Source organism: Mya arenaria, chromosome 3 (genome assembly GCF_026914265.1).
Source record: "Mya arenaria isolate MELC-2E11 chromosome 3, ASM2691426v1".
Lineage (NCBI taxonomy): Eukaryota > Metazoa > Mollusca > Bivalvia > Myida > Myidae > Mya > Mya arenaria.
Window position 1 is genome coordinate 26,086,189 of NC_069124.1, and position 60,948 is coordinate 26,147,136.

At 33.6% G+C, this 60,948-nt stretch overlaps 1 protein-coding gene across 2 annotated transcripts; it reads left to right on the top strand.

The window, feature by feature from the left end:
* The first annotated feature begins 12,245 nt into the window (after positions 1–12,245).
* LOC128225561 (glutamate receptor-like) lies at positions 12,246–60,565 on the top strand. 2 transcript variants are annotated; one of them, XM_052935427.1, is made up of 19 exons: positions 12,246–12,582; positions 22,286–22,432; positions 30,772–30,866; positions 33,487–33,637; positions 35,686–35,882; positions 36,119–36,172; positions 36,449–36,604; positions 42,586–42,789; positions 43,105–43,212; positions 46,095–46,199; positions 46,568–46,798; positions 48,358–48,587; positions 50,784–50,900; positions 51,318–51,516; positions 52,462–52,703; positions 53,435–53,546; positions 55,137–55,274; positions 56,354–56,461; positions 58,315–60,565. In XM_052935427.1, exons 1-19 carry the CDS (start codon positions 12,489–12,491, stop codon positions 58,384–58,386), a joined length of 2,760 nt encoding a protein of 919 aa, XP_052791387.1. In that variant the 5' UTR covers positions 12,246–12,488; the 3' UTR covers positions 58,387–60,565. The 2 variants fall into 2 exon arrangements, with proteins under 2 accessions (XP_052791387.1, XP_052791388.1); XM_052935428.1 differs by lacking the exon at positions 46,568–46,798 and adding an exon at positions 47,248–47,463.
* Positions 60,566–60,948: the final 383 nt, after the last annotated feature.

The following is a 60,948-nucleotide window of genomic DNA, read 5'->3' on the forward strand; positions in this document are numbered from 1 at the left end:
AGACCACGGATCCGCCACTAAGTTACCAAAATGATAACAATCCTTCTATATCGGGGTTTTCGACATGCTCTACATTTACATAATGATATTATCTGAGGCAAAACATAACGCTGCAGTTTTCGTATAATCCGTGTGGAAATGGACTTAAGTAGTTTTTCATTTTTTTTTATTTATATTGTGCCGCAATTTTGTAATGACATTGAAATTAACTGAAATACAGTAAAACAATTAGGCAATAAAACGCTAAACAAAATAAATCCCATTCTGTGATACGATATATACTTTGACTGGAGGTATATCTACAATATATATTACCCATATCATGTAAGTACAATGTAATCTGTTTTAAAATAGCCGAGAGTGAAACGTTTGAGAAACAACAGGAACACAACCAGAGGATAAAAGTCTAGTAAAATATTGCTATTTAGGAATCAATTAAAATTCCATTGGCCCACTAAAGCCAACATAGGAGGTAACATACAGTATGGATAACACTGGCCCGTCTGTTGATCGTACATTCTCTAAATTTTGCAACAGAGGTAAAAGTAACCAAATATGACATTTGTTATTAATACTACGATATTCTCCTTCGTCAAAATCCTACCTTTCTATTGTATGAATAACCTGGCATTTGAATTGTCTAGTATTGAAGCTTCTAGTAAACACTTTCGCAGAGACAGTGAACATTCAAATTAATTAACAAGGCAAGTTTTTCTTTGTGCCCTTTTGACCAAACTGTACTTTGGCGATACGTTGCTAATGAGAACAGTAGGACATGACATAGGAAAATGTTTATTTGTAACATGTAGGAAATCGCTGTTCAACGGCTGGGGTATTTTTTCTTCTCTTTGAATTTGGCATGTTTTTTGCATGTGTATTATTTTATACTATAATGTGTTTGTGAGCTTTTCGTGTTGTGTTTGGATATATGTTTTTACAAAACATCCTTCGTGGAATCTAAGATGTTAAACACTTAAATATATATGTATAGATTTGAATCTCCTTCCTGTATACAACAAATCATTACAATTTGAAGCTTCCTTTCACACAAAATGTTTCTGAAAGATCATATTCCTGTTAAGAGGGATTACTATGTCGAGTTTAGTTGACGTGTAAATGTTCCTGCTCTCTTGGGTGTCAGATTTACATTAGGCTTTCGTGAGTGCAATTCGTCGGTGCAACAACAACACATTAAAGCGTTGCTTCAACGTCTCAAGTTCGTCTGAAAAATGGCAAAAATGATTAAAAGGGGTAATTTGTTGTTAGGTTTTTGTTTTGAAATATTTTAGATTGTCAATTCAATCATCAATGTAATGGGTTCTGTCTAGCAGACAATGAAATTGTTTTTGCACGAGATGATTAATATGTTTTATGTTTGCTTTTTAACAAAAGAACAACAAAAGAACGAGCTCCATATGAATGAAACAAATACAATATCATGAATTTCAGATTAAAGATGCAATAATGCGTGGAGTTTTTCGTTTATCAAATTATATGCTAATAACGAGTGTTTGTTTTGATAGGTCATACATCCTACTTGGTTCGTCTGAGGAATGACAAAATCCTAGAAAAGGGGGTAATTTTAAAGTAACTGTGGTTATGATTTTGTTTTCTAAAATTCTTAAATTGTCAATTCTATCATCAGCGTAATGGTTTCTGTCAAGCAGACAATGAAGTTGCTTTTGTAAAAAATGGTCAATGTTCTTTTGTTTGCCTTACAGAAGCAAAAGAAAAGCAATAAAATAAAATAGCCCCATCCGAAATGATACAAATACTGGTGTTACAAAATAAAGCTCATTTAAAGAGAACATTTATGAAAGTCAATTTAGCTCGATTTCTTCTGTTTATTATACAAGTTTTTTATGATATTTATTTTAAATAGAGCGTACATCCCACTCAGAATTTTTAACATGGACCATCAACTGTGTCGATAGATCTACTTTCGTTGACGTGTAAATGTTTCCTCGTCACTCGCTTGTCAGATCTACATTAGGCCGTCACGTCATCGGTGCAACAACAATAACATATTTAGGTTTTCTTTCAATATTTCGAGGAGTTCGTCTGAAGAATGAGAGAGTCTTACACAAAAGGAGGCAAATGGGTGCTTCTAAATTATCCTTGGTGATATTTTCATTTTGTAATTTACTGGTGTGTTGTTTATTTTTCTATTAGTGATGTGTTGTCTGGTAAACAGTTTACTGAAAACGTAATGGTCGTATTGGTACATAAGTAATGACTTCTTGTCATTTTTGCTGATTTTGCATAGAGACAATACCCAGGAGATGAATTCAATATACGAGTTACTGACAATGAAATTTAGAAGAATTTATACTTTAGACTTTGCTGGTTTTGACATGCATCCGTTATAGTGAAGAGCACGGACTTAGGAATCATATCTGTTCATGTATTGTTTAGTTATCCATCCAGTGTGTATTTTGCTTTTTGATGAATAATGATCATTTTCACTAAATTATAGCGTGATTCAGCACTTTCTTAATCGATGTTGCTCATTTAGCTGTAGAAGTAGACAACGTTATAGGCTATAAGATGTATTCCTGGTTCAATGTTTACGAACAGTCTCAAATCTGAGTTCAACCTAATGGCTAAAATCTGAAAATCTTGATTTTTGTAGCTTACAATGCTAACAGAACATTGATAGTGAATTTTCATAAACTTAATTACTTTTTGAAAGTTTTTTCTATTATTTTTTTAAAAAGGGGTTGATAAATAGTATTTGATAAATATGCTGTTCTGAGTCTGAATCTAGACTCAGACTTGAGATTTTTCGAAATCATGTGCCCTGATTACAGCTTGTATGCTAATTACCATGTCTTTATTATTAGTCATAATATTAGCAGTAGTTTATAACAATAAATCTCATTTGTAAAAGCAGATTTTTGTTTTGAAATTAAATCATGTGCAAGTCGGGTTCAGTCATTAGTGGATACTAATTTTACAAGGAAATAATTGTCTTGTAATTAAAAGTTATTAATAAACATATACCGCCTGAAATGTTATATACTCTGTTATCTTAAACACGTGTCAGAAATTAATAATATAATTAACTGATTCAAAACAGAAAACACTGTCGTTGAAAATACAAAGCTTGTGTACAATGCTTTGTATCTCTTTAAAATTGCATGTTTTGTAACTACCAGACAAGAAATGCATTTATTAAATTTGTGGAATATCTTATATACCAATTTAAGTGAAAACATGCATGGAAACATGTAGTTTCAAAGAGCGTTGGACTGTTTTAAGTTAAAAGACTACTGCTCGCATGTTTTGAGCTCGCATTAGCGGTTGCTTCCTTCGTCGGAGATGGGGTCGGGGAAAGCTCCACACAGGATCTGTTGTAAAACAAGAGAATCTCATGCGGTGAAGGAAATTAATAAAACTGAGAAATAAAAAAAAATATGATAAGCTGAATTCTGCATAAGGTATCTTATTCTATTTCATTAGTTGACATATTATGATATCAATACATCACTCAAATACCATCTTACACTGAAATCAACATATGTTCATTTACCAATTAGACTATATGCCCTTTAGATTTGGCAAGATAGGCAAGATATACCATTTTAAGTCCGTAAATAAAAATTGAATAACCTTATCTACAATGTACATCTGGTCAATTAGTTTTGAATAATAGTTATCAGCTTACTACTCCCTTTCAAATAATACCAAAATAGTGTAGATTCAGCAGGCCTCAATATTTAACCGTATGAATCATGTAGCTATGGCAGAACTGGCTTATCTGTGGGTCGGATTTCTTAAGTAAGCTTTCAGCCAGTGTAGAGGATCGTTGGTAGCCAATATAGGAACAGCCGTCATTGTTGTCTCCCGTTGTCTTTCAAAATCATTATAAACATAGACGACGATTCATAGCATCTACAGAACAACATAACTTTTCCCAAGACGAAGCAGTTGTTATAAACTTGTTTTTCCGAAAACACCAACAACAGAATTAACAGTTATATATTGGGTTTGGTCCGTACACTGCCTCTGTCTGGTCTCGAAATTGAAATATAATATGAATTAATAATATGATAAAAAACCTCCCCTATTGATTAACAATTTCTACGGTAATAACCTACTGTTTTAAACATATTTAAAACATATTGTTTTACGTTGAATTAGCAGCGTATTTGTTATAAAAGTGTGTACATGTGTTTTGATATTCATTTGAATAACTGTGGGCAAGGATATTTGATTTGTTTTGTCAACATGCAATTCCTAATTATGTAAAAAGACAAAAATAATTATATTGTAATTTTATCTCTACTCTAAAGATTCTTGTGCATGACACCGGAAGTGTATGTTCATATATACCAGTGTATGTACCATACATAAGTGTTGGGTACATTGGTTGGGTACCCGGACAAATTTCACAAGCGTTGATCAAATCTTAATCCACAATAGGTATGCGAAAAAATAATAGAATATTGATTTTAATACTTACTAACAGCTTTTTTTGTCGTAGCATTCTTATTTCAAAATTGACCCAACTTAATGACAAATAAATGAATAAAATTCATATTTATTATGCAGGTCCAAAACACCAAGGGATGCGTGGCCACAGGGTGGATCCTGTGAACGTTACTGCCGCCCTTGACATCGACATGTTTTCGATTATATTCGTTCATTGCGCCTATACTACATGGCGCTTTAAATGCCTGAACATAGCGAGACAACTTTAGACAGGAGCTACCAGAAATTGCCAGCCGTCCATGAAATAAGACAATTCACATCAGTGTCGTCCAAGTCTTTTTCTTCCGGTAGTTTGATAGCAAACGGAAACATTCACAATTGCATCATTTGGCATGATGTTGTCTTTGGAAAATACTGGAAGAAGTTCTGGGAAGATTCTAAATAAAACAAACTAAAACAGAAACGATTGTATAAAGTATTTGGTCGATTATCCAGAATGTTGTTAACGGTGTCGTTTTTAGCGTGAACTTGTTCTGATGTGCTGATGTATTTCAATAAACAATGCACAGCTGAATCAGTTGTTTTATATACTGTAAGATGTACTACTGTAGATCACAAGTGTGTCTAATGAACTTTAACAGTAGTAATCATTTGAGATTTACAAAGTTGACGTTAACAACATTTTTAACAAAAACATGGTTCTGAACAACCTCAATTAATGAAAAAAGTATATATACCAATTTACCAGTTTGGTAATATGAATCTTTCATGTGTCTACACTTGCATCCACCAAAACAGGCACTGTAAAATCAAAGTAGAACAAACACGCACCTTTTAGGATATATTGAATCATTAAGTGATGCTTTATCTTTTTTCAAAGGCAATTCATTCCTATTTTATCAAAGAAGAATACAATGTCAATAAGCAGCATGGCTCGTAAGGAAAACAAAATACACATAGTCATTTACAAATGACATTGCAAATCGAGCATGTGAGGAATTTTTAGATACGAGCTATAAGATTATTATTTTTTTGCGAAATGTTTTGCAGGTAAGGAAGGACATGATTTAAGACAACGTAAACTTTGAAAGGTGAAAGTTCACATTAGATAGAGATGGTGTTAATATATCTACACATACATACAGTGTCCGCATAGTGCAACATAGAATTCTGATTTGAGTGAACTTTTTACACATTTTACATTACACATTTCCAAGACAAAAATATTATCCTTTTACAAATACAAATCAAATGTAACGCAACATAATATACCAACAAAGTGACAAATAAAAGTGTTTTTATCATTGTAAACTAGATCTTTATTTAAAAGTTTTTTGTGAGTACCTACTAAATATTATGAGTTAGAAATATTTGTATTTTCGAAGAGTCATTTCAGTTTACACATACTAGGATTTGACCAGTTATATTTAGAAATGTTATTTTTACGTTTTTTAATGTATAAATTACATCACAAAGTGTTTTTCGTCAACTTTGCTTTCATATACATTTTTAATATTCTTTATATACAAATAAACCCCGTTCAAATGATACCGATATCATGTGGGGTCATAAGGCATCCAAAATCCACATAAATGTACAAAATACATCCTAACCACACTGTCACAGAGACAGCAAATGAATATAATCACACGTAGGCCCTTTTGGTAATTGCAATTGCATTTATGTCCGTTCTGGGCTTTGGAATAACCTCGTCACTTACCGAAGTTATATTTCCTTGCCACTCTGTGGTTGTGGCTTCCTTTCTCCATAACTCCAAAGTATATGACTTCAAAATTAATATACATATTTTTGTATGTGTTGAAGGGAAGCGATGTGCAAAGAAATACGTTATTTCGTGTATCGTATTCTTCGAGTCTTTTGCACTTTGACTTTTGTTTTGTATTCTCACAATCATTCCATATGTTTTTTGGTATTGACTTCAAACTGCATACACATATTGGCTGTGTTAAGGAAAATTACGGTGCAAAAAGAATTATTTTGTTTATGGTATTTTAATGGCTATTGCCATTTGATTTTTCTCATACTAAATATTTGATTGGACAAGTCTACATTCTCAATTATTCCATTTGTTTCTTAGGTATTGGTTTCAAACTTTACACACATAGTGACTGTGTTGAGGAAAAATCTGTGCAAAAGAAACATTATTTTGTGTATGATATGTTCAGAGTTATTGCTCTTTGATAATTATTGTTATATTCATGTTGTTGGTTTTTACTTTTTTTGAGATGTGGTCTGCCACGTTACGAAATAAACCGTATGACCATTAACTTAAATAATGCCTTTTCATCAACTTAGGACATACATCGTGTGGGTGGGAGGTAATCACATCCAGTGATAACTGTAGTTATATAAGTTATTTGGGTAGTTCAGTGAAACATTGAGTGTTTTATTCAGGCAAGTTGGTTTCCCCGCATCGACACAATATAAAACACCCGAAGACCAAGGTATCCTTTAAAATTAAACTAGTATATTGCTTCCCTGAATGTGTTTATACCCGTTATGATCAGCAGAAACATTCAAACAATATGGCCGCATCTTAAAAATAAAAAAAAATATGTTTTTGCTAGAGGTAAATTTTGGCTATCATCAAAATTATGACGGGCGTTTCTCAGCTGCAGCCCGCTTTATTTTCTGTAGTGCTTATATTGGACGTATTTTGTGTTTTAGATGCAAACGAAAGGTCGATATAAATCATAAATTTACAAATGTTTGAAACATCTCGTCGGTCTGTGGCCAACACAAAACTGCACACACCAAGTATATGCTTACCATAACTACTGGCACAAGTTTAACAAGAAAGTCTTGTATGACGAAGCGACTGACTAAAATAAACTCTATTAAACTATTTTTAGTGTTTTCGTCAGAAATGAGCGACGTAAAATTAATGAACAGAATCTTCGATTGTGATTTGCCCACACAAAAAGCAAACACAGAGTATATGCTACGTTTTACAACAGCCAATAGTTTACCATGTAAGCCTTGGTGGACAGTAAATCTAAAATATACTCTATGAACTTTTTTTTATGTAATTGTCAGAATTGCTCTTTTGTTAAATTAATGAACAAATCAAAATAAAAGAGTCTCTATTGTTATTGGCTCAAACAAATCTTAAAACGCCAAACAGTGTAATAGATTATAACATTTGAATTAAGTAAATAAGTGAAAAAGACTGTGTGAACGCAAGACACAAGGTAAACACTTGCTTTTTTACTTGAATGCAGGAGGATACTCCCGTTTGCAAATCATGTAAACATGCATGTGGCATTGAAACGGCTCGTCATAACTACCTATATATCTTTATCAATGAAAAAGTCATATGACATTTTAAATGTAGAGATAGTGAATAAAGTCCGCGACCCCAACTTCCTATGGTTCTTAAAGCTGCACTCTCACAGATTGAACGTTTTGACAACATTTTTTTTATGTCTTGGAACGAGCAATTTTTGCATAAATATCTACAAACCAATGATATAAGATAAATGACAACAAAAATAAATCGTAGATTTTCATATTTCCATTCGAAAATTATTGTTGTATGGCTTAAACCGTTATTAACGGTTTAAGAAAAATGCATAACACATCAATTTTGAACTTAAATATAAAAATATGCGATCTGATATTTAGTCACTGGACTTTTTATAACTGGTTTCCATGGATATTCGCAAAAAATGGCTCGTTTCAAGACAAAAAATAAAAAAAGTTGTCAAAACGTTCAATCTGTGAGAGTGCAGCTTTTAATAAACGCCATGACTCATGATCCATAACGTATATGTGCTATGTTGTGATGTTTTATGAGGCGCTTTGATGCATTTTACAGAGTTTGTCAATTAAGATTTATGACTAGATTAACTGCATCCCTAACAGAATCAACTCCATTTCACAACTTTATAGCGGGCGAACTGATTTGGTTAATGGCTCCATGGTCTGAATATTCTGAAAGCTTTGGGTACGCTTCAAACATTGTTTCTGAAAACAGAAACGGTAAATTATATAATGGTGCAGATATAATTAATCAGAAAATTGTGCACGATGATATGTTGACTGAGATACGTTGAATCCCCATCCAAATGATGTTGCGAATGACAAAAAGAGATTGACTAAAATTCAATTGCGTCAGATTCCCATGATACTCCTTCCATTTTAACGCGTAATTGTGATGAATTATTTTACCATGCGAGGTTTTTATCTTGGTATCAGGCCAAAAAAAAAATGTTTGTTTAGGGTAACATTCCAAAAATTTCTAGGTAGAGTAGGTAGGGATTTTTTTATTATTTTTTTTCAAAATCTGTCGTAAGTTCAGAGTGTTTTCTTGCACATGGCAGTCTTTCCTACATTACTGTCATTGCCTGACTTTGTTGTATCATATAAACAATAATTCTGATTAAAAATTGCATTTATTCGCCCTTCGTAACTCTCTATTCGCTAAAGACTATTTTTTTTGCTCAGAAACGGAAAAATATAGTTAGGGTCGGTGCATTTTTATAGGTAGGGTCGGGTTACCCGAAACAGACATATTTATTTTTTAGGCCTAATTATAAAAAATGTTCCGCAGGTAATGAAATTACACAGTTAGCAGTGTGTACATTACTGAATTTTCTGTTATAAACTTCGACATTTGTCAGCAATATAAAAAGGGGGCAATTTGTCTTTTAACATCATTTTACCCCTCAAAAAGTATTTCTGGAGTAATTATGGCTGATTTTAACTCTAACGACAAGGAGAACATTAGAAATAATTCCCCCGAGATTCGATTGGATCTTGGTGGAATCGCACAAAGCCTTCGGCACTTACAGATTATCACAAATCGTTGAGAGCTACGCTAGATTTCCGTGACACGACGACAGCTAATCGCTGACAAATGCTGGTGAATATTAAAATCTCGTGCTGCTACACACTGAAGATTGTTCTGCCTGGTGACAAACGTATAGGAAATTCCTTTACGCTTAACACAGTGACATGTTGTTTGTTCTACAAAGGAGACAGTACAAGTTAAAAGATTAACAATGTTTAACATCAAGAAATGAAGATGAAAAATGTGTATTTCGAGAAGAGAACAGGATCAAACCAGAGGAAACGTTTTATGGCTAAAAACAATTCGCTTTCAATTCAGTGTATAGATAACTAGAATTCATTATTTACACTTTAATTTCACAACCTTACAGACATTTTGTTTTAGTGGGGGAGAGAACCCACGCCAATGCAGTAAAAAAACATGCTAGACAATCGATATTTTATCCACTGTCCCACAGGGAAGGAAATTTATACCTTTCTTGAAAACAATGCAAACATCACATCACTTTATACGTCAATCAACCAAACACGCAACAGCCTTTAGATGAATGGCATGCATAACGCTCTGTTTATTAAGGTCTAAGAAAGTAAATTGATTCTGGTTATGTCGTAATTTGAATTATTTTTGTTCCATAATATATATAACATATTAGTAAACTAACTTTCTTAATAAGAACAATAAATAAGCAAAAAAGCTCATATTAGTACTGCTTATCAGGAATGGTAAATGGGATCATTTAATAAGTACTTACTGAATAACTGTTGAGAAATATGGGCCTGAAACTATATAACTTTATTCCAATGGGTAACTTGGACCTGAATCCATATACGGAGTTGCTATATTCTCGTGGGAAACATCGGTTTACGTGTTGTTCCCTTTTTAATAAAACATGTAGGTTTTAGGTCCCTCCGTTCATGTCAAAAAGATGAGTAGAAATTGCTCTGAAAACAACCCTCTAAGACAATCGATAGCAGAATTTGGAGATGAATTAATGGTTTTCTGCCTTACTTCTGCCATTTCTTAAAGTATTCTTCTCCTAGAGGATAAGACTGTCATAAATAGATAACGAGTCTTTGAACTACTCATAATAAGGAGTTAGTATTTGCTTGTCCTCTTATTGTGTTAATAAGCCTGAAGTTTATATAATTGATTTCAGTGTTTGTCCTGTTTATATATAATGTTGGTTATTAATTTTGTTTGTTTAGGAAATATAACTTAAGCCGTGAATATCTCGTTTATGATGAATGTAAACAACGCCTTACGTTTTTGAATTTTCATAAACAATGAACAATGTTAAGAATATTCAAATATTTAGTAATATTTTTTTGTATACTAGTATATATTTTTATATTAAAAAACAATTTCATCTGTGTTAATATTTTTATTCAATTACAGATTAGAAATACACCTGTAATCATTTCAATTTCCGTTAATATTTTAACATTATCCCATACTATTAGGTAAACTCTAAAAGTACCAAAAACATATATAAAAAAGATCATCCCCAGCAGAGACCTTTCTTAACAATTTTAATGCCCCAAGCCCAGGGTTGAGCTATTATATTCTATATTCAAATACATGTATATCAATATAGGTTATATAAAAACACCCTGAAGAACCATGAAAGAAATATGTGCTCAAGCTGCACTCTCACAGACTAAATGTTTTGACAACTTTTTGTATTTGTTGTCTTGGAACGAGCCATTTTTGCGAAAATCCATGGAAACCAGTTTTTTAAGACTTTTGACAAAAAAAATAGATGCAGATTTTTATATTTAAATTCAAAAATTGATGTTTCATGCATTTTTCTTAAACTGTTAGTAACGGTTTAAGCCCTAAAACATTAATATTCATTTTCGAACGGAAATATGAAAATCTACGATCTGATTTTTTGTCAGCAATCTTATATCATTGGTTTGCAGATATATACGCAAACATTTGCCGTTTCCAAGACAAAAAAAATCAAAAAAAATCTGTGAGAGTGCAGCTTTAAACTGTAGATGTAGGGCGATAATTCAATATGGGTAATATTCAAAGACCCAGGAAAACATTGGAAGAGATGATTGTTAAACATGGGATGTAGTACGATAATGCAATATAGGTAATATCCAATGACCCTGAATGACATTGGAAGAGACCATTGTTAAACTATGGATGTAGTACGAAGATAACGTCTTCAGCCTCTACGCTGCACCAAATTACAGAAAGAAGAAAGGAAGAATAATCCAAATTGGGTAATTTAATTCTAAACTGCACCTTAATATAATTGCAAATAAGAAGCCAAGAAATAAGAAATAATGACAAAGAAAATCATTACAAATCAGGCATTTGTTCACTGGACATATTAAATTTGCAACACTTGACCAGCTAATGTACTGGCGTGACAGTGAATTATAGGTCTGCCGGGGAGAAGATATTTGCATAAATCGATGAATATCAAACAATAAGGAAAATGTAAATATCGGTATACTGTGACAACAAAGATCAGATCCAAAGGCAAGGCACTTGTCAGAGAACTGTACAGAAAGTTATAACAAAATGCAGAATATATGGTTGCGTGTATAGAATTTGTTTAAATACATATTGCTGGTTTATTCAATAACTTATTGTTCCACAAAAGTAAAGATTCCTTTCTTTATCTTGAGAGTTGTTAGCATTATTACATTGAACAACAGAAAAAATAAGGCTAAACACCAAACAACAGAAGTTTACAAGAAGAAAAAATCCTAAACATCTTGAATAACTATCAAGGGATAGGAAGCGCTTAACCAAAACACGTCTATGTCACACGAGATGGCTAGAGAAGTTTAAGCTCTCTCATACGCTTTTTGTGGATCAATCCTTTTTTAACAGCCTTTTACGGCCAACAAGGAGAAGCAGTAGAACTCCCATAGAACATTCGATCGACTTCTAATTTGGCATTATACCATTTCCGCTGGATTCCTATGGAGCGATGTTAACGGATAAACGTCGGGGCGAGCGCATTGAGAGCAAGAAACCTGTGTAATTATGGCTAGAATTTGAAATACCGCTTTTATGGTGCTCATAGGGTGAGCTTTATTTGAACTAAAACGTCGGAATATTTTTAAATTATAGGTCCCCAAAACGGCGCATGCGCTGTATCGCAAAACACAGTCCTCATTTTCGGGAATGGCGGAATGCTTTGGTGGGCATCGTGCTTGGTGTGTGAAGTTTAACCAAACTTGAATGATTTGTGATTAGATTGTAAAAAAAGTCAAACATGGATTTATTAGGAAGATTTAACTTTGTGGAGCTGGTTTACTTGTTTTCCTTTCTCTGTTCTTTGGTCAACGCCATCACGGATTATCCAATCGGTAAGTATGCGCTTCAAAACATTGATAATAATGTGTGTTGTGTACGTCATTATAGACCGATAGACTCCAACGGAACTATTCAAATATTCATAATTAAATTATTTTAAATGCTCTTCTAGTCTGTTCACATCCTTATTCCTAATAGTTGAAAAGTATGTCTCAGCCACTCATCTGATGTAAATGTACATTGAAACATGTTACACAACGGTTATAATTAACATCATAATTTCAATTCTTTTTTATTTCCGGTGTTGCAGATCAACAAAACATATTTAAATATACGTTATAAGCACATCCAAGTTCATTGTAGATGATATCACATCAAACAGAATTAATTGTTTTTCTGTAGTAAACATAATGTTGACCATAACAAACTTAATGAATTTTTCTTTATCCTTCTCAGATAAAAAAATGTAATCATAAAGGCTGTTTTGTATTTCAATTTATACTTTTTGATCCTTTTGAGTTCAATGTTATCACAATTTACATGTTAACATTGCATTTTGCAATGTTCAACATTAACATGTAAACTCAATATTGAAATTGATAATTACTAAAAATGTAAAAGATACTACCAAATACATTTTTTAATATAAATTTAATTATTACAACAAATTGAAGACAAGTCAATGATGTTTTATTTCTAATCAGTAACTTAAAGAAATATTACATTTTGGCAAGAAATGGCAAAAACTAAATAAGATTTGGCTATATTTTTACAAAGAATCGGAAACGTAATTGTATTGATATAATTTAGATATAAATATACATTTTAGTCACTGATATTTGATGATAAATTTCTTTTATAGAAATAATTATTAATCTAAACTTCTTGTAAAGAAATAATTATTCAGATTAATTAAAACCTTTGAGAAACACATTTACTTAAGGTTTCTCTTTAAAATCCGTGGTTATGGGGTGTTTATATCGTAAAAGAGTATCTAAGTTGAAAGAAATATGTTGAACCCAATCTCATTTCCTAAGGTTCTTGCAGAATAAATCGGTAATGCAAATGTTATCGAATCCTCGACTTTGTACAATGGTGGGTAAAACATGTAATCCAAGCTTCACAATCATCCTTCCTAAAACGTAGGAGACAAGCGCACGCGAAATGCAATTCTCCGACCCTCGACCCTGTATAGTGACCTTAACCGTGAGCAGACATAGTTTCATGATGGGTTCTGCTTATTGCCTTGCTAGTAGAACATGTTCATCCAAGTTTCGTGATCGGACACGACAATCTATGATCACACCCTTATCCGTGTGCATTGACCTTTACCTTGAACCGGCACAGTTTCAACATTGCCTCTATAGTTAGAACATGTTTCCCATTTTCCTTAAAGAATACACATCATTTAAAATTTTAAAATCTTATATATGTAATTATTAGTTTTAATTTTCATTTATTTTCCTGACTTTGTTTTGGATATACAAAAAATAAAAATTCTTCTAAAGAACACACTGTTTTGAAACATTTAGTTTATTGTGAATATGAAATTAGAACATAACATGATACTCAACTATATTTGAGTTGAAAACGCCTTTTTAAATTAAAATGTGTGCTAAAAATCTGTATTTCAAACTGTTTGTGAAGGAAGAAAAAATGAGGAAATAAATTGAGACTAAGTTCTAAAGCATGGAAGTGATACACTGGTATAGAGTCCAGGTGCTGGTTTAAGTGGCAATGTAAATAACACCCACAGTCTAAGGTTGTGTCTTGTTCGTTTGGTGGGTTTTGATAATTGTGCCATTAAATATGTTCGAAGCTTGTCCTGTAAGATTCTATTGCATATTATACATGTGTATCAAATAAACATATGGCGGGATCGACTGTTATGTTAATAGCCTCAACATACAGTTTTAGTTTTGATTTTCTTTCTCTTTTGACATCTCATTAAATACAATATAGAGATCGTTCAGGGTCGCCACAGTGCAAACGTTGGTTTGATTTGTTCAAATACAAAACTTTCGAAAAGTCAATGTGCATACATGTATAAATATATATGTAGTTTATTTTAGTGTTTATATGCCTAATACGTGTATCCTTTGGTTCATGTTTTATTATGGAATGCTTTAACGAAATATACTTTAACAAAGTCAAAGGAATAGTGTGCTACAAGTTTTGGAATAGTTCTAAGTGCACATAAGCTCCACTTGATCAAAACGATAATGGCTTTTGCCCGTTTGAAGACTGCTTCTATTTTAAGAAAGAAATACGCATGCGTGCTTACAGGATGTTAGTTAGTGCCACTTTATTTCCGAAAGTATTCTTCATTGAAAAATAACCACTCAAAAGACATAGGACACCCTTAATTGGGTGTACTAAAGATTTGAGGTTCAAAGTGACGGACTACTTTGAATCTTGATGTAAACGGCTTGCGAAAAAATATAACAAAATATTTTTTTCGAATATTTGGCAAATTTTGTAGCTCTATAACATATATCAACGGATATATATATTATCATATAATGTACTTTTTAAAAACATATTTTCTTTGACTTTTATCGACGACCTATGAACTGTGGGTATTTGCGTGAAATGTCTTATTTATGGAATGTCTGGCAAATCAATCTCCGGCTGTGCACCACCTGTTTATTGCCCTGGTGGCACTGTATGATACCACGTTTACCGTGTATTGTTATTAGCTTTAAAGGCGGACAATAAAGGTCGATGCAATACTATGCTTTTTATATTTTAACGCATTTTCATGTTGAACTCATTGGGCGTATAGCATCAAAACCAATCAAATGCATACTAGGATTTTGGTACAAATAAGTAAAAATATAAGCCTTTATAAATGTTTTTTTTAATTAATAGCTATCTGGCGTCGCTGTATGCTCCCACATTTTCTGTGTTTTGTATATTGTATCTAGGTGCACAATATAGGTTGATTCAAAAATATATATTTGTTTTAATTTTAAGATATTATCATGTAAAACTCATTAACTTATTAATAGCTACCTCACAAATTCCTCAAAAACGCCAACAAACTTCTAATATTTTATCTTTACCTTAATCTTAGGTATTTTTTCTTCGTTTTGACCATTATAGTCGAACGAGTTAAAACATGATAATGCAAACCTATATGATGCGCCTTGTAAATGCAAGTATGTTCTCATTAATTCCATTGTAAATATAAAAATATCTGCATCCAATTGTATTAAAATTGTTAATTCTTTGGTTTGGTTAAAGTTATTCAAAATGACTATTTATTGGACAAAATATATCCAAAACTATCTTTTGACAAATTAAATTGCTTCCATGTACGAACGATTTTAATGATAACCTGCGAAATACTTATCCAGTTTATATTCAATCGGCCCCAGGCCAATTTATCACAAAAATACTCAAATCAAATCTTTTATTCGTGTTTCTGATAAAATTCGAAGATATTTTTTTTAAATTATAATTATAAATGAAACAATGAATTGTTATCAAGTATCAAGTATTTGGCTACATATAATATTTTCCCGTTGGTATCTAGACAAAGGGATTTAATCAACATATTCAATGATACAATCAGGTTTTCAAAGGTGTAAAAGCATATGATATTTTCAATAACTTTTAATGGTATGTGGAAAAGTTGAGACTGAGATGAGATTTGACTAAAGTACTTTCGGGATATTTGTGCCAGGTGTATTTGACAAGGACTAAAATCAATCTTAGATACTTATTATGTACATAGTTACATGAATAAATGTTTTCATCATCTCCAACTGATACTGCCACCAATAAAACCGCATGGCAAAACAATAACATAACTATGCGACACAGACAAGATCTTATATAAACAACACACTTCTGTGAAATATAAAACGTTTTAAAAGTCTTATTTATAATTGATTGTATCTACTTTTATTACTGTTTTGGTACAGTGAAACACAAACCGGTTTACGAACCTTACATAAATTAGACAATGCAAACAAATAATAGCTTGCATTATCTCATCCAATTTCATGATTGAATGAGTTTTATTTTTATTCATCTGTGAAAAAAAAACAGTCCCTTATCAGTAGACCTTGTTTTTTTATCAACATGACCTTTTAATTTTGTTTATTCAAAACGAATAAATATATTTCATTTTCAAACTAAGAAACCCAATTTGTTCGAACATTTTAGTTACGAGGTGGTCACAATAAGCCCAAAATAATGTTTAGTTTCTCAGGCACAAAGATTCTTAACATAATGAAAGATTCGGTTGATGAATCAGTATTATCCTGAATATGGTACTTTTAACAATTGGTCTCCCTAACGGATTAAAGCTGAAGCATGGGCACGGCCGTAAGTCACAGGCCATACCGATGTCTGCGACAGCCAGACATGACCATTGGTCTTTTGAACGAATTAGTCTTGTCTTTATTTGATTATAATGTCTATCCTTTGTATCGGTCATTCTAGACTCATAAAACGAGATAAATTAGATCTTTGGCTAATCTGACCGTTTTTAGGCTGTTAAAGATAGTCCGAGAAGAATTGCGCAAGGGAGCAAAAAAATCACATGACAAAATGTTTGAACGCCTACGGTTTAACTGACACAACAAAACGCATGCTTCTCATATGTTATTTCTTGACGGAAATCGAGTAAAATACCTAGCCCCCGTACGCCACTTGATTTCTGCTTTCATGTGGAATATTCTCTGTCATGTTTGATGTTGTACATTTTGAAAACATTCAAGAACAGTTTTGGAATCGGCGTTGCAGACAATAGGTTTTTACGTCAAGGACCAGTTTAAAACAGTCGTTTGATTGTTGTTGTCGAACTTTATACAATATGTGAACTCATCTGCATCGCCGATTACAAATGTTATTTCGGATACTCTCAAAAAGTATAACGCCAAAAATATTTAAGCCGGGATCCATTCTAATACACAAACGAGGCATTGAACACACAGTTTGACTTCAAGATGATGTCGAATCCGATTAGGATTTAGAATATTATAAGATTGAATTATTAAGAAATATTTGGGCAAGAGTGAGGTTGAATATAATATCCATAAGCTAGATAAAAGGGGCTTATTATAAGTTGATGCAAAATATATACAAACAAAAATAATTCAATGCATATTTTTTTAACTCATTTAAATTTAATGATTAAATAGAGCATGTCATTTGGTAACGTATAAAAATAGCCATAAAATGCATAATTCAAATAAAAGCTACTCCAATTAAACAGTGCAAAAATATCGCCAATATTTGTATGCGATTTTTTGCATCAACCTATATTTACCCCTTTAACCCCTTAGTGAACTCCTGTTTGGGCCCTTTCCAAAGCGGTGTTAAAGTGACTCGCTCATGTTTTTGGATCAAACATTATTTTTTCCGGTTATGCATTTGAGAACACTTATTTTATCATTATTTTACTCTATGATATTAAAATTGCAAAACAAAATACAGTTATCGCATAAAAAAAGGAATTTTGGTTTTAGTGGTGTTCGAACCCACGCCGGTAAAGTCAAGAAAAACAAAACAAAATAAAACAGCCGGCTTCTCCACACGGCTACATTTGCTAAAAGGTTTCAGCTTTTGGTAGTTTTGTCTTAACACTCCTTTAGACACTAGTTCGTGGCTATGCTTGCGACAAATACATGTGTGTCTGACACCATTAGGTATTGCTGAAATGGAATTTCTTGGAAATGAGGTGTTCTCATTTTGCCACACAGTTAATTGAACTGGCGACTGCGCTCAAAATTTATATATAAAGCAATTTTAGTTGCCATTCTACACAATTGATGCATATTGACTCACCAAATGTATGTATCAACATGAATATCATTATCAATTTTTACAGTAAATAGGAGGAATCGAAAAACCTCTGCCAAATTTAGATCTGCGACATTAGTTTCCTTTGGAATAATATTGGCATCGAGTTAGTTCCTAGTGTATCCCACAATATTGAAGAATTGGCCATTACGTTCGGTAATCAAATTCCAAACTACTCACCACCATTAGGGCAAATGTCTGCCAAATCGTCTATCCTTATAGAAGGTGTTTCTCGTTCTGAGGATATGCTAGACTTCTTTCGTTTAGGGACAATATCTTGACAATGTTAAATTCTTAATATTTTATTAACTATGCACAAATGTCAACACTGCATATGTTGGAAACAAGTAACTCTGGCATTAAAAGGACTCGCTCATGTTTTTGGACAAAAATATTTCCCGGTAATGCATCTGAAAACACTTTAAATATGTCATCATTTTTTACTCTATTATATCGAAATTGCAGAAAACAATACCATTATAGTTTAAATTTTGTTTTTGGTTTTAGTCTGTCAAGTCAAAAAATGAATTGAAAAAAGACTTGTTTACCACTGGGTCAGCTGGACTAAAACAAATATGATGTATAGTTTGACCTTTTAACAATACATTGATAACATCACTTGATATAGTCAATCAACCAATCACGCAACAATTAAGCCGTTATCAAGCGATCATTAGCGTTATTAACGATAATTGAGCAAATATCAACATTTGTTGAAGGGTTCCAGCTTCTGGTATCTCAGTTTTAACACTCCTAATATTTTGCCACACTTTATTTCGTCAGTCAAAAATGTGCATTTTTAATACAAATTCATGAGCGAGTACCTTAACTAGTACCTTAACTAAGTATTGTAATGTAAACTTAAGCCCAGCATGTTAATAACTATGTGCATATATCTATATCACGTAGGGAAATCGATTAAACTGACCTGTAATGTCGATGTAATGAATGCAATGTAAATGCATTGTGAGGTTTTATTGGGAGATTTTCGAGTTGTTTTTTACAAGTATACACTCTTGAAAGATCGATAACATCACACAAACAAGACATTTTGACTAAATGTTTTGTCTTAGACGATACCGCCGTATGTGTGATTTTCTTCGACGACGACAAGTGTGTCCGGCACACTCCAGTCTTGAATCTCTTGCTGAAATGGAATCACTTACAACATGGTGTTTTCAGTGAATATGATATTACATATTTCACACTTCTTTAATGGAATTCCCAGACTGCTTTGATATTCTAATACTTCGTAAAGAGTGTAGGGAGGGATATTAGTTTCCTCTTTACCAAACGTTACATATTGATTGATAATAGATTAGTGGTACAATGCATTAGTAATAACAAACATATATTTGATAAAAACACACGTTTTCTCAGTACAGATCTACTGATCTTGAATTTGTATTGGCATGTGTGTTTCTCCATTTGTCAACCCAATATTGAAGAATTGACCATTACGCTGGGTAATCAAATTCCAGAATTCTCTCCACCATTAGAGGGCAAATGTCTCTGCCTCATTGGCTATACTAATACAGAGCGTTTGTTCGATCATTTTGCCATAATCTTTAGTGTAATCTGGTCAGTGTTCAATACTCCTGTATGAGTTGCTGTTTTTTGAGGTCAAGTTATTTTCTTTCTGAATCTCTGTAAATCCTTCCAACAAGTAAATTCGACAGCTATTAGTTATAGTCATCGGCAGATGGAATATGGTCGAGGAATCAAGGATTTAAAGACCAGTTAAGATACTAATTTTGTTTTTCAATGATTTAAGGGCAAACACTTTGTTACTTATCCGAAGATAAATATTTCACGTGCACCACTATATAATAGTTATGTACACATCACATAAGTTTCATATTTCAAGTTTCATAAGTTTGTAAGTGACCATAAGAGTTTTTTTCATTAATTAAAGGGCAACAGCTCTTGTGTTAATGACCCGATCCAGATGAATCACGCGCAAGAAACAAGAAAATAATTCACGTCGGAGATACATACATTTCAACACTTGCTCTTAGAGTTATTTCCCGACAGAATGCAAATCAAATTACACATCAATAATGCAACACAGAACCTGGGAGATAATAAATGCATTAAAACAAGATTAAAGTTAAATTGTATTAGGAAAATATTTAAGACATAAAATAGTATCACATTAAATGCTTATAAGTAAATCAATTCAAAATAGATATAACATAATAAACATTCGAGAATATTAAGAATTATCACTTTTGCCTTGAAAATTTGTTTGTAGAAAACATGCTTACAAGATTATTCAGACAATTGGCTTATGTCTGAATTTAATATTGAAAAAATAGTTTGAATTAAAATCCAAAGATGCAAAAAGTATTGATACAAAAGCAGATTGCGAAATAAAATACAAAAAACAGCGCAAAGCACATGCTATTGCAGACGTATCTGAGGAAAATGTGACAAATGAAAGAAGTATGCGCTTTTATGGATATAATTAAATGTAGTATAAATATATGTTTGATCATGCTAAAAATTACATAAATGGAAATATGTGGCAAAGGGATAAATAACTGTACCAAACCATAGTTATACCTACGGTCGGGCAGAAAGAATGCAAAAAGGATGTAAAGAAGGCTGGATTTGTATCCCTCCACCGAAACTTTTCGGCGGGGTAAAATAAAAATTATTTAGATACGTTTCCTCTTTCGGAAATAATTTAATTCTCGGCTCTTGGAAATTCTTTGAAAATTTACAGTGATCTGTTTATAAAGTCGCGACTAAAGTTTTGTACTTTAAAGTTCCAACTGTGAATTACTAACCTAATAATTAGAGGCACACAATCTTAACCGAAAATGGCTCGTAGTAAAACGCGAATAGGGACTCTTGGAATAAAGTTGACGTTTACACGAGTCACATTTACATGTCTTGAAGAGAACAAAATTCTGCATTTATTTAATAAAGCTTCTCGTTTGGTGTCAGTTGTTATTTGTAAGGAGGAGACGGCAAGCCATGGACCATTTATCACTGATATTTCCACAGGGAATTCGCCTTATCGATCCAACATCAGAAGAAACGGTCTCCGTGTTCTTCAAGACACGACTCTCTCCTCCTATTCTCTGTCGCTTGCGCAGAAAATTTCGAGAAAATTTGTCCATTAATTTGCTTGAGTGGGGTTTTAGTTGTAATGTGTTTGTTCACGAAGAAGGGAAGACTATATTAACTGAAAAACACACTCTCGATGCCTTTAATGACCGATGTTCAAAGATTTGAGGAGGACACAAATGTTTGAAAAGCAATTATATGATTGTTTGGGGAAAATAATCCGTGCACTAACATTTAAGTGCTTGGGAAACGACATTGTAATCAGTTTACTTAGTATTATGTTTCATAAAAGCAAAAATGGGTGAAAATGAAGATGAAATAACAAACAATAGCATTGTTTAAGGTAAAAGTTAGGAACAATTTTTTTGGGGAAAATTGTTGCTTTTGTATTTATTGATCGCGATGGACACATTACTTTTTAAGCAAATTTTAGTCATGATACTAAATGATGATAATTCGCAAAACTGTATAAACGGTTGATTATACGCTTTTTAATTTTCATGTTATTTTCAAGTATACTATCAAGCTATATAATTTATTTTTTATTTAAGCGGTATGTGAATAAACAGAATACAAATTTTTAGTAAATAACGTATCAAAAAGATGACACCCAGTCCGTAAGGCTTACAAGTCACTTAGAAAGATTAACAATTGCAATCCAGTTTATATTCAATATATTCATATTTCAATGGAATATAACCAACCTAAGTTTTTCGTTGAAATGCAGAAATCTAAATTCATTTTGTATGACGTTTCGATCGATTCACAGACCGTAGCCTAAGAATCGAAATAATGTGCATACAATACTAGACATTGTGTTGTTTATAGCAATGCACTGTAATTATTTATTTTTATTTATCTCTTCAGGGGCGATTTTCGACAGAAACTCGGAAGACATCAAATATGCATTCAACAAAGAGATAGAGTTTCTGAACACTCGGAACGACGCCATTCATATTGTTCCAGAAATACAAGAGTTAGATGCTACCGACAGCTTTGCCGTAAGCAATGCAAGTAAGTATATTTTTATGTTTATTATTGATAACATTCACTGCATGAAGTCGTTGGGACCTCGTGAAATAGTTCGAGATAATGAACATTCGATATAACCGAAATACAACAAAAAATGTTAAACTTAATCAAACACATTTGTAAAAAAGTTCGACATAACCAAAAATCGAGATAACAGTGTTCGACACATCGAGTTTCGATTGTACATGTATAACCCGTAAAGAAGTTACGAAGTGAATCGATTCTGGATTCGTGATGAAACGGCCCAAAACGTTGTCAGCCTATTAAGCATATTGGCACAGTGTTTTGAAATGTATACGTCATATATTTCATTTTTAAGTACACTCGAAACCCGTTTGCTCGATATCGCTTGGCTCGATTTCCTTGTTGGCTCAAACTTGGTTAAAAAGAACGATTTTAAAGCTGCACTCACACAGATTTACCATTTTTACAACTTTTGGAAAGAGTATTTTTTGGCGTTGATATCTGCACACCAATGATATAAGATTGCTGACAAAAAAAACAGATCGTAGATTTTCATATTTCCGTTGGAAAAGTAATGTTTTATGGTTACTAACGGTTACTAACGGTTTACTAACGGTTTAAGAAAAATGCATAAAACATCAATTTTTGAACTTAAATAGAAAAATCTGTCATTCTGAATATACACCCATGCAAAATTCATCCGCAGTAGAAGCATTGCTGAGTACATTTCGTCTGTCAAAAATGTTACATTACCATAACACATCGATGGCTGCTGTAATGTTCTCACTGGCTAGTAAAAACATTAGTCCACTTTGGTTTGGTTTGGATAAGACGTCTGCGGTATTTTCTTAAAGTGTGTTACAGTGACAGGCAATATTTTAATGTATATTGGGTTATCTAGTAAATGTTGGCATGGAGGCTTAATAAAAATATCCCGCACAATGATAATTCGCAGAATTTCTAGCGATACTGTTTCTCATTGTTTCAATGACGAATGTGAAATCATAGGATATTATCAAATTGAACATGGGATGCCATACTTTATGTAATTTAAAACAACATATAACTACAGTTTCAAAAAGCACTCCATGCTTCAAGATTTATACAGAAAGATCACCTTTACATTTTCTGCCGATATGCAACAGAAGTTGCAAACTATTTTTCGTTTATGGACTTCTTTCGCAAATTTCATGTAAATGGTCAAACGTGCTACAGTAAAGTATTATTATAGCAATAATCTGTTTATTTATAGATTTGTTATTTATAATAATTAAATTGAATTTGATATATCCCTAAATTATGTCAATTTACACAAATCAATGAGTTCGAACAGAACAAAACAATAACATCAAGATATTATAATGTATGTTTTTCATGAACAACTGCAACTTGTCTTTCAATCTGATATGAGAGTAGATGTATAGACGAAAACAGAGTAAACACCCCCCAATAAAATACAATCAGTATTTCCTTTTTCAGTCTCCTATTGGATTATCAAACCATAAATACATGTATGAGTAAATTAGACTTGTACTTTTATCAAAGAGGGCAAGACGAAATAATTTCACATCATCATCAAATGGCGTTTCAAATACAAGATATTATCACCTATTCTTACTGTAGGAGATCACACTACACCTCACAGTCTTAAAGTCACAGTCGCAGATTCTTTCTCCAAGTATGAGAACAAAACCAATCATTAAAAGAGGATTTTCAAACAATTATTTACAAATACTTTAAATTATGCATCAGAACTAGTCCCTTGTATCTTAAACTGAACACACTTGATGAGAAAAATATCATTTCCCGTGACGTAAAATGCAATTGAAGTTTTCGATGTTCACGGAACACCATCGATTTATTCTTTGAGACGATTACATATGCGCATAATATTAATAAAGAAGGCTTAGCGGTTGAGGAATTCATAAACATAGAAAACTGGGACCTTGCAGTTGCATATAAACCTGAAAACAGTTTTAATCTTCCGTCGGTAGCGTTGAAAAGTATTCAGAAGGCGGTTAAAAACTTGGTAGGACTAACTAAAATTGAGCAGTTCTTATGGCTCACTGGATTTAAAAGCCAATATGATTAATTGCAACACATCTCAAACCAACAAAGAAAACCACCAATACTCTTTAAAAATACTTCAAGTAACTTGTAAGCATCAGCAAAATTTGCGAAATTTGCGACTTACACAAAGGCCGAACATTTTTTTGAAGCTTTAATTCTACATATTTTTTTCTTCGACTTGTCTGTAAATAAAAGACCAACCTGTCTGGTCGGAACGATCTTACTTGTGTTCCTATCGCCAGGGACCCGCTTCGATAAAGGATTTTAGTCATGAAGGATTTTAATTGTACTTTGAAAACCTTAAATTTTTAATTGTATCACAAGTGACATCCAATTGTTGTGTTTTGTTTCTCTTCAGTGTGTTTTTATCTTTAAAGGCGCACAATATAGGTTGACGCAGAAACAATAAGTCAATTTTAATGCACTATTTTGTTGTACTCGTGTGATTTTAATGGTCGAAACCTAACGAAAACGTATGATTTGTGTAAGAGAAAAATGTTAGCAATATTTTGGCGTTGTTTTAACAAGGGAATTTGTGAGCTATTAACTGGAAAACCCAATTTATATAAAAGAAATCGTATCTTTTTACAAGTAATATGGGCTTTTAATCAATCAAAGTTAAATGAGTAAAAAAATATGAATGCATTATACTTGAATTGTTTTGCATCAGCCAATAGTGTGCGTCTTAATTACTAGATAACATCCATTTCTTGCTAAATTTTGCCAAAAATTAAAACAAGTTACTAAGATATGTTCACTTTTTCAAAAAATATCTAAGTCGATTTTAGTCGCATTTTAAATTATCATAGTGCCGTAGAAGTATTAATTTTGAACATATTTGTGTGAATTGAACGTAAGCCATCATTGTTACTAAGTTAAGGAAACAAAACAAATCGATGAATTACAAAATCAATGTATTGCCATTTAGTTATACAGATTAACGATAATTGAGGTTATGACTTAAAGACCTAGTTTAAGCCTTCTATAAGTGACCCCCCCCCCCTCCGTATCGGTGTATAGTACACAACCTCTGTGTATTGATCTTAATCTAATTGCCTGGTGCCTTCTTATCAGACCACCAATCTGAGTATCCTGCTGTGAAATTTTGGAGGTTTCATTAAAATATTGGACCCTAAATGACCCTAAGCCAATAAACCAATATACAGAAAATTGGCCCCTACTTTGACACCAGTGGAAAAATAGTGAAACTGCCCCGTGGACTATAAAACGCCTTATGTATCGTTCCTAAAATTACGCTCAAGAAAATGAGTCCTGCAAAGTCGAGGGTTGTTGTCCAAGAGGAGAAACCTTTTATCACACCACAAACAAATACAGGAACACCTGCATCCAAGATTTAACCATTGTTATATTTGGAATACCATTATAGATAATGTATTTTCAAATTTACCGGTCTACAGAATGAGCATCTGACATCATGAACCACATTATGGCGCGTTGATGATATGCCGAAATTCACCGCATACTGAATAGTACATGTTTTCATTCTTTTTATTATTTTTTTTCTTTTGGGGAGGGGGGTTCATTCTAAGCAACTCTTGTGCATTCCATGCTTTCAATGGGAAGAGGTCATACTAGTGTTCTACTTCTACCACGGGAAGAGACGTATGCAGGTCATCCATGATAGACTACGTACTACATACAGTGCATTTAACTACCACCTTTCCTGAATAAAATACTATGACTTCTACCTTCTGCGCTTGTGTGGAAGTGGAAAGTAACACTCATGTGTTCCATACAATGATCTTTACCTTCGTGTATCAGAGAAATGTGACTTGTCAGAGATTGCAGAAGTAAACATTGAATGCATTCTCAATGCCCACCGCGCAATGGCACGAGGAAAACTGCAATATATGTACTTAAGTTCAGAATTTCATCCCGGATTTGAAATGCTTTTGATTTCCAAAAACAGTCCTCTTCTCCCATAATAATATACCATTGTTAATTCTTTCCCTCCATCGTCTCTTGTTTATCTCCCTATTTTCTTACCTTGCACAACCAATTTTCCAGTCTAAATATGATGGCTTGCTTTAATACATATTTATAATTAAATATTGTTAAAGATGCACTCTTTCTCCCAAATAAGATTAACCACAATTAATACAAATGTTTTAATTTACCAAAAGGGCGAATAAATGCCGAAAACAATGGTTTTTATGAAGGCTACCGAGTTAATTTGAAATAAAGTTGCAGAAAACACGGTATTTCTACCTTACGGGACGGCAGTAAATAACATTAATTTTTTAGCACTCACCAATCATTTTTATATTTTTGCGTGTTCAGCTATAAAATACACAGTTCCAATCGTATTATCAGTAATGAATATTTTCAACATATGCATTATTAAGTAAGTAGTTCAAGGTTTATCACTAAAAATTGAAGTTTGTTATACATGTGTATGTATTTATTTTTGAGAGAAGCATTATAAGCTCTGCTTTCACAATTCGGAGAGAAACATTCTAAGCTCTGCTCTCACAACTAGGAGTGAAACATTCTAAGCTCTGCTTTCACAATTCAGAGAAGCATTATACGCCCTGCTTTCACATTCGGAGAGAAGCAATATAAGCTCTGCTTTCACAATTCGGAGAGAAGCAATATAAGCTCTGCTTTCACAATTCGGAGAGAAGCATTCTAAGCTCTGCTTTCATAATTCGGAGAAAAGCATTATACGTCCTGCTTTCACAATTTGGAGAGAAGCATTATACGCCCTGCTTTCACGATTCGGAGAGAAGCATTCTAAGCTCTGCTTTCACAATTCGGAGAGAAGCATTTTAAGCTCTTCTTTTTCAATTCGGAGAGAAGCATTATAAGCTCTGCTTTCACAATTCGGAGAGAAGCATTCTAAGCTCTGCTCTCACAATAAGAAGAGAAGCATTATAAGCTCTGCTCTCACAATTCGGAGAGAAGCAATATAAGCTCTGCTTTCACAATTCGGAGAGAAGCATTCTAAGCTCTGCTTTCACAATTCGGAGAGAAGCATTTTAAGCTCTTCTTTTACAATTCGGAGAGAAGCATTCTAAGCTCTGCTTTCACAGTTCGGAGAGAAGCATTCTAAGCTCTGCTCTCACAATAAGAAGAGAAGCATTATAAGCTCTGCTCTCACAATTTGGAGAGAAGCAATATAAGCTCTGCTTTCACAATTCGGAGAGAAGCATTCTAAGCTCTGCTTTCACAATTCGGAGAGAAGCATTATACGCCCTGCTTTCACAATTCGGAGAGAAGCATTACACGCCCTGCTTTCACAATTCGGAGAAAAGCATTCTAAGCTCTGCTTTCACAATTCGGAGAGAAACATTATACTCTCTGCTTTCACAAATCGGAGAGAAACATTATACTCTCTGCTTTCGTTTTGTCCGTTTCAATATATCATTTATATACAAAAAAAAGTAATAGTATATCAAACAATTTTGCAGTCTGTTGTTTAATTTATATGTGGAATTCAATATGTTTAAACTTCTTAGAAGAGGGCCAAATGGATTTGGAGGGATTGGGGGAAATAAATGACATGACTTGATGGGTACATATCACATTTGATCACTTAAGTCAGAAGCAATTGCATATGATAATTTAATCGTAATAATCAATGCCAAATGTTCAATTGCATGTATCGTTAATAATTTAAAAGCTATTCGTAAAAAAGGATATATTGTAATAAGGAAAGGTTATTGAACAGGCCCCATTTTCTCGAAACTTCTTAAGTCCCTTATGGCAGGATTAAGCTAAACTCACTATTTTTGTTGTTCTATAATATGCGTTATATTTACTTCTTTGAGAGTTTTTAGGAATTATATAAGAAAAATCTGTATGCTAATTAGAAGAAACCATATTTCATTTATCAAAATCCATTATCAGTATGTATTTGGGCTAATTGAAATAAGCGACTTAAGCCTGTTAAGCTTAAGAAGTTTCGAGAAATTGGGGCAGGTGAAAACATGGGTAAACTGGGAAGCTATACATGTAGACATTTTGGGAATAATTAAGCGCCCCTGTTTACGCAAATTTCAAACTCAGCTGTCATGAAACATCGGAGAAACAGTAAACAGAAGGGCCGTATGTTTTTGTCCAAACAGTTTTGCCAAACCTTCTTCGCCGGAAGGACAAATCTATACGCAATTACAGCTTCGGAAGCATGAGTATTTTATACGCGATCAATATCAATTATCTTCTTCGCCTAGTCAGTTAAACAAGCCGTTCTTCAGTGGTTGCGCTCGTCCTCTTCTATTATCCGAAAATTGGATGATCCTTAAGCATGATCCTACCTCAGTGTTTGGCATTGTTGGAAGGATTCTCTCTTATTCTACCAAGGATCAATAGCATGTATTGCCTCTACGGAGTTGCGGTGCGTCTCTGATTTATTACTCCGTTTGAGGAAATGCTCTCGCAAATGACACATTCAGATCGGTCCATCAAGCCGTTATTTTTTATTGCAGTCTGTACTTAAACATATCGGGCAATTATGGGCAAGTCCTGGAAACTATTTTATGAGACAGGAACGTAGGTTATAATAAGTCACAGCACATAGAGTGAAAGTCGAGACAGTATTGGGGGGAGGGGGATTTGTGGACTGGATATGGCGTTTCTGGTTTGTGAATTTCCAACTTACCGACACATTTATTGGTCTGTCACATATATTTGGCTGCAAAGTAACTACCTTTCAACACAAAAGTGTTGTTGCTATCATCAAATTCGTAAATTGTTGGCGTATGATCCATAACTGTAAAAAAAACCTGAAAATTGTTAACATAAATAAAAAAGTGAGCAGAATGGGGTTTAGTGCCTGATGTCAAATACATCAGCATTATACTAAGATATATAAAGGGGCCGGTTTATAGGTTCGTGGTTAAATTAAGTATCCTAGAAATGTTTTTCATAACTAGGAGATTCACTCATTGATATTCCCTGGTGTTTCCGAGGTGCGTAACGTTGTCATCTTTAGTACCATTAACAATAAATGCATGTTCAATATCTTTATCAATTTATTCCCTTAAGACTTCAGGCTGCAGGTGTAAACTATATGGAATAATTCAATATATCTAATACTGAGATGGTTCAGATGAAAAAATATTCTCCACTTCCTATGTTAGGTGATGATTGAAACAAATGAATATCGTATCAAATACAATGTGTTTTTTTAGAGTTTAACGCATTTCTGAGGTCTGATTTTGGGGAAACTTAAGATGGGAATTTCAACGAGATGCCATAAATTTCGAATTTCGGAATGTAATATTTCATTGAGAAGAGACAAGTTGCTATTTCCATGGAAACAGAAATGAAAAGATATTATAAAATCAATATAATAACACAGTAAAGCCAGGATGTCCATTGTGCCAAACAATATCATTCTTTACTTTCCTGAAACCCTCTATTTTGTCTGGAAATTCCTCTTTTTTCTAAGAATTAGTCAATGAAACAGAATAGGAGTATATTGTGTATAGCGCATTTTGTAATTTGTCCATCAGGATCAGTCAGTATTAATCAAATGAATCGAAATAAATCCTCCAGACCAGAAACCGCAGCAAAAGGCCAAAATCGGATTCCGTGAGTCGTATATAATCAAGTTATAAAATACATAGGTCATCCGCGTTTAACTTGGTAATTTTTATAGTAAGGTGTTATTTTAGGCAGACAAGTTTATTTATGATCTGGTCTTTTAGAATCATTTAAAGATCGACTGCGATATAGTCGGTGTTTGTGAATGGGGTGGGTGAGGAAGGGCCTTTACAGTGTTGCACTTATCATTAATATCACTGAACATTCTAATAAATAATGTCACGGAACATATTTATTATCAATATCACTAAATATATTAATCATTAATGTCAATAAACATATTAATCATTATTGTCACTGAACATTATTATCATTAATGTCATTGAACATTATAATCATTTATGTCACCTATAAAATTACTCATTAATGTCACTAAACATTTTAATACTTAATGTCACTGCAAAACATTATAAACATTTATGTCACTGAACATACATATATTAATCATTAAAGTCACTTAACATTCTAATCATTAATGTCACTGAATACAATAATCATTTTTGCCATTGAACATATTAATGACTAATGTCACTGAACATTTTAATGATTAATGTCACTGAACACAATAATCATTAATGCCACTGAACATATTAAAGACTAATGTCACTAAACATTCTAATGATTAATGTCACTGAACATAAGCCAGGATTTTGTCTGGAGATTTACCAGAAAAAGATTACATTTCAGTTGAATTAAACATGTGAATCTTCTCTTTTCAGTATGTTCCCTCATCAAGAAAGGAGTGTACGGCATAATTGGAGTATCTAACGCTTCTGCCTTACCAACAATTCAATCTTATAGCAATACATTCAAGGTAATTATCCTTCTATTCCTTGTATTTGATTTAATTTTCCATGCATATGTAGTTCTTGTCTAAAAATAAGTTTGTTCTCGATGTCGGTACCAACGAATTAGGAATGAGAAGCAGGTTCATAACTATATTTCTGATTTAAGCTTATTCTATAAACGAATATATAAAATCCAAGATGGTGTGTTTTTGTTTACAATTTGAATGGTACGGTGCAGGTAATTACTATCCCTTATTCCACGGGTTTAATTAGTTTAAATTGTTACTATCAGCGCCCGTCTATTTCAAGGGTTTAATTGTGTTTTAAAACATTATCATCAGTTTTCTTGTATTCCAAGGGCCTAATTGTATTAGAAGAAATTATAAGTTTCCGTCCATTCCAAGAAAAAGAATTGTTTTTAAACACCAGTCTACGATTATAACGAAAGCGCCATTTATTAACGTTGCTAAGTTTTGTTTAAGTCAACTGACAAACGAGTCTGGATTTTGAATCTTTCTTTAAATATATATTTTTTTGCAAATGTTCCCGTTTTGGATTATCGTCGTTACTTTTCTTTGGGTTAACTTATACTAATTTAATTATTAAGATTACACAGTGCACATTTTCATGCAACTATAAAATTATGACATTAACTTGACAAAAAAGTAAGTGGGGGTGTTTTCAGAATTTAGAATTGAGAAGAAATGCTTTGTCTAAGCCTCTCTCTCTTTGGTGAATTTCCATTGTGTCGACTGAAATTACATTTAATGGTGTAAATATGTACGCAGCGACACTACGGCGCGAGGTTAAAGGCACATAATATAGGTTGATGCAAAACAAATAATGCACCAGTCAATTGTAACCACGCCCCCCCCCCCCACGGTCCGGTGGTATACCTGGGATAGCCGGAGAAATGGGCCGTGTTTTTACCTTTCAGGTGGCCCCGCAGTGCCGGGTGAATGCGGTGGTTTTGTCTTCGCTTTTAATATAGCGGGGAATGGGCCTTACCTAGGGTCCTTAGGGTGCGGGGGCATTTGGCGGGGATTTAACCATCTGTTCGTCCCCCGCAGGGCGGGGATTTTAGCCGGGGTTGGCTGGACCGAAGGTCAAAGTGCCCGCTATTCCCCGGACCTGGGTGGCCGTGGCTACAATTGACTGGCTCATAACACATTGTTTTGTTTAACTCTTTTGACCATAAAGAGCATATGAGTTGTGTACAGATAAAAAAGATTAGATTTTATATACTCATAGTGTGTTTTTTTAATTAATAGCTACGTAGCCTAATATTCCCAGTTAAAGAAGAGCCAAAATTTCGCTCATATTTTTTTTGGATTTGTACAAAAATCATATGGGTTTTTTTGTTTTGGTTATTGAAGTAAAATGAGTGTAAAATCATAATGCTTTAAAAGTAAACAAATCAAAACATTTGGCATCAACATTTATTGTCCCTCATTAAATGAAAATATTAATCGACACCACGTTCTTTTGGTTACGATTCTGCTACTGGTATAGCGTTTGAATAACATTTGCTGCAATACCAATCAAACTCTAGGTCGTGGGTTGTTTATTTTTTTATTCTTACAAATGGGTTCGATGTCAGGTACCAGTGTATGTATACCACGTGATAAATTACGTCATATATGCTACGTCGGAAGGCAACATTTTGCATAAAATGAAGACTTAAATCAAAGATAACTTTTCTTTTACTACACCATTTTAAATAAAACAAAGGACAGTCTATGCCGCTTAAAGAGCCCCGCCTTCGTTTTATAACCGAAGTTTGATAAGGTGATTAGTTTCATCAAACACTTCGACAAACCTGTTTCCAAAATAATGTTTTGACAGCGCCGTCAGCTCCGTCAGACGGCCGTATTGTGAAAAGGTTTGTCGAAGTGTTTGAAGAAACTAAACTCTCAATCAAACTCTAGTAAAAGACCGAAGGCTATGCTCCGTAAGCGGCGTTGACTGCGCAATGATTCTTTAAAAATGGTGAAGACATAGTGAAGCTATCTCTGTTTAAAGTCTTCATTCGAAGCAAAATGTTGCCTTCCGACGTAGCATTTATGACGCAATTTATCACGTGGTATACACACACTGTGTACTTCTCGTGAATAAATCGCATGCACACCTCTTATTTCAACAATCTTAGTAAGTTCCAACCCTGGGTTCTAAGCTCCTTTTCCTTAAATGCTTTTAGTCGTAACTTCATTGAACTTTCACTATGTATACACGGCATATTAGTGGCAACAAGTTGTTCTTTTATTCCTTACCTTTATGCTTATTTTTAACATTGGCTTATGTTCAAATTACACAAATATTTAACACACTAGATAAAATATAACACTAAAATAAATTCAATTTACGGCTAAGATCGACTTAGATGTTGAATGCAACGTACCACATATATATGTCCTGTGGGACGTAAATTATTTTCTTATTTTGTTTTAATTGAAGTCTTTTTTTTTATTTCCTAGCACAAATGCGTTTCATCATGGACCGGGGGTGAGGATGGGTGGGTGGGTGCTCCTTTGTTATACCGACACAAAAATTGCCAACACTTTTGTATTATGTTAAATTCAATTCAATCGTTCAAGCTTTAGAAATAAATAATATAGCAACATGTCACATATTTCTTATCTCCCACAGGTGCCTTTCATCTCTCTAAGTATGACCCAGAACACCTCCAATAGTGGTCATTTCCAACTGTATATGAGACCCGTCTATATCAACGGCCTCCTGGATGTTATTATCGAGTACAGTTGGACGAGGATTCTCTATATCTATGATACGGATGAAGGTAAGAAGACGTATACAATTATACCAATCTACACAATATAAAATAAATTTTGATTAGCGCACAATCATGGTTCATGCAAAAATGAAATGTTTAAATGTTAAGGCATTATCCTGTTTAACTCATATGACTTAAAGGGGCTCTACTCCGTATGATGAAACAAGAAAAAAAAAGAAAATTGTCGAAAACTGACATAAACTTGGTATCAATGTGTACAATGCAAGTACCACATAGTTTACAATTAATTTATTTTTCGCAGTTTTTTTCGTATTTTTCCATTGAAAAAGATTACTAGGTATGTCTACCTTGTAGAGTTCTTGCCTTATGCGTCATTGGTTGATCGATGTTATCACGTGATATGACCATGTTAGGTATATACTAGCTTAAATATTCCAACTGCTTAGGGTAAGCCTTCGTAGCACAGTGGACACTGGACTTCAATTTTGGCGACATCGGTTCAAACCCGGTCTCCGGCTCGATATTTTTTTTACATTTTGGTATGTTTTTTTACAATTATGATATCAAAGAGTAAAACATTTTAATAAATAATTGTCACGAGATTCGTTACAGAAAAAAACTTTTTCTGGTGCCAATCTGGTGTACAGTCCCTTTAAATAATAAATAACCCCATATGATTTGTACAGATAAAAATATATTAGCCTTGATAAAACTAATAAGCTCTTATACAAAATGATTAAAATGTGTTTTGCCTTCAATTAGAAACCACCAGATTTCTTAATTTATTTATACAAAAAAAAAACACCATATTATTTGTGTACAGATAAAAAATAAATATGCCTTTATAAAACTATTTGTTTCAATTTATAGCTATGTAGATCAAAATTTCTAGATGAAAAAGCGCCAAAATATCGATGATTTTTTTGCTATTTGTACCCAAATCTTAGCTTTTTGTTTTATTCTGGCCCCAATTTCTCGAAACTTCTTAAGCTTAACAGGCTTAAGTCGCTTATTTCAATTAGCCCAAATACATACTAATAATGGATTTTGATAAATGAAATATGGTTTCTTCTAATTAGCATACAGAATTTTCTTATATAATTCCTAAAAACTCTCAAAGAAGTAAATATAACGCATATTATAGAACAACAAAAATAGTGAGTTTAGCTTAATCCTGTCATAAGGGACTTAAGAAGTTTCGAGAAATTGGGGCCTGATCATTAAGTCTAATGCGTTACACATGATAATGCATAAACATAAAAAATAAAAAGAAGATTTTTTTACATCAAACTATATTGTGCGCCTTAAAATCTCGATGTCTTCTTTAAATTTGGTATTAATGCATTCTTTTTACAAATAAATTGCTCGAAAATGGTTGTGACAGCGTGGCACCAATATAGTAATTTAGCTAATTAAAATGGTTCTACTGTGAATATCTTTATAAATTATGTGTTCAAAGATATATCGATAATGCTCTAATACAAAATGATTAAAATGTTTTTTGCTTTCAATTAGAAACCCCCAGATTTCTTTATTTATTTATACCATAATTTAATAACAAAAAACAACCAGGCCCCAATTTTTCAAATTCTTGAGCGTAACACACTTAAGTATCTTATTTTATTTAGCAAAATTATTTACTTAATATGATTTTATAAAACAAAAACAGATATTATTTTATTCACCTAAAATTGTATTTCCTTTAAAAACCTCAAAATTCCTTAAAATGAGAATATTACACAATTTATACCATATCAAAAAAAGGATGCCGAGCTTGATCCAATTACAATTTCAAGTTTTATTGGCAATATCGGCAATAAAAAAAGCCTTTGAGATTTTTCCAAAAACTGTTACCAGTACTATGTATGTTATAATACATAGATATAATTAGTTCATTTCGACTGTCACCATGTATGAACTGTCACAAAAAACAAGTGCTAAGGCTGGTTGGTATTCAATGATGTTTTAATTGGGTCTAAAAACGATATAGGTAATCGGATTACTTGTTATTAATAACTGACAAATAGAGTGAATAAAGTCCATGATGTATGACCATCAGAGTGACTTAAGTTGCAAATTGATAACCACCCCAGGTCTGATACGACTGCAGCAGCTTTTCCAAGCAGTCAACATGCGTGAGCAGACTCTGGACATCGATGTTAAACGAGTGTCGGATGCATATAAGTGTTATGAGATGCTGAAAGATTTGCACCAGAAAAATGACAAAGTTGGAATAAGGGTGTTTCTGGACATTCCTACTGAGAGAGCGGAAGAAGTTATATTAAGTCTGGTAAGTTCTGTTATAGAAGTCTCATTATATATGCCCTAAAGCTATTCACTCTGTCATGAGACTTGGGACCTTCACCCTCCAAGAGATCTTCCCGGCAACATTAGTGCTAGACAATGAGGTTTATGTCATCAATACCGATATTCACGTAAATAAATAATGATAAAAACACGAATATATAATATTTTATTTTGTACATATCATTATACTTGTTTATACACATTTGTCTTTTATTTCAGAAAAATGATACCTCTGTACTTAATCATAAATTCCACTTTCTTCTTGGGGAGTTGGTAAGTTCGGATTGTTCGTTTGACTTATAAGGCTTTAACATTTTCCCTCCTTTTTCGTTTAATATGACTCTATGACACGTGGAGGTAACATGAATGTTTGGATATTGCGTCTAATACTGTAATAATTGTTGATGTATATTTTGAAATTAGCAAAATCAAAATCAATGTTAGCAAAACCTTATGGTTATTATTACTAATCTTGGTTCAACACAATAATTGTTTATGATACTGTTTATATGATGAGGTAGATCGTTTAACTTATGCTGTAATTTTCAGAGAATAGATGAAATGAACTTAGCTCCTTTTAGAAATGGAGGCATAAATATAACAGGTTTCCAGCTACTTAATTATACAAAGCTGAAAGATGACGTCACGAAAACCGAGTGGATGAAGTGGCAATGGCCGGATTTGAGGGACGCAGTTAAAATACCGGTAACAAGTATTTCTTTAGTCACCATTGTGTAGAAGTAGTCATCATTTTAATTTTGACAAAAAAACTGATTGAAGTATTGCTTCATATTAAATTAATATCGCATGGCTTTCAGTGTGACAGTAGATACTGAGACGATTGTTCAGAACTTCGTTCAGTTGACAACGTGATTAACGACATAATTGTTAACTTTTAAACGTGAATAATATCATGATATACTCATATATATACTTAAATTAAACAGGTCCTTTTGATATAAATGTCTCTAATATTGTTAGAAATACTACAGGTAACAAATGTATCCCTTAAACCTCCCAAACAGACACTATTTAAAAGTTAACAGTGATGATATAACAACGTTTTTGTGTCGCCTGAAAAGACGACATATAGGGGTTACTTTTGTCGGCGGCGTCGGTGGCGGCGTCGGCGGCGTCGGCGGCGGCGTCCGCGTCCCATTTTCGCTTGTCCGGGGTATATCTCCTGAACTATTAGTGGTATCAACTTGAAATTTCATATGTAGATGGATCTAATTGAGGGCAAGTGCAGTGCACAAGAACTGTTACCCTTGCTTCCATATATTTAGAGTTTTGCCCTTTGTTATTTTTCATGCTTAAAGTTTTGTCCGGAGCATATCTTGTAGAATATAAGAGTTATCAACTTGAAACTTCATATGTAGATAGATCCCATAGAGGGCAAGTGCAGTGCACAATAACAGTAACTCTTACTTTCTTAGTTTTAAAGTTATTGCCCTTTGTTATTTTTCATGCTTAAAGTTTTGTCCGGGGCATATCTTGAAGAATATAAGAGGTATCAACTTGAAACTTCAACGCTAGATAGATCTCATTGAGGGCAAGTGCAGTGCACAAGAACCGTTACTCTTGCTGCCATAATTTTAGAGTTATTGCCCTTTGTTATTTTTTTTGCTTAGGTTTTGTCCGTGGCATATCTCGTAAACTATAGGAGGTATCAACCTGAAAATTATTCCGTATGTATATCTGATTGAGGGAAAGTGCAGTGCACAAAAACCGTAACTCTTGCATCTATATGTTTAGAGTTATTGCCCTTTGTTAATTTTCAAGCTTAAATTTTGTCCGGGGCATTTCTCGAAAACTAAAAGAGTTATCAACTTGAAACTTTATAGATAGATAGATCTTATTGAAGGGGATCGCAGTGCACAAAAACTGTATCTCTTGCTTCCATATTAGAATTATTGCCCTTTGTTAATTTTCATGTTTAACTTTACCTTGCACACTTTTTAAGCTCACCAGAGCACGAAGTGCTCAAGGTGAGCTATTGTGATCGGTCTTTGTCCGTCCTCCGTCCGTCAACAATTGCTTAAAGAACATCTCCTCTGAAACTACCTGGCCAAATTCAATGAAACTTGACAGGAAGCTTCCTTGGGTGTCCCTCTACAAAAATACAACAAGGGGTTACGATTGATTAACAACAACAACAACAAAATGGCCGAATTCCTGTTTTGCTTAAAAAAACCCATCTCCTCTGAAACTACCACTCCAAATTCAATGAAACTTCACAGGAAGCTTCCTTGGGTGACCCTCTACAAAAATATAACAAAGGGTCACGATTAATCAACAACAACAACAAAATGGCTAACTTCCTGTTTTGCTCAGTATTTATTGTGCTCATTTTTGCTTATATAACCAATTGCTTGCTCCTGGCTTAACGTTGTTAACTTCAGTTCAAATGCAACCTACACTTGAAAGTTAAATGGCAACATCATTGTCTATAAATGAATAAAATGCCAATCTAACAGCTATAATGTCGACAGTAAATAATTCGTCAGGCGACACATCCGACTCGCGGAGTTCTAGTTAACTTTAACCAAGATCTGAACAATTGGCCCATTGACAACATGAGGGAAATACTGTTATATATACAGTTATGATAACTGTTATGTATTATGATAACAGTATTTTACCCGAATGTTGACAATATGTATTATTATACCTCATGTGACCTGCCCATGTTAATCTTGCATATACCCACCATGGGCAGTTTCGTACTGCCAACACACTGACAGTGTTGACGTGATTCTTTCACATAGCACGCGTGTCTAAAATAGGCATTGCTTGGTTTCCTACGTCTGAGGTGGAAAGCGCTTATAAAAATATGTTGTAAACCTGGTAACTTCCGGTGTTTGCATTATTTCCAAACGACATTTACAGCAAAGTGACAGCCAATGTAAGCAAACAGTTTGTGTCGATTGTTTACGTATATATACGTCTTACGTATGTGTCGATTTCGGAGGAGGACTTGTCATGTAACTGTGGTCGGTATAGTATATGGGCTTCGCCTCGGGTAACAGTAGTTCCTCATGTTGACAATATATGTACTGTCATACTGGAAGCAATGCATTATTTATATACTGTCATACTGGTAGACATGTGGTAATTATTTTATTAAACCGAACAAAATAAAATATGCATTCCTTTAAGGCCTCCATGTCTCTTAATAATCAAACACAATTAGACTTCAAAATCAATTATTTAATTGTGTTCCTAGTAGCACTCGGACGTTGACTTTATACATGCATGTAGATATACAATACTGTATATATTATAAAAGATTCAAACATAACAATTCAATGTTTAAGTTGATAAACATCTACACGTTCTTACAGAAGTATTATCTGTTGATATGCTTAATAGAAGAAGCAATGATATTTGCTTACACAAAACAAAATACACAAAATCTTTAATCTTAAAAAATACTATTTGCTGATCCAAACAAACAACTCAATCCAAATTACAACAGAAATAAAGTCTATACAATTATTTTATAAATTTAAATCCCTTAAATCAGCCAGACGCTCCGAAGCTGAATGACTATTTAGCGCCTAAAACCACCCGTACAGAACTAACAACACGCCAACTCCTGGACATTACTTCATCTCAAGGATTTTTTTCTCCTAATTCATAATTTCAATGCGTAGAAAATTATATATCCCTTTCACCATTGCAAAATTTACAAGTTTAATCAATTTATTCTGTTAGTATTTCTGAAACAATTGTTAGAATATTTATATGACAAACTACAGAAACAAATGCAGTAGCCAAAGGCTTAAACATAAACCCCGTTTAATGGCACAGGGTAAACGCCATAGACATAGAACACAAAAGCAAAAAAAATCACCAACAAGAAACATGGAACAACAACACAAAACTCCACAAACAACAGTGTATATATACTATACAAAAACAACTAGGTATGTTTATCAAGGAGTGTTAGGTACCGCCTTGGAACGGTTAGTAAAATGCAAATTTAATGCAGGTTTAAAACAGTTTACATGCACAAACGTCACTCTTATCTCAACAATCCTGAATAAAGTAAAAACGTAAAAGGTAAATCTTATCAATACACAAAGTATGCATTAAGTTGAGGAAACCTAATAATTAAACAAATAATAATAAACTAATAGGTAAATCCCAAGTTCTTCAATGATTAGGGATCCACACTCTATCTGCAGACGAAGGAATACAATTAAGAGTACCTTAATGCAAAAACATTTCAAAGATACGATCTTAGAGTTCCATAATAAAACATCACTGTAATTCTAAACCTGGGAACAAATAAAAGAAGACTTTATTAAAAATAAAAACGACATGTATTAACTAAAAATTTCTTCCAAATGAATACCTAAGACATTATTGATAAACAACAAGTTGAAAACACCGCTATAAACAGTTACAGATTTAGAGCACATTTTAATAAGCGCTTTCCAACTCATATTTGGAACCAAAAATGTATATTTTAGACGCGCGTGCTATGTGACAGCATCATGTCAACTGGTCAATGGCAGTGTGTGACAGTACGAAATGCCCATGACGGCCATATAAAAAAAACATGGGCAGGTCACGTGAGGTATAATAATACATATATAACTATTGCATAGCTTCCATTGTGACAGTCAACATGTACTGTCACAATGGAAGCCATGCAATATTTATTTTATTATACCAAACACAGTTTATATATGTACGTAAAAATATCGACACAAACTGTCTGTTTTCATTAGCTGTCATTTTGCTGTAAATGTCGTTTGGAAATAATACAAACACCGGAATTTACCTGATTAACTACACAATTTTAAAAGCGGTTACCTCAGACTTGGGAAACCAAAAATGCCTATTTTTAGATACACGTGCTATGTGACAGTATCATGTCAACTGGTCAGAACGATACTGACAGTGTGTGACAGAACGAAAATCCCCAAGATGGGTATATGAGAAATTAACATGGGCAGGTCGTGTGAGTTATAATAATATGAAATTGCTCATGATTGGTAAATAATAATTTAACACGGCAAAGTCACGCGAGGTATAATAACATACAAATATACCTATTCTAAAAAGAACGAATGGTTGTAAATGTCATCATCATCAAATGTGTAGCAGTAGATAACGCGGGCAACGCGGAGCGAGTGCCAACGCTTGGGTGTTGTTTTTCAGTCGAAACGGGGGTATAACTGAACAATTATTAAAGCGCCGTGATCTTTGCTACAAATTTGCTTATTGTCTGTTACATATGTACAAGCTTTCTTTCGAATATCTTGAATGATTATTGACCAAAGTAAACGTTTTTACATGCTGACAACTCCACCGTCGACGACACCAACAAAAACGACACCACCACGACGACACCACCAACGACGACAACATCGACATCGACACCACCGACGACGACACCACCAACGACGACACTATCGACAATGACAACAATGCCAAGGCTATAACAATAATTCGACCTTTTTTCTTCCCTAAACAGACGAGCTAAAATGTTTTTTTGTTTTTTTAATGAAACTACACATTCGGAACTCCTCGGCCATTTTCCATAGAAACTTACCTCGGATGTATGCCGTTAAATCTGTAGAAACAGTTCGTTAAATTTTAAATGATAATATTAGTTAATTGATGTGTTTCAACGTGCGTTATGTGCTACTCAGTTTTAATTGATTGCCAGTGAATTGCATTAATTCTAAGTAAATAATTAAGATTCCTAGAGTCGATTCATTAAGTTTAACTGCTAAATTAAAATTACTACGCTATCTACTTGCAGCGTAGTTCAATGTAAATATTTCCGACATTGTAAACCTTCCATATACATCCGAGATGTTTTCGATGGATAATAGTCGATGTGCTCCGAATGGAAAATTCATTGAAGCACATATTATACAAATAACCGTTAGGACTGAGGAGACCTCTTACCTCGAGAAAAAAGCTGTGTGAAGTTAGCTAAGCATACGATATTGTACATTGGACATTCACAAACGAATGTCGTGCTGGCATTTTTGAATGTCCAATGTCTAATGTTGTGCTGACACGACATTCGTTTTGAATGTCCAATGTCGAATGTCATCTGACATGACATTCGTTTTTGAATGTCCAATGTCAAATATTGTGCTGACACGACATTCGTTTTTGAATGTCCAATGTCCAATATTGTGCTGACACGACATTCGATTTTTGAATGTTCACTGTCCATTGTTGTGCCAGCACGACTTTCATTTTTAAATGTCAAATGACCAATGTCGTGCTGGCACAACATTCAGTTTTCAATGTCCAATGTCCAATGTTGTGCTGGCACGACATTCATTTTTGAATGTTCAATGTCCAATATTGTGCCAGCACGACTTTCATTTCCAATGTCCAATGCCGTGCTGGCACAACATTGTCCAATGTTGTACCAAACGACTTTCATTTTTGAATGTCCAATGCCCATTGTTGCGCCAGGACGACTTTCATTTTTGAATGTCCAATGTCTAATGTTGTGCCAGCACAACTTTCATTTGTGAATGTATAATGTCGTGCCAACACGACTCTCATTTTTGAACGTCCAATGTCCAATATCGTATGTTCAGCTAACTTCATACAGCTCGAGAAAAAATGGTTTTAGGATGAAGTACAGAATGCCATACAATTTATTTGTTTTGTTTTTTGTCTATTTAATATATTTTCAATTACAGTTGGGCCCAGCACTTGTGATTGACGCTGTGCAGCTATTTCAAAAAGCCCTGAAAAAGTACAACAAGCAAAGAAGCGTCGGGTTCAGCTACAATAACTACGGTCGTTCCTTCAGCCCCGAGCCTCGGATGAAATGTACAGACAGTAGCAACTATATCAGCCCTCACAATGGCTCAGAAATCATGAAGATTCTCAAGAGCAAAGATGTAGGTTATTTTTTTCTTCTTCAGATTTTCGTCCCTTTTTAATTTTGAAAAGGAGTAATTGTTATCTGCAACGTACGTGCGGCTGTCATTGTTAAAAACGGTCACCGTTTGACTTTTTTTTAAACATTTAATACATTGTTCAAACATTATTTCACTGGCAATGATGACGTTCAATGATGTTATGACTTAAAAGAATGGCCAACAATATTTCATATGTGCTCTCGATAAAATATATATTTGCTTCAATAGTATTCATTAATCCTTATGTCAAGAATTCAAATGCCTTACTTTACGTAATCCTTAAAATTATTTCAGGTACAGATAGACGGCTTATCGGGAAAAATCAGTTTCGACGAAAGAGGATTTCGAGACAAATTTCAAATCCAGCTCTTTGACATAACAATGACAATGGGTCTGGCGGATGTAAGTTATCATTCACAAAAATAGTTGATTAGAAATATTTATACTGGACTTTCTCTATTTAAGCTAAATGTTACTCTAATGGTTTCATTTACATCTTTTTGTTACACATGTCCGATCAATACCGATATATAATATATGTTTATATATCCATACGATGTTAAGATTTTATTGATCAATACAGAGACAAGGCACAATGATCTTTATTTAAAGCTATGATAACAAGAAACATTAGCTCAATGGGCTAATTTTCGACATGAAGAACATAAATGTATATGAAAACATAACGAAAAGCTGGTGAGCTTGAAATAAACACATATAGTCTTAACTGGGTACAATATAGGAACAAGTATTTACAAAAGCCGTTTCTTAAAGATTCACCCTTACTCCCAAATAAGATCTACCACAATTAATATAAATGATTTCATATTCCAAAAGGGAAGAATGAATGTCAAAAACGATGATTCGTATGAAGGATACTGAGTTTAATTTGAAATAAAGGTGCAGAACACGGTATTTCGTTCTTATGGGACGATAGTAGATCACAGTAAACTTTTCAGCATTCACCAATCATTTAATATTTTTTGCGTTTTCAGCTATTAAATATAGGGTTACAATCTTGTTATTAAAATTTATGTTCGTTATACATGTGTATGCGTTGATTTTGAATACGATTGTCACTTAAATACGTTCATGCATAAAATCAGAAGAAGTATGATGTATTTGAGCATGGACAATGGTAAGAATAAGCAGTCACAGACTGCTTGAAAGAAACAAAGTAAAAGTAACACTCTGACACTCCACTATCGTCACATAAGGTATAAATACGGTGTTGCCTGCATCTTTATTTCAAATTAAACTCGGTATCCATCATAAAAACCATTATTTTCGACATTTATTCATCATTTTGGTATATTAACACATTTGTATTAATTGTGGTAAATCTTATTTGGGAGTAAGATTGCATCTTTAAGATAAAGGTTAAACAAAAACTTATTTTTTTAATGCATTAACAAGTTTGACTCAGTTCATTGTTATGCTCAAAAGAACAAAAAAGTATATGATCTGTGTATGGATAAACATAGCCTTTCTAAATAGGGTTTCCAATAAAAAGCTACATGGTCAAAAATTCCCAAAGTTAAAAATACGTAAATATATCGCTAACATTTTTTTCTGGTTTCAGTTTTTATTGCCCAAATGTTCATTCATACAAACATTTATAAATGACATATATATGTATACCATTTAATACAAACCGTTATACTAAATAATATCAATGTGAATAAATAAATATTGATCTAACTCTTTGTTTGAAAAATCCTTGTTTTCTAAAAAACAAAACAAAAATATATATATATAAAAGGTAGAAGAAAAAAAAATGGGAGAGATAGTGTGTATTAGGTGTTTCGGAATAGTGTGCCTAACATAAATGTTAAATTTAAAAATGAAAAAAAAAATACTACCTTAAAAAAAACCTACTTACTTTAAAAAACAAGGATCTTATAATGTACAGTACCTTGGTGGATATTTCATTCAAGTGCGCTTTACAATACTACAATATACTAGAGCTGTTTTACTAAGATATTAAGTGTTCTAATTGTTGCCATCTTCTTAATAGGTGTTGATTTCATTCTTCATTGTTGCTATTGTTTTCTCTATTTTTAGTCGTTTACTGAGATATTGGATAAACATGGCACATGTTGGTATCCTTCCTTCACATTTTTTTCTGTACACAAATTATATGCTTTTTTTGTTTTGTTTGGGATTATTCAGTCAAATGAGTTAAATATAATATTGCATTAAATTTAATGCGTTTCTTTTGTTCATCGATCTGGACTTCGTATCTTTAATATTACTGATTTTCGGTGACCATGTCACGGCAGTTACCCGAACGGTTTACTAACTTATAAGAATTTGCTGACTCTTGTGAAGCCATAATTCCAGTTTTAGAGATACTGAGAACGGTAGTCTTGAGTTTACAGAATCGTAGCCTTGATGAAGACATTTTACCTTGATGTGTGTCTCTTGTTTAGTGTTTGATGTCTTGTGACATTGTGTGTCCCTTGTTATAAAAAGGTTTTAGTACATTTTTCTAGTCAGCAATTTTCTACAACGCTTCTATATACTAGGTGACAGTCTTATTCTGTGCCATTAAACGGGGTTTATGTTTAAACCTTCGGCTACTGTGCGTGTTTCTATAGTTTGTCATATAAATAATGAGTGTGCTGTCTTGGGACGGTGTATGTCATTTTTCCAATAAGTATCTGGCCTCGATACTAGCTGCAGTCTCACAGATTGACAGTTTTGACATTACGTTTAATTTTTGTCTCAGAATCAGCTCATTTTGGCAACAATGCCTTCAATTCAGACATAGAAGGGGAAAATAGAACAGATCTCAATAGATTGGAAATGCCGAAAATTCTTCTCTTTTTTTAAAGCGTTAATAACACTTTTAGCCATAAAACATCAATTTTCAAACGTGAAGATGAAAACTGCGCTCTGCTCTTTTATTAGCAGTCATGTACAACTGGTTTCAAGACAGCTACGCAAAGTTCGGCTCATTCCAAGACAAACAATAAAAAAAAGATGTACAAACGGTCAATCTGTGAGAGTGAAGCGTCAACACATAGCTTTGTTCAATTTAAGCGTATAGTTATTTCGTTGTAGTTTTTTGTTTTTGTTTTATATGATAATATGAATTAAATATATGGCAGCAAAAAACAAAACCAAATCCAAGTTATGCGAAGTTTGTTTAAATAAATTCACACTTAAGATAGGCATATGATGTCATTGTGATATACTGCATACTTATTACACGGAACCATTGGAAATTTGCTTGGTTTTTTTCGCATTTTTTCAAACGAGTTCGTCTATTTATCACGTAGGTAGGCTATTGGACGCCAGACGACGGTCTTAGGACCCAGGAACCTTACAAAAGACAACTCCATGTTGAATCAACCAATCGCACACGTATTGTGACAACGATAATGGTAAGAAAATGAGTGTTTGTAACTGAGTAAAACTCGTTTATAACAATGATTACTTAATTACATAGCATACATATTTATCAAATGTTCAAAATTCTACCTACATAGGAAAAAAATACACAATAAAATCGTTATGGGGTGATATTTAATACTGGTCCTAAATGGATCCATGAACGATGTAGCTAATCGGATTTTATTATATAAATAACGGACCTATACAGTGAATGGAGTCGATGATGTTTGACCATAAGATTTACCCAAGTTGCATATTGAATACCACCCCAGCTCTTTTCCTTAGTATGTTTGCCAATAAACCGCATACCAGCAAAGGTATTAGCATCTTAATAGCAAGAACATTATCTTCCCCAAAGGAAGCTCCTTACTTAATGTACAAAGATGCAGCAGCTGAAAGACGAGCTAAGACAATGCCAAAACCAGTTTGCGGACGAGAGCTCTTTACAGGCTTTTGTATGGATCTCGCTGACGCTGTGTCTAGGGAATTAAACATTAAGTTTAACGTATGTCTGGTTAAAGACGGCAAGTATGGTGAAGAACTTGAAAATGGAACATGGAATGGTCTACTAGGGGAAGTACTCCGTCAGGTAGCGACACGAAACGTTGTGTCCATGGCGTAGCACCACTGTTTTATCATGGGATGTTCTTGACCTTTTGACCATCTACTGCGCACCATATTCGTTTGTTCTTCTATGCATTTTCAGCTGTCAATTGTTATACTGATTTCCTGTTGTCTTTGGTATCATTTCAATCAGAAATGATCTGACCACTGTGTACTTTTTGAAACATATTTTAGAACAGATTTCATTAACATGAAAATCACTTTCTTGCAGCTGCCTTACATGCACCAAAGTTTTCTTTTATTAGAAAGAACAAATCAGGTTCTTTTGATAATTTGCTTACTCACAGGTCAAGACCAAGGATGACAGCATTTTACAATTATTTTATATATTACCATTTAGCTTTTCTTTTTTCTTTAGATATTTTATATCTTTGATTTACTCTTATTCTAACACGTATGCTACATTGATACCAGGAGGCACCATACGTGATGTATAAAGACGCCGAAACAGAGAGACTGAAGCCCCGATGCGGAAATCATAACTTTGTAGGCTATTGTGTTGATATAGCAAAACGAGTTTCTGAAATAGTAGGCTTTGACTATGAAATTTGTCGAGTAAAGGATGGAAACTATGGTGAGAAATTAGAAAACGAAACATGGAACGGTATCATTGGAGAATTAACAAGAGATGTAAGTGAGAGCATGCCTGATTATTGATATGGCTGCGGTGATATTAATCAAGTCGTGTGCGTGTGTCCAACCTAATATCCATTATGTGTAGCAGCTAGTTGGTACCGTAGTCCAAAGGTGCCACGTTTGTAGTCAGCTTTTAGTGATATCCTCGTGTCTTTAAAATGTCCAAGTCCTGTTCGTACTGAGTGTGTCGTACAGTTATGCATTGACCCCGTTGATAGGTTCTGCCTACCCTCGCCATGTTACGGGTGTCTATGGCGACAAAAACATGTTTTGTCCCAACCAATTCATGAAATCTACAAATCGTATTGCCAATTTTTGCATGACTTGTGTTTCCTTAATTGTTATAAAAATGTCGAGCCTTTGTATGACACCTCATAAAAGATGGCATGTTGTTGTTATTATTTTATTTTATTTTATTTGTGTAATAAATACTTCACTGCTTTCTTAAATAGCATGGAATAGTCTTTGATATGAATAATTTGTCAAACACTCTGAATGTATATACACTATTTGTTGATGTTACCAAAAACTAAATTTTGCATGTATTATAAAAAAAAAACTTGAACATGTATATACTGACATTACGACAGAATTGAAATCTAACAATTTACAAAGAAGTATTGGTCACATATGCAATAGAATTCTATTAAATTGTGTTAAAAGCACCACTCGTCAAATAATACCAATAAACAATATATAATTGTTTAATTGTATGTATAATAAGTTTAAGTACTACGAAGTGATTTCATTTGTTATACAAATAATGATAGGGTTTTTAAAATAAAAGATAAATAAGTAACGTTTTAATTTTATTTTGATAATCTGTACCCTTTCACTATACGTAAATGAATTTCCTAATAATACAGTTTGATGTTATTTGATGTCCAGGAAGTTGATCTAGCCATTGCACCGCTGACCATCAACTCCCAGCGGGAGAGGGTTGTGGATTTCACCAAGCCCTTCATGAGTTTGGGTATCAGTATTATGATCAAGAAGACCGCTGTCAAGAAAGCAAGTGTCTTTTCATTCATGGACCCCCTCTCGTATGAGATTTGGATGTGTATACTGTTTGCGTACATTGGCGTCAGTGTCGTCCTGTTCCTAGTCAGCAGATTCAGGTTAGATAAGATTAGGCAATTTTTATTTACTTATGAATGCTTACAATTCGACACCGTTTTACTCATTCGGAGCTCCTCGGCCAGTTGTATCGAAAACAACCTCGGATGTATATGGTCAGTTTACATACTCCGCTGCAAGTAGATCGCGTAGTAATTTATTTTAGCAGTTAAACGTAATAACTTTACTCTTGGAAATCTTAATTATGTTTGCAATAATACACTTCACTGGCAATCTAATTAAACCAAGATCAATAAATACAAGCTAAAACACTACATTTAATAAATGATATAATTAAAAAAATACGGACTACTTCTACTGATGTACCGGCATACATGTTTTCAATAAAAATGGCCGAGGCGTTCCGAATGCATTTCACTTTGAATGTTTTATGCGATTACCATGTGAGAGTTTCAAACCTTTGAAATAATGTTTCATCAGACGAGTAATAAAGTTTTTGGAAAACTAAATATGTTCAGATATTTTGACATATACCCAGTCATTATTTAGGAATGATTTAAAAAAAACGACAATGTTTTTTTCTCCTTAGATTTTTTACGTTGTCCAGTATACTTTAAACCATCTTAATCGAACTGGAAAAAAATACAAGAAACATGATCATCCCTTCTAATGAAACAACAAGTCATCAAGTATATCATCAATTGTTTGAAAATATTTGCTGCTTCTGACCTGTTTGGGCTTCCTCACCTAGACCCTTTTTCGACAGTCTAATGATAACATTTAGGGTTCTTTGAAATTTTAGCAGGACATTGTCCTTTTGCAGTTCAAGTCAGAGTCTAGGCTTAAACTCAACATTTTATTCAGTAACAAAATATCATCTTTATTCCAATCGTTAATAATAGGGAGATTTTGAAAAGTAGTATAATTCAGCAAAATGCAGCACCAATGCTCCGAATGAAGGAAAGTTGCATTGACATAAAGATTTGCAGTCTGAACTTAGACTTGAGACTGTCAAAACTGAAACACAATCATTAAGCTGTCACAGGGTTTTAAGCCTTTTTTAAATAACTTATTTCACTTTTCTTGCTTGCCATGTTAGTAGCAGTATAAATTTTATATTTGTTTGTTTGCAGTCGGATTTTGTATAATTTATAATAATCAACATTCACATGCGTGTTTGGTATCAATGTGAAGGAAACGAAATAACAATGTCTTCACTCAAATGTCATTTTCAAGTAGTTCCCTTTGTGACAACACCCGGTTAAATTTTAAACAAAACGTTCGGTAACCAAAGGGTGAAGGAATATAACGCTGGAAGAAGGTCGCCGAAATAAAAATAATCTTTTTTTCTTTAAAGAGACATTAATTTGTAATCAGTGCAAAACACACAAATCGGATAATAATAATAAAAACAACTTTATTTTAATACTTGATGAACCTCTTTTCGTGGTAAATTATCTTTATATAATATGATGGCGTTGTATGATCGAAACATAACACATCAAACACATTTAGTAATATCAATGTGTCACTTTATCCTGTATATGAATCATGTTTGTCGTCTGATTCACACTTTCTATCAAACTACAAGCGTCCCTGAAGTACATTTTATAACTCGATGATTGAATACTTTTGAAGAAATCATTTGGATGATTCCAAAAACGCGTACCTGTTTGGCTAATGGTACAAATGTATTTCGTTTATTTTTATATTTTGTTTTTGAAGGTTGTTGACAACGTATTATTTCAGAATTAATTGTAAGGGTTATTAGAGGAAGAATAAGTTAATACTTTACCTATAAAATATGACAAAGGCCTGAGCGATTCATGGCCAAAATTTCAGTGTTGCATCATTCTACAAAATTCCGACAAGTAGAAATTTTGGCCAAGGATTGCATCATTAAAATACAAGCAAATCTAAAATATTTTACACGCGTAGAAGCATTAAATAGTACAGTCTTTTATACGCTAAGAAATATTTACATATCTTTTCCTTCGAAACAGTTACATGTACTTAGAAATAATCATCACTTACTTGTTTGTTCACATCGGTTGTGGCCCGTGGTGACCCATGTGAGAACCCCTTTGAAGTCACGTGATTTTTAACCCTGGAGCAATACTCCTTCAAATAATACCAAACTATATGGGGGTCACTAGGCATCAACACTTGTATATATACTTCATAGTATCGCCAATGAATAAAATGGTAACCTTTAAAAAATGTTTGACTTTTTTCAGTCCTACAGAGTGGCATGTTGAAGAGGGAACCATCATTTCAAACGATTTCACAATATCCAACAGTCTGTGGTACTCTTTGGGGGCTTTTATGCAGCAGGGCTGTGACATATCACCAAGGTAAAATGTAAACGTATGATTCTAAACAGTATATGCTTATTCAAAGCATTCTTTGAATACTTCACTTTTGTAAAATATTGTAGAGGCGGAATATACTAACCTGACGCACTTGTCTCTGTTTCACTGCAGATCCACAGAAATTTTTATCGAAATGTAAAAAAACACGATAAGTAACCTTGTTTTATTCTTGCCTGGGTCATTACATGAGCGGACATTCATTTAAATATCCGAGATTTGATAATATTTGACGTAATCACATATTTTGAAATTAGATGAACTCGCAAAGCAATGAATGGTGGTGATTATTTTAAAACACATATGGAAAGAAGTTCAAATTTTTATTTATACCGATTATTATGTCTTTTTCTTTTTCATTTTACTACAAAGTCTGAAACTGTTCAATACCATTTATTTCAGGTCAATCTCTGGCCGTATTGTAGGGAGTGTGTGGTGGTTCTTCACCCTCATTATCATCTCCTCCTACACTGCCAACCTGGCAGCCTTTCTCACAGTGGAACGAATGTTAACGCCAATAGAATCAGCTGAAGATCTCGCCAAGCAGACAAAAATACAGTATGGTGTCAGGGAGAGCGGAAGTACTAAAGACTTTTTCAAGGTTAAAGTGACAATCTTATTCAAAATCAGTACATGCACATGTATAACAAACATCAGTTCTAACGGATAGACCTTTAACAACTTACTAAATAATGTGTTTATGGAAAAATATTAATTACTGATAACAAGATTGCAACCGAGTATTTGATATCAGAAAGCGCAAAAATATTAAATGATTGGTGAATGCTAAAAGATTTACCGTGTCATAAGGTAGAAATATCGTGCTTTATGCTCCTTTTTTTAAAAATTAAACTCAGTGTCCTTCATTAGACCATTGTTTTCAACATTTCCGCTTCCTTTTTGGAATATTGAAACAATATTATTAATTATGATTAATCTTATTTGGGAGTTAGAGTGCATCTTTAAGTTAAGTAGATTTAATATGATATATTCAGCTCGATTGCAAGTAAAGCGTTATGCTGCGTTGAATCACGCTCGAACCCACGATTTGGATTCTAGTCGGAAGCCAATACATGAATTATCGACAGGTTGTCTTTAGATTAATTATCTTAATTAAATGATATGATTTGTTAGCAATAATTTTAGATAAATATTGACAAATCAATAGATATTCTGGCTAAATATGACCCAGTAAAAGAATATCATGTGTGTACAATCGATATAATATATTTATATTCATAACATTATTACAAAAAATCATCTAACACCAAACTGGTTGTAAAAAATGGATTATATAATGCTTTAAAGCCTAAGTGCAGAACGTCGCAACTCCAATTTAAAACTTAAGGAGGTTCATCCCACTTACTTCAAATCCATGATCTGTATTCATATTGTTACAGAAGTTTGTCTACTGACGCAGTTTATACAGCCAAATGATTGCCAGACAATTGATACAAGACGCAATAAAGTGGTTGTTATTTAAGTACGGTATGGTACAGTATATTCCTGTTCAATAATACGACGCAAAAATTTATCTTTCTTGCAGAACTCCAAATTTCCTGTCTACGAAAGGATGTGGGCGTATATGCAGTCAGCAAGTCCAAGCGTTTTCTGTAAAACAAACGACGACGCACTTGCTAGAGTCAGGAAAGGAAATTATGCATACTTTATTGAATCCAATACCAATGATTACATAAACATGAGGGAACCCTGTGATACTATGAAGGTCGGTCCAAACCTTGACTCCAAAGGCTACGGAATTGCAACTCCTATCGGTTCAGACCTCAGGTGATTGTTTTACTTTCTTTAGCGAAAGGCCAAAATGTTAAATTGATCGTCTTCAAATATCCGCATTAGATCAAGTTTAATCAACTATTCAATACTCTGTGTACATTCGTGTTCATGCTATAGTGACTAGACACCAGAAAGTACAACTGCAAGATAAAAGTGTCAAAAACTTACACAAAAAATGATATCGTTGTGTACAACGCATTGAATCTCACTTAATGATGTATCACATCACTTACGAGTCGGTACGACACGTGTTTTGCGCGAATTCGTCTTCCAACTAAATCCGAGCTTATTTAAAAATAGCGTCGGTATATGTGTCTGTACTAATCCCGTGACTTGCAGATGCAAAATATACACACTAAAACTGGGAAACCATTATACGCAATTTTTAAATGGGTTAACTCAGCTGAGACAGCGACAAAATATTCTTTTAATCATGTAAAATGATGCATTATCGGCCTAATACTAGCTCGTACTGAAAATTCTAGGCTTGTCGTTTGGAATAAATGTATTTGCCGATTTTGGAACCATTTGGCGTCTAACCCCTTTTAAACCTAGGGGAGCAAATATAATATGTCACCCATAAAATATGTATATTTTGTGCAATGTACACTACGTACAAGTTTATAATTTTGCTCATGTTTGAAATCGACTTTTGATGATATTTTTGCTCAAGTTCGAGATCTTCGGATACCAGTAAAAGTACATTTTGTCCAAAATATTTACAGAGACACGCTTACTTTAGCAGTATTAAAGCTAAGAGAATCTGGTGATCTAGAGGAAATGCAAAAGGAGTGGTGGGATCGAAGGTCTGAATGTCCAATAAAGGAGACTGGACAGGTAGGACAACTTTTATTATGATCCTTTGTTATATTTATATGAAATACTACATACAGAAACAAGATCAGTAGCCAAAAGTTTAAACATAACTCCCAAAGACATTGAACACAAAAACAAAACAACCACAAACAAAAAAACATGTAACAAATCACAAAACTCCACAAACAACATACTAGGTGTGTTTATCAAGGATTGTTAGGTACCGCCTTGGAACTGTCAGTAAAATGTAAATATACTGGGGGTTTAAACCAGTTTGCGTGCACCACCCATTCTTATCCCAACACTCCAGAATGAAGTAAAAACCTAAAAGGTAAATCTCATCAAAGTATACACTAAGTATATATTAACTTGAGGAAATTTAATAATAAAGCAGATAATAATAAACTAATAGGTAACATCAAATACTTCAATGATTCGATGCAACGAAGGAATACCTAATGCAAAAACATAAGACGTATGGTCCCAGTCGGCTCGAACTCGCTAGGACTGTCGAGAAAACAAATAATGAACCTTGCAAATTCATTTCCTTCATGGCAATGCCTGACATAAGACTATTTCTTCCAGTTTATTTCTTTCGATTGAATATTGTTTTTAAATATTTCAATATTGGATCATGTTCGCTTATTATATATTCGTTTTTAGCACAATCAAAGCATTTTGATGGGCCTATCGTTCAGAATTTGGTTAAAGTTAACATGGTTATTATCGACAGCAAACGTTCATCTGCAGAATTTCTAAAACGAGTTGATTCAACGTCTTTAGTTTTTTCTTGATTCTTGTTTTATCTAAATGGAAGGATCACAACATAAACTACTTTCACGTTCAAGATATACGACTATATAAGTATGTTTTGTGAAAATTCTAAACAAAAAATGTTGAAGGAAGCAACATGTATAGCAATGTAGGTAGTGTTTGTGTATACATGATTAAAGTCGATACAATAATAAAGAATCTTTGGATTATTTTACCATTTTGATCATTATTAATTATGCAGTTTTTTAGCCTGTTCATTGAAATATGAAAGCAAATAGACACTATATAAAATCCATCTCTATTTGTTTCCGTTGTTTAATGCTTTATGCGGAGAAAATTGGGTATATAGGTTTTCAAATACCGGTTGGTCGGGTGGTCGGTAGAGAAGGTCTTGTCCGCACAATAACGTCTGAAAGGTTTGTCCTATTAATATAGAACCTCAGTGATAGGTAGCTGCCTAAGTGGCGGATCCGTGGTCTAGTGGTAATTGACGGTCAATCCAGGGATCGTAAGTTCGATTCCCCGCCGCACCACTAAACGTATTGATCGTCTTCCGGGAGGGACGTTAAATGGGGGTTCCGTGTGACAGTGCTATACACTGGTGCACATTAAATAATCAGTGTAGCTCTAACCAGGGTTACTTTCTGTATGTACAATATGGTCCAAAAACCTAAAATGACTAACAATCTTATCGGAGCACTCGCCGAATAGACAAGGCCCGAGTACGAGTACAAATAAGCTTACACAAACACACCCTAAGTTGCCCTCTATCGGATCAGAGGGCGAACTGTTTGTCAAACATATCGTGCTACAATTCAACATTGTCTTCAATTTAAGGACGGCGGACAAGCAGAGCTGACCTTGGAGAACGTTGCAGGAATATTCTACATTCTGGTTGCGGGACTTATACTTTCCATTGTCATAGCATGTGTTGAATTCTTTTACAAATCAAAACTCGATTCTAAGAGATCGAAGGTAGGTTCCTGCTGCATTAGTTAGATCTACGTAGAAAAGTAGTGTCATTCACATAGACAATAATTCCACTCTTGTATCGCGAATCACTGCCTATCTGGTGTCGATTGTCATTGTCATTGATATTATCAATATTCACTGAATTTCTTCACTCAGATTTCATAAATTCAAAAGCATTATTTCAGTTTTCCGCCGTTAAAGTAAGTTCCATATGATGTAATTCATGACATGTTTTGTTCTAGCTATCATCAGTTTGCTTCATACTTTGTAACTGCCTATAATTTGACTAACAAGCTTATAATCATTTGCAAGTATACTGTTAAGCTGCACTCTCACAGATATACCATTTTTGCAACTCTTTTTTTGTCTTAGAAAGAGTAAATTTTTGCGTAAAAGTCTTCAAACCAATAATATCAGATTGCTGACAAAAAATCAGATCGTAGATTTTTATATTTCCGTTCGAAAATTAATGTTTTATTTTTTTAACTTGAATATAAAAATCTGCGATCTGCTTTTTTGTCAGCAGTCTTATATAACTGGTTTCCATGGATTTTTGCAAAAAAAATGTTCGTTCCAAGAGAAAAAAATAAAAAAAGTAGTCAAAACGTTCAATCTGTGAGAGTGCAGCTTTAAAAGGCTATGTTGATAGTTACTTAGAAACTGAAGTCGTTAAAAAACTGTGAAACGTAGGCCAGACGGCATACTAAAGCCAGACTGCCTGACTACTAACAAATAATATGTGATGTGTGTCAACTATGTATGCCATGTTATGTTTAGCTGCTGCGTAACCTAACTAATCTGCTTGTTATGTAGAAATGTTATTAGTCGTTCTGTACTAAATCTAGCTGCCGGGACATGTAAACACAACAGAGATAAAACAAACTTGATGATAAAATGAATATTGTACATTTAAGAACAAAAAAAAAAAACACCATTCAACAAAATCACCTTAGATTTGTTAAATAATTTAAAGTGAAACAATAATCAAATTCTGAATAAAAAAAATGCAAATATAATCAAGTTTGTTTGGGTCCGCTTTAGCTTTTATTGGTAACATTTTCTGTTTTTGTTTGTTACTTCAGAAGTCATTTGGTGCCATGTTGAGGTGTAAAGCACGGTTGTCATTCAGAGGTTCGCTTGATAGAGACACCCCGGCTCCCTCAACTCCCATGAGAAAATCCATGTCAACAGTAGGTTCAGTGCACTTACTCCCGTTGACATGCTTTTCGCACTTTTCTGCTTCGTCTCGCCATTCATAAATCATCACATTTTACCACGCTATGCTCATTCTAGCGGCTTCGATTGCGCTTTCCCGAACAATAAGCATTTTTATATGTCGTCTGTGTACAGATCATGTTGTTCAGTGTCGTCATCCACAGCGTGACATTTTCAAGTAAACGCTCTGTTACATTTTTCACATAGAATCATTACTAAATTTAAATTGTGTGCGTATTGGCACTCTTTCTCGATCGAGTTCGATAAACAGCCAGATTGCACTATTCACGCCAGAGGTATTTCCCTTGGTCCAAGTTTGACCATGATAACATTCTCCGCTATTTTATCTTAGCACTTTTCAACCGTTCTTTACAAAACTTTTCCAAAAAAGACCAAGTAGGATTGATAAGCAGATTTAATTATTCTGTCAGAAGTGACAGCCCTTACATTTTCAAAATTTGAACAAATTCACTCTTTTACTTGGCCATTTCTTACGCTCTCTTAAGCTTTTCATGTTCAGTCTTTAAGCATTTTGTTTAATTGCATGGGTATCATTTTTTTGGTGGGAGTGGTGGGGGTATGTGGTCAAATCTCGTTAAACAGCCAGATCTCATCCCCCCCCCAAATATTTATTGCCCCTGAATTATCCGAATTTGACCAAAATGACAGTGTACGCTCATAAACTTTAGTAATTTCTTCAGCATTGGCCATTGAAAATAAAGGGCGCTCAAAGCAGACCACATATTCAATTAAAAGAATTTATAGTTTTATCATTCCGCGTATGTTGAACGTTTCTAATAATTTCACTGGCTTTCTAAGTTTTTGTCACAGGCGCATGTCTGCCATATTTATTTCATTCGTTTGGTATGGCAATTCTGTATATAACAGGCTCTTCCAACAAAGGTGCTCTTACTGTCACTGGCATGTTTAAGGATCTTGGAGATATTTAAAAGAAGTTATTATGATTTAGCATGAAAACTCATATCCATTTATATGATTATTATTTCGGTTGTATAGATGTAGAAATATCAATACTAACAGCATGCAAGAAAAATTAGTACAGTTACTATAAAATTGTTATGGCATTTAAGAAACGTGGGGGCAAAACTATGCTTTTAAATAAGATCTTGTTTCTATAATAGTTTTGGTAACGCCTTCAATTACCTTCTGCTAGCATAGTCGACAGTTTAGAAAGATACCAGGGAAAAAACAACAGAACACCACAAAACAAATTTAATTGAATGCCATTAATTTATACAAAAATAAGTTTGAACAAAAACCCTAAATGGTGATGTACATTCATACAACTTTTATTTAATCTGAGAGAACGCTTTAAAATATTATAAACAGGAGACAAAATACATCATCGTCAGAATACAATGAAAAAGTAAAGCAATTGGAAGATTCTCGGACAATAATTGTCAAACATGAATCGTAAATTGTCTCGATCTTGAATCCTAAATTGTCTAGCTCTTGAATCCTAAATTGTCTAGATCTTGAATCCTAAATTGTCTAGATCGTCTAGATCTTGAATCCTGAATTGTCTAGCTCTTGAATCCTAAATTGTCTAGATCTTGAATCCTAAATTGTCTAGATATTGAATCCTAAAGTGTTTAGATCTTGAATCCTAAAGTGTCTAGATCTTGAATCCTAAAGTGTCTAGATCTTGAATCCTAAAGTGTTTAGATCTTGAATCCTAAATTGTCTAGATCTTGAATCCTAAATTGTCTAGATCTTGAATCCTAAAGTGTCTAGATCTTGAATCCTAAATTGTCTAGATCTTGAATCCTAAAGTGTTTAGATCTTGAATCCTAAATATCTGTTTCAGTACACTTACACGGGACCAACACAGGTGTCAGCAGCAGACGGCTTCCCTGATAATCTGCATACTCAAGTCTGAGACATCGGTATGACATTGGAAAAGAGTTGATGAACAACTATTATAGAAGATCGTACATGCATCCATTGAATGATAGTGAATGGACAATAGAAGATACCTAGATATCTACAACGTCTGAGGCTGCCAGGCATCGTCTGTAGGGCTTTGCATAAATGTGGATAAATCATAGAAGACAACTATCGACTAGTCATTTATAATTGATATGGCATGTGCACTGCCAAAATACGCATGTCATAAATTATTTTGTTTTTTGGGGGGAAGGGGTTTTACCATCTTTTTTCAATCTCGGCAGTGACTATTTTAAAACATATAGCTATTACCCTGTGTGCACTATTTGAGATATATTGCAATCGGTAAACTGCGTGTTTCCGTTGCTATTAATCGCCAGAAAGTTGTGCACAATTCATGAATTTTTTCACATTTCATGCAAAAGCAGGATTGATTCCACTTTCCTAATGGTCCTTTTGACTGAAGACTATTTTTCAGACATGGTAACATGAGATGAATGTAGCGTTATATCAAGTGTGTAAGCAAAGGGAGAGAACTACAAAATGGATAATACTGAATGCAACAAGACCAGCTTTCCATGAACAGTGCGGGGACTTGAGCAGCCTCTAGGGCTTACATGGACGATAGTAACTGCATATATAACACTGATTAATGGTGTTTCTTATTCAGTTTAGCTGCGATATATATATATGAAGGTGTTAAATACAATACTCATAACGTTACATTAGATAAAGTGACACTCGGAACACCTCGGGTATGTTCCATCGAAAACAACCGCGGATGTATGCCGGTACATTAGTAGAAGTAGTTCGTTATTCTTTAAATAATAATTTTAATTAATTGAAGCCTATAAAGGTGTATTTTGCATTACCTTGTTTAAATTGATTGCATGTACAGTGTACTATTGCACAAATTATTAAGATTCCCTAGAGTAAATCTAAGTGAAACTGTTAAATTGATATCACTACGCGATCTCCTTGCAGCGTCGTTAAATGTAAATATTTCTGACATTGCGAACCGTCTATTTACATCAAGGGTTGTTTTCGATGGGAAATGATCGAGGTGTTCCGAATGCCTAAAATGGTTGCTTAATTAGTTTGCAGTTTTGATATATGTGTTGAAAGTAGAACTGTTTTCATTTGAATGTATTTATGATACTAGTACGGTGTGCATATTTTAAGAAACATTGAGAATATGAAATGCTGCGCTGGTAAATACATTGATTCCATGGTATCATTTTGTCGGAAACCTGAACCTTAAGGAACTGTCAACTGATGCAATAGTGTCAAAGCTAAAAATTATTCGCATTGCAGCCAGATTTGTATATTTTGGTAATTTTGAAAAAGTGCAAATGTTTTCAACAAAGGTTTTGACGATGTTTAAGATGTCAGTTATATTTACTTCGTATTTCTTCATGTAGAAGTTTTATGTCTGGTAAAAATAATATTCAGAGATTGTAATTGTAATTGTCATTCATGCATTTCTTCAATTCGCCATGTTTCTGTTGTAAATATTCAAATGTCATTTTCTGTACAGTTTATGTATTGCAGTTTATCGGTTGTGAAAATTTGTACCTTTTGTCTATCAAAACTGTTTCAGATTTATTAAGTATATTTTCTGTCGGAAAAACCCATTAATTAAATTACAATTTCAAAAGAAAGATACATACGCGAAATAACCACCAAAACCTAGAATAAATTGCATAATTGCAAGAAATGTGTCCAGGTCCATATTACAGAAGATTCTTAAGAAAATTCTAACATATTTTAACTAAATAGTAATATTTCTTCAAATAAGTAATTCTAAAAATGTTTTTTTCTTATTTTTAAAATCTTAAATGTCCATATTTTAATTGCAGGATCAACACTAAACGTAACAATTTTAGCTGTATAAAAAAGTGACAGTTAAGAAAATTGTTAAATTTAAGGAAAAGGTAAAATTTTAACTTGAAAGGCTTCTGTAATATGACCTCAGAGTTTACTATTAGTTGAATGTAAATCTGGTCTAAGTATAGGATTATTTAGCATTTTTCCATAGTACATGGACAAAACATGTATATCACGTTTTTCATTATTCGATACTATTTGCACTTTGCGAATGAGCGTATATAATGTGTCTCATTTCTGTTCATATCCTGTTTTCTCTTATTCAATAAATGTTTATACGAGAGTGAGGCAGTTTGTTGTCTAGGAAGGTGCTAAGTTTTCCCCAGACAAAGATCGACAAACCTCAAATTACAATATTAAAATAATTTGGTGACAAAACAAAGCGCATTAGTATTGGATGTCTGGCCTGGTCTGTCATCTATCAATAGTTATTTAATTACCACATCTGCAGACTTCGCTAATGGCCAATGAATAATAGTGTAATCGCATAACAAATGTCGGTAGTGATGCATTAGATGGCATAAATAAATTACACAACTAAATGCATCTCCAATCGAATCTCCTCGGCCATTTAACATCGAAACTAACCTCAGATGTGTGTCGGTACATCAGTAGAACTAGTTCGTAAAATCATTAATAATATTATATATTAATTGTAGTGTTTTAC

What these genes read in the sequence shown, in the direction of transcription:
- LOC128225561 (XM_052935427.1), top strand. Translation starts at nt 12,489, where the DNA reads ATGGATTTATTAGGAAGATTTAACTTTGTGGAGCTGGTTTACTTGTTT. An exon ending in GGCTGTGACATATCACCAAG is followed by an intron (nt 50,901 to 51,317) that starts GTAAAATGTAAA and finishes CATTTATTTCAG; the next exon opens with GTCAATCTCTGGCCGTATTG. An exon ending in TGAGAAAATCCATGTCAACA is followed by an intron (nt 56,462 to 58,314) that starts GTAGGTTCAGTG and finishes TATCTGTTTCAG; the next exon opens with TACACTTACACGGGACCAAC.